General features: G+C 40.0%; 2 protein-coding genes across 2 annotated transcripts; one reads left to right on the forward strand and one right to left on the reverse strand.

Annotated features, from left to right (window-relative positions):
• Positions 1 to 7,509: 7,509 nt before the first annotated feature.
• On the forward strand, positions 7,510 to 18,498 carry LOC128780506 (protein Hook homolog 1-like). The gene is made up of 6 exons (XM_071220786.1): positions 7,510 to 7,551; positions 7,694 to 7,816; positions 12,961 to 13,048; positions 13,129 to 13,189; positions 15,048 to 15,188; positions 18,261 to 18,498. Exons 1-6 carry the CDS (start codon positions 7,510 to 7,512, stop codon positions 18,496 to 18,498), a joined length of 693 nt encoding a protein of 230 aa, XP_071076887.1.
• Positions 18,499 to 29,720: 11,222 nt separating this feature from the next.
• On the reverse strand, positions 29,721 to 54,602 carry LOC128780505 (cytochrome P450 2J2-like). Its single transcript, XM_053920832.1, has 9 exons — positions 54,328 to 54,602; positions 47,090 to 47,252; positions 44,333 to 44,482; positions 43,781 to 43,941; positions 41,393 to 41,569; positions 39,246 to 39,387; positions 36,651 to 36,838; positions 33,635 to 33,773; positions 29,721 to 30,149 (listed from the first exon to the last, which is right to left on the reverse strand). The coding sequence occupies exons 1-9, from the start codon at positions 54,526 to 54,528 to the stop codon at positions 29,971 to 29,973; spliced, it is 1,500 nt and encodes a 499-aa protein (XP_053776807.1). The 5' UTR covers positions 54,529 to 54,602; the 3' UTR covers positions 29,721 to 29,970.
• Positions 54,603 to 72,089: the final 17,487 nt, after the last annotated feature.

The following is a 72,089-nucleotide window of genomic DNA, read 5'->3' on the forward strand; positions in this document are numbered from 1 at the left end:
CAAAATAGAGATAGATCATAGGGAGCAGGATGACAGCTATGGGGAGTATAGGGTGTCGAGAGATCAAGCAAAAAGGAAAACGGACTCACGGACATAGACAACAAGTTGGTGATAGAGGGGTAGGGAGATATAAGGGTGATAAATGGTAATGGAAAAAAATTACAATAGAGTTTAGAAGGAAAATACAAGTAAATCCTAAATTCATAAGTTTCAAAGACTATTAATGAGGAGTAAATATTTTCTCAAAGAGAAATTGAGGGAAATTGCTGCCAGTAATACTGCCTTACAATAAATGTTCAAAGGAGTTCTTCAGAAAGAAGAAAAAAGACTTAGGTCAGATACTCAGATCTATAAAGAAAGGAAGACATTTAGAAAAGAAATCAATGAAGGTAAATAAATCTTTCCTTTTCTTAATTGATGTGATAACACTTTGTTCAAGATAAAAAGAGAGACAATTGATTCAGTGATTATAGTTTATGGATAAGTGATAAGACTGAGCCAATGTTATAAAGGGACGGAGAAAGCAACTAGGAAAATTGGAAGTTACTGACACAACTGAGGAAGCAGTGTAGCGTTATTTGAAAGTAGATTTGAATCAGTTGGAAATGTATATTGTAAACTCTAGGTCAACCACGTAACAAGTTTAAAAAAGAAATATAATTATATGCTAAAACAGAAGAGAAAATATAATTATATAAAATGCTCAATTAAGGTAGAAAATGAGGGAAAGACAAAGAAACAAAACCCAATAGTAATAAATATGATAGATATTAATCTGTATAAATAATCATTTTAAATGCCAATGTACTAATTAAAAGACAGAAGCGGTCACAATGCATTAAAAAACAAGATGTCTTTCATGTATAAAAATACATGATTGTTTATTGTTCATGTATAAAAATACAACCAATTTTTGTTATGTTCATCTTTGTATCCTTCCTAAAATTTTGCTGAATTCATTTACTAGTTCTAACAATTTGTGTGTATGTGAAAGCTTTAGAGTTTTCTACATATGACATAATGTCATCTGTGAAAATAAATTATTTCAGTTGAGCATCAAAAAGAATAATTTGTGGACACTCAGGAATGAATTTACCCAAGGAGGCAGAAGAAATATATACAGAAAAGTATAAACTATGGTTGAATGAAGTTAAAGAAGGCACAAATAAATGGAAAGATATTTTCTGTTCATGAACTAGAGGACTTAATATTTTTAAAATGACCATAATACTTAAAGTGATTCAACATAATCTCTATCAGATTCAAATGGCATTTTTTACTGAAATAGAAAATATAATCCTAAAATTCACATGGGACCAAAAAAGGTCCTAAATAACCAGAACAATCTTGAGAAAGCAGGACAAACTGGAAGCCTCCTACTCCCTGACTTCAAAAACATTACAAGCTACAGTAATCAAAATAGTATGGCACTGACATAAAAACATGTAGAGACTGATGGAACACACATAGAGAGCCCAGAAATAAACCCATGCATATGTGGTCAAATGATCTTCAACACCGGCATCAATATTGCAAAATAGGGATCAACAAAAGGTGCTTGGAAAAGGAATATCTGCACACAAAAGAATGAAATTGTACCCTTACCTTATACTATATATAAAAATCAACTTACACTCGATTAAAGAATTAAACATAAGACTTCAAGCTATAAAACTCTGAAAGAAAACATAAAGGGAAAACTTCCCAACCTTGAGCTTAGCAGTGATTTCTTTGATATGGCAATAAAAACAAAAATAGAAAAGTAGGAGTATATCTACCTGAAAAGTGTCTGTAGAGCAAATAAAATAATACACACAGTTTAAGACCCTATGATGGGAACAATGTTGGTGTAGTCATGTGGCCAGGCAGAGTGGCTGCAGGAGAGGGAGGCACAGGGGAATGTTCGAGAGGCAGGAGGACGGAACCATGTAGGTCAAGGAAATTGTAAGCAGGGTAAGGAGTTCAGATTTTATTTTAAGTTTGATTACAGGCCACTGCAGTTTTTTTTGTTTATTTGTTTTGTTTTTAACCAAAAAGTGATGGGATCTGATTTCTCTCCTGTGAAAAGACCCTGCATTTCTTGAAGATGTATTGTACTTTGAAGAGCAGAAGCAGAGAGACAGGTTGAGGAGTCATTGCGGGCATTGCAATGAGCAGGCTGGTGGGCAATGGTTAATAACGGAGATAGTAGTGGATGAAGAGAATCATATGGAATTCAGAATGTGTTTTTGGAAGCAGAATTGATAACATGAGCTTGTTGATGGGAAGAGAGTCATACCAGTGATGATGATGATGATGATGATGATGATGATGATATTTTGAGGGCTTTTGCCCAATCCTCATGAACCACACTCAATAGTAGATACTTACTGTTGCATACCCCATTTTACAAAGGAAGAAAGATAAAATATCTCTTTAGGAATTAAGTAAAACTGTCAATATTTTGAGTGTGGGTAGTAGTGCCACTCGTTGAGATGGGGAAAACAGAAGGAAGAACAGGTTTGAGTAGGAAGGTATGATTCTTTTAGCCGTGTTAAATTTGACGCATTTATTAGATATCCCAGTGGACATATCAAGTAGACAGTTGGCAGGTGTAGTGTTCTGGAAAGAAGTATTTTTAAGTCAGGGGATTGGCTGAATCATTTAGGAAGAAGGAGTGGAGGAGTAAACAGGTCCCAGAAGAGAATAATGAATGCCAATACATAGGAGTGGAAGAGAAAAGAAGCCAAGAGTCCTTAAATAAAGACGAGACAAATGGGGAAACAGAGAGAGAATCTTTGGTAACTGCTAGCAGGGTTGAGAGTCTGAAAGGGCAACAGTGTGTTATATAAGCACATGGATTGGTCAAAAGAAAACAGGTAGGAGGAAGAAAAATATGAGGCTGGAACAATGCACAGATTAGCCAGTACTTCTCAGTAGATGGTGTAAGGGTAAACAAGTCTGGGAAAGTACATTCAGAACTTGAAGTCTGGAAAGGAAACAGAATTTCAGCAAGTCTGCACAAGTACATGCCACAATTTCCGGTTTAGCAAGAGGAGCTTGGAGGATCTTGAAAAAGTGTTGCAAGAAAGGTTGTAAGCCTGGACAGGGGTAGGAGGAGATGAAGGAGAATCTGACATCTCAGAGGACATAAGATAGAGAAAAGATATTTACAAGGGAAATGGTCGGTGTGTTGGATTTGTGAAGATAGAGTAAGATAGAAATGACATGATCTTTCTTCAAGCTGTCAATGTGGAAATCACTGATCTCAGAGTATCCGGGTTGAGTGACAGGAAAGAAAGCTTGTGGAGTGCTGGAAGAATGGGAGTGGATGAGTGGAGACAGCATTCAGAAGGTAGCTGCACAGGGACCCCATTTGTATTCATAGTGATCCTCTTAATGCACATACTGTTGCTTACTATAAGTATGATCACAATGCCTTAGGAAGGGAGTTTGTACTTGCATGTTAAATTCTTGTGTGAGTACCTCTGTAGTATAAATTCCTAAAAGGAGAACAATTGTGTCAAAGGGTATGTTTATTTAAATACTGATAAATATGACCAAATTTTGTACAGAGTCTCTACTACCTATCTACAAGTGTACCAATTTCCCCACACGCTTATCAACTCAGAGCTGATTATTCGCCAACTGAAGTAATGAAAAATGATTGCACTTGATTTCAATATTATTATTTATTATTTTTAATTACATCATTTTAAAGCTCAAAGCGATGTTGTGTGTATTTTTGTTAAAGCCATTTGTTTTTATTTTTTCTGAATTCATTCCCTTCACTCGGTTTTTTTTCTATTGTCTAGTTTGTCCTTTCTTTATTGATTTGGTTGTATCATAAAATATTAATGGAACTAGGCTTTTATCTATTATTTGTGCCCCTAATATTCTCCTCACATTTTTTTCCTGGGCTTCTGACTTCGATTAGAGTATTTTTGCCATGTAGAAATGTTCGTTTATAATGTAGTCAGAAGTATTAATCTTTATTTCAGGCCCACATAGCTTGGTGTCATGCTTAGAAAAACCATGCCTACTGCAATCATGTAATTTGCCCACATTGTCTTTGAATTCCTTGATGTTTTGGCTCTGGTTACCTTTGCGACTTTATCAGTGGCTGTCCCCCTGACAGTCCACTGTAGTCACACTGCTGTCCCTGACCATGGCAGGTGCACCCCAGACTCTTGCCCAGGACGCCTGCACAGTTCTCTCCCTACCCTCCTTCAGTGTATGTTCAGCAATGATCTTCTCAAGAAGGGTTCCTCTGACCACCCTTTGTCCAACTGCAACTCTTCACCTTCCTGCTTCATTTGACTTTATGGCACAAATTCTCATTTAGCACAAAGCATGCTCTGACTTTTGTTTATTCTCTCTCTTTCCCTCTCTTCCCCTCTAGAATGTAGCCTGCACAAGGGCAGAGACTTTTTAAAAATCTGTTTTGTTCACTGTGATATCAACAATGAATGCATATAGTAAATGCTCAGTAAATGTTTGTTCCCTACGTCAGCAGTGAGAAGATGATGAAGAAGGAGGAGGAGGAGGAAGGGGAGGGGAATGAGGAGGAGAAGAAGAATTCACATTCCAGGAAGTACAGAAAATAAAGCAGTCTGAGAGAGATATTAAAATAAGTAGGCCAAATATTCACAGACATAATGGAAAGATTAGATCTTATAAAGTAAAATAGGATATTTTACACAGAAGAAAATAAATATTAATATTTACATTAGTACAATAGAACTAAAAATTAAAAATATAATCTTGGAAATTATAATTGTAACACTGAATGTATATGGCACTTATAATATTGGCAACATTTGAAGCCTTAAAAAGCTTTTCTACACTCTAATTCAACCTGAGGAAGGTGATATGGGAAACTGAGGCAAGGAAGAGAAGGACCTTGCCTGAAGTTCCTGGCCCGTTAAGTGGCGAAGACAGGATTTGAATCCAGGTGATCTGCACTCCTGACCACTCCTGTTGTGCTCGTGCTATTTTAATGTCCCAAAGGCACTTTGTTTCCTTGGCAGTGGCCCTCCTTGAGCCTTATTTTTGTAATCTATCAGATGGAGGGGTGAGGGTTAGGCTACAAGATGTACTGGAATTTGTAAAGCAAACGGCGTTTGCACTGTCTGCCTGGGAGGGTATTACCAAGTCCTATCTATGGAATATCGTTGGTACAGTTTGAAACTAAAAGAACAGATTGGAATTTGACCTGAGGAATCCCAAATAATATTTCTTGACAACCCATAAAACACTATTAAAACATTTTTTGATTTCTAAAAAGTGCATTCTCCCAAAGACAAGCAACGCAGAACAGTACCTAAGTGCAGTAATTTGGAATGGTCAGTTGAATCTGATTGAAGTTCTGTGTTAGAGAGTTTAGGGACGGGACAGGTTGAGACCGCCCCCAAGTGGTCACAAGGTAAAATGACAGTAGCAAGCCAGCTCTTTGATGCAGGAACTCTTGCTGTATTCTTGCTTCCTTCCAGCCAATAGGTCTCTTGGACCTAAGGCCATTTTGGTTGGAGTGGCTATGCCAGTGTTTTTCTAGAGGTCACCCATTGTTTACACTCACTAGAGGATACAAATTCCCTGCGGAGTATGGTGTTCTTAGCTGTTTGTGATATGGGGCTAGCTCACCTTTCCATCTCCTTTCTGTGGTCATGCCAGGCATACTCCTTGCTTTGGGCTTCTGCAAGTATGATCCCACGGGCTGGAATGCCCCTGCCTCCTTTTCTTCCAGAAGAGATCCCCATAGTCTTTGAAAGCTCAGTTAAAATTTTTTTTTCCCCAGTTAAAAATTTCTAAGTGGCCTCTGTCCCTGCCACTCCTCACCAGGCAGGGATCAAATGCGTATTCTTAAATGCATTTTATCCCAGGAGTTTCAAACAACAGAAAACAAATGGTTTAGGCACTGTTATTTCCTGCCATGACCACTGAAACATCCTCTTAACAGTTTCCTGGGTCAGTTCTTTTTGTCCCTACCCACTCTCCAAACAGTTGCCAGAGTGATGTGTCCAATGTCAGGCGTTAGTAATCCACTATTTTACGTGGAACCCTTTGATGGCTTTCCCTTACTTGTGGAGTGGCCTCCAACTCTTCTGACTATGCACGTCTGTTAGTACATACTTTCCAGCATGCACGCACAGCATAGATTTATTTAGCTCTTTGTAAATAAAGAACATGTTTTACTATGGTCACACATTGTGTATGTTATAAAACACAAAATGAAAATGAAAGAATTAAAAGTAAGGACAATATTTACTATATTTTTATTACCAGTGTTAAAAGTCTTATTGCACTAAATCATATTCTATGGTGAAAGTGATGGGATTGGATGTATTTGGTAATTTTTGAAAATCTGTTTGACACTGTTGCAGTTTATTTGGATATTTCATTTTAATGGTTGTTGTAGCAATAACACTAGAAGTTCAAAAAAATTTTCAGCACCCAAACAAAGTCTTGTGCAACCCTTGGTGCAAATGAAACCCACTATGGAAACTATTGGAACAGGATCCAAACTGTGCAAAATGGCATGCAACGTCTTTAAGGACCGACCCAGTTTACCCTTCTACCCAGTCTGTGAGCACTGTGTCCTGTACACCCAACACACTTGACCTCAGACCTGGACCACTTATGGGTTTATGGCTGCACCGTATGCTCTCACGTGTCTGTTCCTTTGGGAGTGAAGGGAATGTCTTTGATCTTCTTTGGCAGCTGTGGATGTCTAGTCATTTTTAAAAAGTATGCATATAGAAGCCATTTGTCTTTGAGCTTTTGTAAATCCCACCCCAGGCCCCTAGAATCAATTGCTTCCTCATTTGGTGCTTGGAGAACATCTTTACACTTCCCTCAACTATATATATATATATATATATATATATATATATATGGAGAGAGAGAGATAGATATGTATATCTATATGTATATGTATATATAATTAGTGTATTGTAGGTCTTTAATTTATTATTTTTTTTGCTAGACTTGAGGGAAAAATACTGTTTATCTTGGACAACTTTCTCCGTTCATGGAAGGAATTCTACGAATGTTGGTGGAGTGAATAAATAAATGTTAATACCTACCATCAAGTCTACCCACTGTGTATGTCTTCAAACAATTGCATTAAGAATGAACCCCAGTCACCCCCGGCAGGAGAAGGGCAGGTGGTAACCTTTGTGGCGGGAGGCCTGGATCTCCTGTGACTAGAAGCCTATTTTACTCTTCTGTTGCAGGAGCCTTTCCTAAGGGCCCCGGTCACCCGGGATTATTCTGCTCCTCACCCTCACTCCGTCCTAGGACTGCTGTTATTGTCTGTGCTACCACTCAGGGAAGAAAGAGGGGGATATCCCACAGACATTCTTGGATACCCAGGTGTTTTGGGGGGAGCATAAGGGAGTGGTATGGTCCCACTGAAGAAACTGAACCGGAAAATCAAGACTTTCTAACAATTAATAAGTTACAGCTTGGGCTGGATTTTTGTCATCAGTTCCACATTGGTGGCACTCCATCCTAGGGCTCTAAGAAGCCATGGACTCCATTTACCAGGATTCCTTCCCCACGCAGTTTCAGGTTAGAGCTGGCCAATGAGCAGCAGCAATACAGAAGATTTAGAAGGTAGAAGGGAAGGAGAAACTGTTGTCCTCAGGAGTCAGCTGCAGCCACAGTAAGAGCAGAGTTGACAAGCTTTTGGGACCATTTCTTTGCTGTACAGGCCAACACAATTGGTGGGAGTTTCCCAGAGATCTTCACGAAGTGTCTCCCAAGCTCTTTAGACCCACCCACTTCAGCTTCTCAAGCTGAGACTTCAAAGTTGTCTTCCCCAGCAATTCCAAAGGTAAGCCCTTAACTCCTATACAGCACTGCTTACACCTGGAATACAAGGAGTTGTTTCTGTTTTGCTAACCGAACTCTGCCTCCTCTTGTGGAAGTGAGGGGTGGAGAATGAAAGAGACCTTTGTGCTGTTGACCAGCTGCAGTCAATGTCTAAATCATTTCAAAACCTAGAAGCTTAGAACAGTCGCCATTTCCTTGTTCACAATTCAGTGGGTCAGGACTTGGGGCTTTCTGAGCTCAGCAAGGAGGTTTATCTCAGTTCCACGTGGGCTTCCTGCAGGGACTTGATTGAGGCTGGTGGGTCCAGAATGGTTTCATGTAATGTCTGAGACCTTGATGCTGGCTGTGTGTTGGGAAACCTTAGTTTTCCCTCCCATGGCCTCTCATTCCACATGCTCTCCAGTCAGGAGGCTAGTTTGAGTCTCTTTCCTTGGGGCCTGGCTTCCAGGAGGCGGAGAGCAGAAGCTGCCACTTCTTAAGCTTGTATTGGCATAGCATTACTTTTGCCACATTCTGTGGACAGGTCAAAACAAGTAACCAGCCCAAATGGAAAGGAGGGGAGCCAGAGTCCTCCTTATGAAGGGGAGAGTGGCAAAACCACCTTATAAGGAGTGTGGGAGGGAATGTTGCAGCCACTTTTGAAAGCAAGGTCTACACCAGCTGAGGAAAGTGAAGCTCAGAGACATCAAATAATTTGCTGAAAGTCACTTAACAGTTAAGTGTCAGGGCCAGGATGGAACTCTGACCAGTTTGAATTCCAAGGTCATGTTCTTAGTCACTATACTCTACTGCCTTTCCACTTCCATTTTAATTATCTCTAAAGCTTTTCCTGACTACATGTTTGAATGTCCAATGTCCATGTGGATTTCGAGGCCCAGGGGGGAAAATGCTACCTTCCCTATAATTCTAAGCATGAAATAAATTGTCTTCAAATTTAACCTTTCATAGCATTTCTCTGAAGGTGCTTCACATTAAAAAAATACAAGCTAAGAAACTGCCTCTATTTCAGATACCTAAATCAGAATCTTTTCTGAGTGTCTTAATATTTCAGTGAGTGTATGGGGTCTTTAACTTTCACAGAAGTCTGTAAGAGCCCTGTTCCTGGTTTAGGTCTTATTTATCTCTCCATCTCTTGGATCATAAGGCAGAAGATCTAGTGCATAGTAGTTAATTAGCACATGCTGAATGGACGAAAATGCGAATGAGCCTATGTTATTTCCCCAAAATTATTGTGACCCTTCTGTGCACCAGGAAATGTATGGCCATTGAAATTGAGCTCTGAGAGCCTCAGCCCTACCATTACTAGTCACTTAGGACCCTCTTGGTTTCCCTCCCAATTTTGTTTTTTCCCATTCCATGTCCCAACAACTTCTGGCCCTTGGCTTAGTGTGATAGCTTTGGCTCAGTTTTTCAGTGTTAGTTTTCACACTCTTGGTTTTGACCCTTATTGCCCTCTGAGAACCACTATGAATCGGATCTCCTACCTTGCTTCCCATCTCTGCCATCCAGACCCTGGCCTTTGCCACCATGGTACTCTCTAGTCTCCGGAGGACAAGAATGGTGTTTGTTCTGCCCACCATTGGCTACCCAATACAAAGTTCAAAGTGTGCTATTTGGATTGAACTGAACTGGTGCCCTTAGGCTGGCCCACCTCCATCCCAGATGAGACTGTGGTTCAGGGGGAGTGAATGACAGTGGAAGATAATGAAGTGCTCTAGGGCCACCTTTTCTCTAGGGAAGAGCAGGAGGAGATTTTATTAGAAGGGCTTCCCGGGAGCCAATGAGCTGAGTAATCTCCAGTGAAGCCATAATGAACCTCGTGTCAGAGGGCCCACTAGTTGCCAATTCTCTATGCACATGGTGCCCTTTTTTGCTAAACTTCCCTGGAGCTCTTTTGCTAATTTAACTTTCCTTAATAATCAGCAGATGGCTTCTGTCTGGGCAATCATCAGCTGGTACTTAGCTATGGCAGAGTCAAGAGGAGACATGGGACTTGTTAGGGGTGGGGGATCCAGATGCCAACATGCAGAGTGCCAGGTGAAGTTATAGGCATTTTCTAATTGGTGTTGGAGGCAGCGAGGAAAGCTGAGAGGGGCATTCAGACAAACTTTCCCAGAAGGGGGAGACTGCTGGTTGGGGAGTCAGGCAGAACCAGAGAAGACAATGGCAGTGGAAAGCAGGGACAACTCCAGAATGGAGACTAGTTCTTTTCTGAGAGCTCATTGTCCAGTAGTGTGTATTATGCATACAGGCACACAGTCAACGTACAGGAAATGTAAGCTGGGACCCTCCATTGATTCACATATCCATCCATTCAACAAATACATGTTGAGGCCCTACTTGTGCAGTAGGTCCCAGAGAGCTGGGGTAATTACACAAGTCAGCTTCCCTCAGTCATCGGTTGAGGGACACTACCAGAAGGTGTTGATTCCCTGGCACTTTCCAGATGCAGACCGTGGCAGGGAGAAGTGCTCTGGGGCACTCTGAAAGGTCTAAAGCACTGAGTGTGTCTGATATGGAGGAACTTCAGTCTTTTGACCACTGCACACCCAGAGATTGGAACCTGCCTGGAAATTAATGAGGGCTCAATAAATATTTTTGGAATGAATACCTAGCCAAATTACCAATTCAGAATAAAAGTAGATTTGACAAAGGGGCCAAGGTAATTCAATAGAGGAAGTAGTCTTTTCAACAGATGAGGTAGGAACAATTGGATATCTGTACACAGAAAGACGAATTTGGGAACTTTACTGCACATGTTCAGAACAACTAGTTCAAAGGGTGTCATACCCAGTGTTAAAGCTGTACCTCTTAGGGGAAAATATGGGAGTAAATCTTCATGATCTTGGGGTAGGCAATGATTTCTTAGAGACAGCACCTAAAGCACAAGCAATAAATGAAATAACTTGATTCTTTTGACTTCATTCAAAAACTTTGCATTGCAAATTAACCCATCAAGAAAGTGACAAAACCTACAGAATAGAAGGAAATATTAACAAATAATACACTTGATAAGGGATTCCTATCCTTAAATAACTTCTAAAACTTAATAATAAAAGGGCAAATAAGCCAATTAAAAATGAGCAAAAGAGGGTGGAAGCAGGGGAGGGAGGTGGGTTTGGCTGGGGTGGGGTAGAGATGTGGGGAGAAAATGCAGACAACTGTAATTGAACAACAATAAAATAATTTAAAAATTATAAAATGAGCAAAAGACTTAAATAGTCATTTCTTGAAGAAGATATATGAATGACCAATAAGCACATGAAAGGATGATTAAAAGCATTATTTATTAGGGAAATGTAAATCAAAACCACAATGAGATATTACATCACACCTGCTAGAATGGCCATAATAAAAAAAACATACGATTGAAGTATTGGTGAGAGTGTGGACAAAATGAAATGCTATGTATTGCTGGTGGGAATTTAAAATGATGCAACAGTTCTGGGAAATTCCTCAAAGTCTGGCAGTCCCTCAAAACCTTAAACATAGAGTTATCATGTGACCCAGCCATTTCACTGCGAGGTGTTTATCCCTGAAAATGAAAACATATGTTCACGTGAAAACTTGTACATGAATGTTCCATACAGGCATGACTCATAGTAACCAAAAAGTGGAAATGGCTTACTGACACGTGCTACACAGTGGATACATCCCCAGCTTTCTCTGCTCCCTGGAGGAAGCCAGACACAAAAGGCCACTTACCGTCCAGAAGAACTTAGTCCATAGAGATTGGCGTGGGGAGAGGTGAGGAATAAGGGGTTCTTTTTGGCAGTGACGATGTGCTCTAAGTACAGATTATGGCAGAAGATGCACACCTTTGTAAATACGCCAAAACCCACTGGGCTGTATACTCTAAATGGGTAAATTCTATGGCATATGAATTATGTATCGGTAATGCTGTGTTATAAAAAAGTGTGAAGAGAGAATGAAGATTTTTCAGGAGTATATAGGAAAAAAAAATTACTTCATACAGATGCCTGACTAAAAAGTTACTGAAGGATATGTTGCTTCGATTATGCGATGAACCTAGATCGATGTAAACCTATGTAATCTCCACGTCTCGTCGTTCTGGAATTTTAATACGAGACAGCAGCGAAGGAGAAAACCCCAGGTTGGTAGCCATGGAGCAGACCTGACAACAGCCTTCTGAACATGAGCTGGAGGAGAAAAGCTGTAATAGGCATGTCTCCAGAGAAAAAATAATAGGGACATGTTCATATTTTGAATTTGACCTTGTAAAAATATTATTTAGAGACAACTTTTGAAGCGTTAAGGAAGAATGTAGAAAATCAAGCAAACAGAAAATGAGGTAATCATTAGTTGTGGAAAGACCAAAAAATGAATCAGAAATGTAACCTGAATAAACTACTAGGCTCAATAGTAAAAACATTATAGTTTTAATGTTATAGTTGATACTGACTAGTTTGTTGTGTGTTCTTATCATCAAAGGATGCTAGAGTTTGCCATATGCTTTTCCTGGGTCATTGAGATGATATGTGGCTTTTGTCTTTTATGGTATTAATGTGATTATTTTTTAGTGTGGTTAGTAATTACACTGATTTTTGAATATTAAACCACAAGTTTATGCTTTCGAGATGCCAGTTATTACTATTTTCAGTATAATTTCACATTAGTAATAAAAAGAAATAACAAGATCCAGCATCTCTTACACACAAGACTATATTCTGTGTACAGCTCTAACTTATTACTCAAAACACTTTTGCAAGGGTTTATATCTGTCACTATTCCTATTTTGATAATATGGATACTAAAGCCAAAGAATCCCATAACTTGCCCTAGATGATACAGCTAGGAAGGAGTGAAACAGAATTCAAACCATGATCCATTTACCATCATAGCCCATGCTTTTTAAAAAAATTACTCCACAGTTGTATATTGGTAGTCTGTTGCACGATTACATACATTTGGTTCAAAGGTAGACTGCCTAATGGGGAAGTCACAAGCATTGTGTTATACAAACACCGTATTATTTATGTGACTTTTACAAGAGAAAATTATCCCTTAGCACTAAAACATTGCCAATTATCAAATTAACTTATTAAAATAAATGATTGTAAACATAAAGTACACCATGTGTGGGCAGAACTAAAAATTTTGTTTATATAAACAATCCTTTTTTAGAGACTAATAGAACAGCGTGATACTCTGAAAGAAACAAATGAAGAACTTCGGTGTTCACAAGTACAGCAGGATCACCTAAACCAAACAGGTAAATTTTGCTGGATTTAGAAAAACTTTTTTAATAGTAGAGATACTGAAATGTTAATCTACTTTGCTGTTGTTGTTTAGATGCGTCTGCTACAAAAAGTTACGAAAATCTTGCTGCTGAGATTATGCCAGTGGAATATAGGTAAATTTGTTTTTACTGATAATCCATACTTAATATTAGAAATATGATTTCTTCTTTAATAAATTCCTTAGCCTTTAAAACTTTCCATTTTATGAGTCACAGTGCTAAAAATTACTTTATCTCATCTTTAAGTTTCTAAGTCACATTGTTATTGCTACTATAGCAGTTTTAAAATATATCAAAAATGAAATTTCATAAACTAGCTGAAATGACATATTCTAGTTTTTGTATTCTGTTGAACTTTTTATTCTGTTCTTAAACTCAATGGAAAATCCTTTTAATACGTGGCATTCAAATCCACATGGTAAAAAAAGAAAGACAAGAAGAGGAGCTGCCGATAAAGTAGAAGAATTAAGCGTATGTTAAATAACATACAAATTTTAGATGTTCCTCTTACCCATCTTTTATCTTTGTATTTTACTACTATGTTTACTTACAGACGTTTGCCTAACCTGATATTTTCATCGTTTTCCTTTCTGTGGTGACAGCTTTATTTCGTACTTTAACTCCACACTTTATTTAAATGGCTTTATTGAGATATAACTCACCTATTTAAAAACGTAGAATTGGTGGTTTTTAGTATAGTCATGAGTGAGGCAACCACCATTGCTCTCTGATTTCAGAACATTTCCATTCTCCCCAAAGGTGCCATGTACGTATGAGCAGTCATTCCTCACTCCTGCCTCTCCTCCAGGTTCATCCCGAGGCAACCAGTTACCTACTCTGTCTCTCCATAGATTTGCCTGTTATGGACATTTTGTAGCCATGGAATCCTACAATATGAGGCCTTTGGGACTGACTTGGTCACTAAGAATAATGTGTACAAAGTTGTTGATTTTTCACTGTGTTCAGTTTTTGTTTCAGATAGAGCTTACATGCAGGACTGAAACCAATTGTATTTTTTAGTTATTGCTATCTAGTGATACTAATACCATTTTTAAGTGTCCATAGAGCCTATTTTTTAAAGTTACAGTGCTAGCATTCAGAGGAATAAAGATTGAGATTGATAGTAGTTGCTTTTGGGCAGTGGGATTTAAGAGGGCAGCAGGTAGGGGAGCACTACTTTTTTATTTAGTAACATTACTATCATTTGTATTTAAGAAAACGTGTATGTAAACCTTTAATACAACGTTTTTCTAAAAACCAAAAAAGTCTGGAGATAGTCTGTGACAGCCATTATCATAAAAGTATATTTAAAAATTGTGGGCAAACTGTACCTTCTTAAATCTATTGCTTTTCCTTTATATATTTTTATGGATATGCTCTGTATTAGCTTTAGTAAATAGATTCTAAATGATCAAATTAAGATAATTCATATCACCTCTTAGCAATTTTCATAATAAACATTTAATGATATGTAGCATAATCTTATACTTTACCTTAAAAGCCTTTACTACTTGTGTCTTGAGACATAGCCTTACAGTGTACATAGTGTTTTTCTTAAACACTTCCAGAAGCTTTGGTAATATTTTCTTTAATTAAAAAACTTTTTTTAATTTTTATTCAGTTACAATTGTCTGCATTTTCTCCCCATCCCTCCACCCCACCCCAGCCAATCCCACCTCCCTCCACCACCTCTACTCTCCCCCTTGATTTTGTCCTTGTGTCCTTTACAGTAGCTCCGGTAGACCCCTCTCTCCACTATCCCCTCCCCACTCGCCTCTGGCTATTGTTACATTGTTCTTAACTTCAATGTCTCTGGTTATATTTTGTTTGCTTTTTTCTTTTGTTGATTATGTTCCACATTTTCAAATGACAGCTATTGAGTGGACAAGAATTTCCCTTTTTTAGAAAGTTAAGAACATAAAAACTCTTACACTTAAAAAACTTTAAAACCAATTTTATTTTTCATTATCAGGGAGGTGTTTATTCGACTGCAACATGAAAATAAGATGCTTCGCTTACAGCAGGAAGGTGCTGAGAACCAACGTACTGAAGAACTCCAAGAGCAGCTAGAGCAGAAGCATCGCAAGATGAATGAATTGGAAACGGAGCAAAGGTGACGTGCTCCTTCAAAATGAATAAATCATGGTGATTGAATTCCCTAACCACCAAATCTTGATTCCCAGAAGTGGAAAAGATCATTGTAGTTAAAATAAGTAGGGTTTTTAGAAGAAGATTAATTTTGTTGTTGTTGTTGTTAGTCTGTCACTACCCATTACTCTGAGCAGACTTTGTTAACCAGGTTGCTTATCCTTGAATTTTATTTGTGTGTTTTCACAACTGACAGAGAATTTAACGAATGAATAAATGACAATCTGGCTTTCTATTGCAGTCTGGTGCAGAGATGGGACATAGATCGTGGAGTCAAATTTAAGTCCCACTTCTTCAACTTAACTGTTTGCTTCTGAGCAAGTTACTTAAATCCACACTTAGTGTCCTCAGCTATCAATTTGAGGTGATATCTATTTGTAGAGTTTGCAGGTTACAGATAATGTGTTTAAAGCAAATGGTGTATTTATCTGCTAGCAAGGGGAGGTGTTCAAAATTATAATATTAACAAATGTAACATTTGTATAGTGGTTACTATATGCTAGGCACTTTTCTAAGCATATTTTGGTATTAATCAGTTAAGTCCTCATAATAATTCTATGAAGTAATGAGTATGATTATTACTTTTTTATAGATAAGGAAGCTGAGGTACAAGGAGGTTAAGTAACTTGCCCAGAGTTACACAGCTAGTAAATTCTGGATCCTACATTTGACTCTCTGTCAATCTGATTCCTGAGCCTGTGCTCTTAACCACTATGCTGACCTTCGCCTTATAAATAGCATTTTTGGACTAAACATATTTCGATTTATTTGACCAAATTTTATTAGATTTTACAGACCTCCAGGAACCTAGTAGGCACATGAACCTTGTCTCTCATACTTGTATGCATACATTACATCAGCTGTGGTGAAACAAAGAACATTTTAGTTTTGTGAAGAGATCATTCAATATGACTATCTGATAAAGTTCAAATCAGTTGACACTGGAGGTGCTAAGTTTCTGCTTTTAGAGAGTTAGTAGAGGAAGATAGACATTTAAAAATATAATTATTATATTATGTGATAACTACATATAGACACATATATAATATGTGCATGCACATGCAGCACACAAGGCGTGTCCAGACAGTATCCAGACATGCACTATGAAAATAGAGGAATTTATTAAAGGAGTTACAAGATACAAGAAACATTGTACGTAGAACAATGACCCTTCAGGCCCCTTCGAAGTAGGCACCTTGGGACCTCACACATTCTCCCAGTGTCTCTTTCACTGTTCCAAACACACGGCAAAATCCTTTGCTGGAATTGCCATCAGCTGCTCTGTCATATTTTCCTGAATCTCATTGATCAGGTCCGAAATCTGTTCTCTTTTAAAGATGATTTTAGTTTTGGGAAAAGCCAGAAGTCACAAGGTGCCAAATCTGGGTTCTAGAGGGGCTGAGTCCCCTGGGTGACTTGATGCTGTGCAAAAAAACTACATGAGACAGGATGTATGAGCGGGCACATTGTTGTGATGAAGCTGCCAATCACCAGTTACCTATAGCTGCAGCTGTTTTCATCATATTGCATTGCTCAGCCAACAGAGAACATTGAAGTGCAGCACTCCTAATTGTTTGGCCTAGAGGGGAGTGCTTGTGATGGACACCACCTTCCCAATCAAAAAATATAGTTAATGTGGTCTCGATCTTGCTGCGACTTTGCTGCACCCTCTTTGGGCCTGGAGAACCAGGCGACTTCCATTGGGCCTTCGATTCCAGATCATAGCTGTAGTCACAAGTCACCTCTGGTTATGACCTTCTTGAGGAAATCTAATTCACTGGTAGCAGTTTGAATCAAGTCATTATTCAGCTGATGTCCCTTCTGCTCTGGTAGCAGAAGCTGTGGAATGAATTTGCCATGACACATTTCATGCCAAGGTCCTGTGACAAAATCTCGGACACAGTAGTTTTTGGAATCCCCAGATCAGCCTCTAGTTCTCACACTGTCAGTCTCCAGTCTTTATTGATTGCAGCCTGTACATGTTCAACATTCTCGGGTGTTCTGCTTGTTGCAGGCCTTGCAGAGTGTGGGTCACTTTGCAGTTTCTCAACCATCTTTGAAGTGTTTATGCTGTCCTTCTATTTGTGCTGCACCCATTGCATTGTCCCTGAAAGCCTTCTGAATCATCCAGTAGTTTCTGCTGAGGAATGTTCAAGCTTAATGCGAAATTTGTTGCAGATTCATTGCTCTACTTTCTCAGTCATTTTGAATGCAATGGCCACACAGTACACATGCTCACTCACCAGTGTCTACTGGCCTTACCGCCTAGTACAGTGAAGTAGTCATTGTTCACACATGCGCATTCCAGCCACTCTCCTTAGCTGCCAGGTTACATTGATGTCATGCAAACTGTTCTCATTATATTAACAGTGGCTGGACTTTTCCCATATATATGAATGTGTATGTGTGTGTATGTGTATATATATGTATATATGCACACACTCACCCATATATATATAAAGAGAAAAAGTTAGACAGATACTCTCTTTTGCTGGTAACTTCCAGCTAAGATGACTCCTAAGCAGGGTTTGAAGGAGTGAGATTACGGTAAGTTATATAATCAACATTAACTGCTGGTACTAATCTCTAATTTAAAACACAAGTCATGAAGAAACTGTTGGTAAATGGTGACCTTCCTCTTCTCCTAACACACTGTGAAATTTGAAATAGGAAAAGTAAACCTAGTTTTCATTCATTATAAATACCATACCACCGTAGGAAACTTGAGCTGGTTTTCTTATTTTTTTTCCAGTTAGTACAACATAGTAATGTTGAGTTTTTACCACTAATACATAAAGTACCTTTAAATTTTAAATGTGGTATATATGCTTTCAGGATAAAAGTGTCTTTTATTAAATTTTTCTGTGAAAGTAGCCTCCTATATGCTATATATTATACCTCGCCAAAGATGATTGCTCAGCATGTGTTATTGCTATAAAATGCACACTTTATGAGTTAAATTGCATAAATGCACCTTCATAAATGTTAACTGCTTTGACTTTCAGTACAAATAAACACATGATTCATCTTAAAACAGGCTGAGCAAAGAGCGCATCCAGGAATTGCAGCAGCAGATTGAGGATCTCCAGAAGTCTTTACAGGAGCAAGGCTCCAAGTCTGAAGGAGAAAGTACAAGTACCTTAAAAGTTATACTAATTCTGCTGCGAGGACACTCTGTAATAGGTCCTAATGCTCAAATTAATCCTGCATTTGAAAGCGCTACCTTTATCATTGATGATACCCTTGAATACCGTATATATCTGCATAACAGATAATATCTTGCCCTGGCTGGTGTGGCTCAGTGGTTTGAGCACTGGCCTGCGAACCAAAGGGTTGCTGGTTCTATTCTCAGTCAGGGCACTTGCCTGGGTTGCATGCCAGATCTCCAGGAGGGGATGCATGAGAAGCAACCACACATTAATGTTTCTTTCCCTCTCTTTCACCCTCCCTTTCCCTTGTCTAAAAAGAAAAAAAGAAAAAAATACTGATAATATCTGCCCTTCTTATGTTTAAGTTGTATATAGTATTCATTAAGGCATAAATAGTACCTGCAGCAAAGATAAACCTCCCCGATCTTAAGGCTGAGCAAGATAGACGTTTAGTTCTTGGTCCCATGAAATCCAATCATCAGTGGGGGAGGCTCTGCTCCATGCAGTCATTCACAGTGCTAGGGTGACAGAGGTTCTGCCTTCTTCCCACACACAGTTCCTTCACAGTCCTAAAGTGACAGAGGTTCTGCCTTCTTCCCACACACAGTTCCTTCACAGTCCTAAAGTGGCAGAGGTTCTGCCTTCTTCCCACACACAGTTCTCAAGTTCATTGACATTGTCCAGCTAGTAGATGAGAGAGAGAGCATAGATTGTGTGGGAGGTATGTAATGGGTCAAGCCTGGAAACAGTGTAAACCACTTTCACTCTCACTTCAGTGGGCAGAGCTCAGCCATATAGCCACACTCAGCTTCCGGGGAGGCAGGGCTTCGTAAACACCCAGGCAGTCTGTGCCACACAGTTCAGTGTTGCTCAGTTACTGATGTATAAATGTCTGTAGTAAAAGATACAAAGTACAGAAAGGTTCTCAGAGACAACTACTGTTAAACTTTTGGTATATTTTTCTTAACAATGGATATTTACCAGTGCATATTATCTCAGAAATTGTTAGGCATATTACCTTTCTACTCTTTTTCCTATACCTCAGTAACTATATATGAAATTTTTCTAACTCATTGAATAACTTTAAATATTTTAATGGGTTTGTAATTACATCTATTATTAGAAACTTGTTTTCCTTGTAACTTATTCCTGATGTTTCTAAGCTGATTTTCTGTTATAGTGCTGACTATCTAGTTTAACTAAGTCTCAGAACAATGTTATATTCAAACATCTGAGTTTGACCCAATTTTTAGTAATTTACATAAATGTGATTGGCACACTAGTGTTTGAAGACAAAATCACCAATATCTATTACATTGATGTTATATATATAAATACTACATTTAACTAGATAATATTAAAAAGGTTATTGCTGAATATTTTATATGTATCACTCTCAGTTTGTTTAATTAGCAAGTTCTACTATAATTATTGAATGCATTTAAACTTTTAAGAAAATGCTCAAGTCAGACAAATGTGGAAGGGGTTACTTAAGACCTCAATGCTCAAAGTTTGAAAGGCCTAATAACTGTCCCTAATTACTACGCCTTGGAGAAGGGAAATTTGATTTTGAGATGGGGATCTTTTCATTTTTATGCTGAATTTTTATTGTTTCTTATCTATGGAATAAGTTATCCTACAATTCAGATTCAATTGTGAGTCACACTATATATAGTTAGCTGCTGGATCACTTTCTGGATAATTTTCCACTTAACACTGAGTTTATCGTCTATGTTCCTAAATATCAACATTTGATAAGGAAAGTGAGTCTAATTTTTTCTTTCAACAGGTAATAAAAACTTTAGATCCCAAATTAAATCCAGCATCAGCTGAAATAATGCTACTTAGAAAGCAGTTGGCAGAGAAAGAGAGAAGAATTGAGATTCTGGAGGTAATACTTCCGTATTTACACATCTCTCCATTATTGTGGGTAATCCTGGTAATTAACTGTCGACATGAATTTGCCATCAGTGATTACTTTCACAAGAAGTTAGAAATGTTCTCTGGGAGCACTCTGTGTGTTCATGGCAGAGCATCCCCCTAGCCCGTGCAATTGGTCTCCCCACAGTTTATGCACCCTGCTGCATGTGTCTCCCTCCTTCTGTACCAGCCTGTCATGTCGATGCCACTTAGTTCTTAATAGACTCCACTATCATGCTCCTTTGAACATTATGTGGATGAGAGTTCATTCAGAAAAAAACAGAAATGAAAGAAGAACCCAAGCTTACCTTTTAAGTAGGCAACTGTACTCAGATAGCCAAATTTATCTTACCTTTTTTTCTGAACCCAAACAAACTCATTAGGTGGAATTCCTGAGAGATGGAAGTACTTCCAAGTCCCAGTAAGCCCTTGACTAAAGAGGCAGTCTGTTATGAATTATACAAAGTTAGTTGGTAGTAGAATGTTCTCATTACTTAACTGAGTCTTTACACTTTAAAGTTATTTTTGTGTCAATGATTATAATGTTTTTATGAGCTGGGTGTAGTATAAGTATGTCAGTATAGAACTGTAGATTCTTAGATTTTTATAATTGGGCATGTGCAAGTTTCCTCTACAAAGTGTTTTACAAAACTACTGTTTTTAATACAATGGTGAGATTTGATGCTATTCTTGAAGTCAGTGTCTATTTCCTTGTGATGACATTTGGGTCATTGCCAAACCCTGTTGAATTCTATATACTTGCTTGAAATTCTCATAATTGATAGTTGGTTTCTATTTGAATCAACCAGAAATGCTTTATTCCAAAGAAACATTATGTTCGCTTACCATTCTCTTCACGTTATTTCTGAGCCAGTATCAATAGATATGGGCTGTGGTGAAAATACTTTGTTTAAAGATTTAAAGACTTTAACATCCAGAATACACAACAGCCTTCTGTACACTTTGTATAAGTTCTTGTTCAGGCCATGTCAGCTGTTTTTCTTTTTGAATTGTGTCAGAGTGAATTGAGGCCAGAGGCTGTATCTTATCTGTCTGTTCTCCCACCATTAAATATTACATAAATCAGAGGCCAGGGTTACAGCTCTGTTGGTAACTTATCTTAAAGTGGTCACCTGCCCTCTCTGGTCCTCAGTCTCCTCCTCTGTCAAATAATGGACTGAATCTCTGAAATCTAAATCGCTCTTATTAGTCACTTCTCAGTAAAAGCCATGACAATGGACAGCACTGTCGATGCCTGACAATCAGCTCCCTAACACAGGTGATGACAGAATGGTGTCTTTAGCTCTAGGCTCTGAGGAAAAACTTCAGTTAAGTGTCAGCACATGGGCCTTGAATTTATGTGGACTTATCTGCACGCTGCAAAAAGTAAAAAGGGAGAAAAGGAATGTAAATAGCAGGGGTGGTTCTACCTGCCACCTTTCCTGGGGAGTGTTTGCCTGGCGTGGTTCTGAGCCACAACAAAGGTGTCTCACCTCCCTCATTTCCTGCACACTTTTTCTGTCATCAGCATCCTGCTGTGGGAACATTCAGGTGTTTTAAGTTTATAATTTTTATACAATCCAACTCCCTCTGGTACTCACCAAAATTATAAAATTAGCTCTATTAGAGTAATTAAGAAATGGATGTCAGTCTCCAGGTGTCATGTAACTGTGGCCACAGGCAATCTAGTATATGGGTCATCAAGAACTGAGAGATAAAAATTCATGCTAAGCTTTTTAAAAAAATTTTTATTGTTATTCAATTATAGTTGTCTGCATTTTCTCCCCATCCCTCCACCCCACCCCAGCCGAACCCACCTCCCTCCCTTGCCTCCACCCTCCCCCTTGATTTTGTCCAGGTGTCCTTTATAGTAGTTCCTGTAAACCCCTCTCCCCACTGTCCCCTCCCCACTCCCCTCTGGCTATTGTTAGATTGTTCTTAACTTCAATGTCTCTGGTTCATGCTAAGCTTTATAGATGATGTAAAGGATTTTCTGGGGTATTTTTTATTACATTCTCTTTCTCCTTGGTTTTAACTCCTCAATAGGAGCAGCTCTGTTTTGTTATCTAAACAAGTTGTTACTCTTTTCTGGATAAGGAGGACAGTGACACAATAATCACCAGTTTCTTGTTTTTTCCTTTGTTGTTGTTGGTTTTTGATACCTATTTTACCAGTAAAGTTTCTGAAATAAAAATTCACTAGTCACAACCTTACTCTTTAAAGCTGTTGTGCCTGCATTTCTCCCTGATGCAGTTTGCATTTTGATGATTTTCTGTACCTCAAAATGCATTCATCAAATTCTGTCAATAAACATGTGAAGAAATGATTCCATGTTTAGTCACTTGGGGTTATTTTGGGGATTTCATTAGTGTTCATATCTTTTTTCCAGAGTGAATGTAAGGTAGCAAAGTTCTGTGATTATGAAGAAAAACTCATTGTTTCTGCCTGGTATAATAAGGTGAGTTGAAATTCAGTCAATGATTAGATTGAACCCACCTAGATTGTGGGTTCATCCCTGGTCTGGCCCTATGATTCCCCAGCCCAGCACAGATACTGGGTGCTATGAAGGCAACCAATTAATGCTTCTCTCTCATTGATGTGTCTCTCTCCCCCTTCCTCTCTCTAAAAAAGCAAATGAAAATGTCATAGGATAAGGATAAAAAAAAAACCAATTTGATGTAGCTTAATTGTAATATTTAGTTTCTAAAACTTTTTTTCTATTTTTTGTGAGAAAGACCTTGACATTTGAAAAATGGAAGCAATTATTGATTTATTTTATTTTAGGGTATTTCAACTAAATGATTGTCCAATAACTGTTTAAAAGTTGTAAAGTGCTTTAAGTAAATAAACTTTCCAATTCTGTGTGATAATTATAATGGATTTTTAGTAGGTACAAGTGCAAGTTTATCTGTTGCTCTTTTATTTTTAAAACATATTTATTGATTATGCTATTATAGGTTGCCACATCCAGTTCCAGTACGGTCAACCATGTTGTTTGACAAGGTCCAGACATGGGGGATATGTCTTCAAAGAAGCATATCCTGGCCTGGAGGACGTGGCATTACTTGGGATCTGTGTGTGATTTTGTTCTTTCTCTCTCTTGGAATCTGTATTTTTACTGCCTTAATCATCTGGAACCTCCTAGAAATGATCACCACTCTTAGAATTGACCAGCAGCTGACACAAACAGGATATAATCAGACCAATGCATCTCTAGTCAACAAGTCCCTGAATGTCTAAAAGTTGTTAGAGTAACAGCCCCTCCTTTACCTTAAATAAGAATATATATCAATTAGACAGCCATTGAAGTAAGAAAAGCTGGTTAGCTATTAAGCATATAGAAACAGTTACTATGAAGTTAAAGTTTATAGTACACAGAGAAACATTTTAGACAGAAAAGATAGCTAAGTTAGATATCACAAAGGCCTTATTGCCTCTGCTCAATCTACCATATACTTTTGCCCTATGAACAATTTCTGAAAATGTCTAATCGTCTGATTTATGACTCTCCTGGTTAAAATAATCTTTGTTCACTATAACTGAATCTACGAAAACTTTGGTCAAAACAATCTTTGTTTAATATAATTAAATCCATGGAAACTTTCGTACTTTCCTGGTTACCTTTGTATTGATTTTTCTGCTTAACTGATCATGCTATACACTTGCAAACGTTAATCTATGCAAAAAAGGAAAATATAAAAATCCACTTGTACTTGCAATAAACGAATCAGTGCTTCACCTGCCTCTGAGCTGTGTGTTGCCTGATCTCCACGCGCCGATGCCTCATAGCACCTTCAGGACCCCCTGGACTCTGCTGCGGCTGGACCGTGGCAATAGGTGTCCCATTTTTCTTCTCCCCTTAATACCCCTCCATCCCCCCTCCCACCAGCATTCCTCTTCCTCTTACTTCCTATCCATGGTTCATACATATAAGTTCTTTGGCTTTTCCATTTCCGGTATTATTATTAACCTTCCCCTGTCTGTTTTGTACCTACTATTTACGCTTCTTTATCCCTGTACCAATTCCCCCATTCCCCCCTTTCCCCTCCCTGCTGATAACCCTCAGTGTGGCCTCCATTTCTGTGGTTTTAATCCTATTCTAGTTGTTTGCTTAATTTGTTTTTCTTTTTGTTTTTTTAGGTTCAGTTGTTGATAGTTGTGTTTTTTGCCATTTTACTGTTCATAGTTTTGATCTTCTTCTTTTTCTTAGATAAGTTGCTTTAACATTTCATATAATAAAAGCTGAGTGATGATGAACTTTAACTTGACCTTATCTGGGAAGCACTTTATCTGCCCTCCCATTCTGAATGATAGCTTTGCTGGATAGAGTAATCTTGGATGTAGGTCCTTGCCTTTCCTGACTTTAAATACTTCTTTCCAGCCCCTTCTTGCCTGTAAGGTTTCTTTCTGAAAAGAAACCTTACTGATAGTCTTATGGGAACTCCTTTGTAGGTAACTGTCTCTGTTTCTCTTGCTGCTTTTCAGATTCTCTCCTTATCATTAATCTTGGGTAATATAATTATGATGTGCCTTGGCATGTGCTTCCGTGGGTCCAGCTTCTTTGGGACTCTCTGAGCTTCCTGGACTTCATGAAAGTCTATTTCCTTTGGCAGATTAGGGAAGTTCTCTTTCATTATGTTTTCAATTTCTTGCTCTTTCTATTCTCCTTCTCGCAGCCCTATGATTCAGAGGTTAGAATGTTTAAAGTTATCACAGAGGTTTCTAACTTCTCCTCATTTTTTAAAAATTCTTGTTTCTTTATTCTGTTCCAGTTGAATGTTTATTTCTTCCTTCTGGCCCAAACTGTTGATTTGAGTCCCAGTTTCCTTTCCGTGGCTGTTGCTTCCTTCTACATTCTCCTTTTTTCACTTTGCATAGCCTTCACTCTTTCCTCTACTTTGCGGCCATACTCAACCATTTCAGTGAGCATCCAAATGACCAGTGTTTAGAACTGTGCATCTGATAGGTTGGCTATCTCTCCATCGCTTAGTTGCATTTTTTCTGGAGCTTTGGTCTGTTCTTTCATTTGGGCCATTTTTCCTCTTGGCACACCTGTTAGCTGTAGTAAGGGGTGGAGCCTTAGGTGTTCCCAGGGCAACCCACTTTGCTGCATTGGAGCTGTAGGTGGGGGAGTGGTCAGAGATGGAAAAAATGCTGCTTTGTGGCCTCTCGGTCGCTTTTCAGTTACTTCATGCATTACCCACAAGAAAATGGGCCCTTATGGTGCCAATTCCCTGGTGGGTGGGTTTGTGTACATTCTAGGACCCTGTGGGTGTCTCCAACAAACTCCTGTGAGGTTGGGAGTTTCTTCTGCCACCTCAAGTCCCACAGGTTTTTTCATTCAGAGGTTTTGAGGCTTTATTTCCCCGCACTGGAAACGTGGGTTGCTTGGTGTGGTCTGTCTCAATCCCCAGTTGTTCCTCTCAGTTTATCTGCACTCAAATGTTGGACCACCTGCTCGGCACCCTCCCCCTGGCCCACCCAGGTCCTCCAGCCGCAGCCTTGCTGTGAGTCCTCTCTGCCCCTCCTACTGGCCTGGTTGAATGTTTCTTCTTTAACTTCTTGGTTGTCAGACTTCCATACAGTTTTATTTTCTGGCAGGTCTGGTTGTTTTTTGTTTTTAAATTTGTTGTCCTTCTTTTGGTTATGCAAGGAAGCACAGTGTATCTACCTATGCCTCCATCTTGGCCATAACTCCTATTTGCTGCTTTAAATACAGGACTTAGAATATTTAGATCAGGAAAGAAAAAGTAATTGCATTAATTTAATTCTTCTAATTTTGTTTTAAGTTTGAATTTTTTTGGTGAATAAGGTGTGTAAAAGTGATTTTTAGTTTTCCCAGTTACCTCTCCAATTTCACCACTGTAATGTAGACATTTTGCATGATTGTGGAATTCAAAACATTTCTGTTTTCTTTGACAGAGACTGCTATTCATCTCTCAATTTCCATTCCCTTCTTTGTCCTTAGTAAACCCCATATTTTAACTTGTTACATCTACCTTTCATCTAGGGAGGAAACATAAGCACTTCCCAGACTCCTTTGAAACTAGGGGGGGTCATTTCACTAAGTTCTGGCCAAAGAGGTGTGGATAGTAGTGATGTGTGCTTATTAGAAGAATGGGCATGCTTTCCTAGCCCTTTCCCCTTCTTTAGAATGCCACTGGTCTGAAGGTAATTGTCTAGGACTGTACCAACAAGGAAGAAAGAACTTGTATCCTTGAAGTCATCACTTAGCCTCATCATCAGTTATCAACTGTGGGCCTGCAGTCCTTACTTCTCTTATTTAAGCAATATTTTTATTCCTACTTTATTTTGGGGATTCTTTCTACTGAACTCTTATTTCCCTATTTATACAGGCTTTTAAAAATGAGTTGTAAAATATTTAGAAAAGTGCAGGCTCCATATTACTGGATTATGTTTTGGAAAGGTTTAATTCCGTTGCTGTTAACGGAGGCTCAATAGATATTTGTTTCAATCCAATAATAAAGTTAGTGTGCCAGATTGCAAATGTGGAAGCAAGAGTGAAGTTCTCTCACACTGAAGGTAGACTCTCCTGATCCCAAAAGACCATGACTATGTACATTTAACTTTCTGGACTGTGCAGTAAATGCTGGCCCGGCATCATCACATCATTTGGGGAGCAGTTATATTAAGTGACTCAAGGTTCTAGACCTGCCCTGATCAATCTGCTGGCTGCTAACCACATTAGATATTTAATCATGAATTTCAATTAAATTTTATTTTCTCATTACAGCCACATGGCATGTGCCTATGATATACAGTAGAGCTACAGAACATTACCCTCATCACAGAAAATTCTGGACAGCTCTGTTCCGGATGTCGAGGGTGAATGTATACATTTTGTATTTCTCTGTAGTGCCACATGATAAGGGATCATTCACATGTAGTGAAGGGAAGCTTTTACATCACCCTGCACACAGGGACATGCTCAGGGATAGAGCTGCAGGTGCATTCTCCAGCTGGCTGTGGTTTTGATGGTGAAGCACTCCATTCCCTTGCTCAATTGGGCTGCAGCCCCTTCCCCTCAGTAACTGGTAAATGCTTGGAGGGAGCACGTGGTACTTGGAGGAGTATTGGCTGCACCCCCACCCACCTCACCTGGAAACCTTTCAACTCTAAAACTGGGTGGAACAGGAAGCTAAATTAGCTAATTTATAGAGCTCTGTAAAGTGTATACTTACTCGGCTGTAAATTGCTGCTAATCGGAATGACCACATTGAGGCTTCTTGGGAGTGACAAAGACAAGCAGAATGTTTGTTACCGAAGAGCAACCAGAAAAGTGAGGGACCCTGTGGAAATTCAGAGGCAGAAAGGAGTACTTGTCAGAGTTTGGAGGTGGGGATATGGGGATAAAGCTACGTCTTCGTTGCACCCTATTGAGTCCCATGCTACACTTGTAATTTTATTCTCACCACCACTGAGTGAAGTTTTTACCGTCATAGCCATGTTTTAGAGGAAGAAAAGGGAGGCTTGCCAGGTAAAATGTCTTGCTCAAAGTCACAGTGAAGGTTGAAAAGAGAAGAGATTCAAATTCCCTGGTATATCCTCACCCCAATCACCTCCCCTTTCCCTCGGGAGTTTATGAACAACAGGCTGACTATGTAGGCTGGAGTTAGCTGAAGGGGAGAAGAGCTTGACACCAGAATGAACCTGAGAATGAAGACGCCTACCTACTAAGGTCTCCTGGTGTCTGAACCGGGCTTAAAGTAAACAACAACAACTACCCAAGACAGGGCCTAGCAGGCATTTCTAGACAGGGGCCTCTCATGCAAACCACACTTGAGGGTGAAGCCTACACTAAGCTGCCTGCCTCCTGCACTGCACTGCCTTTCTATACTGTGTTTCTACCGTCTGAGCTCAGCCTTGAGGAGTTCCTAGAATCTTGTTTCAACCAGTAGGCCTGAGGCTTCCCCATCCACTTAAATCAGTGCAGCTTTATACCATCAACATCTTCACTAACCATCAGAGCAGCTCCCTTCTGACTAATAAGGCCATACTTTTTGGACCAATCAAAATGCAAGCTTTTGGAGTCCTCATTTGTATGAAAGTGGACCAATCAGGGATCAGGGGTGGGGATTTCTGTCTATAAAAGTTATCCCCACGCTGGCTGGGAGAGCTTACTTTCCCTTTCCCCTGAGGACAACAGTGTTTCCTAGGTTACACTGAAACACTGGAGACATCTCACTGGAGCAGAAGGAAAATGACCTGTGCAGTAGCAGAGAGAGGCAGACGGGTACAGAGTGGACTGGAGCAGAGCTGACTAGACCAGTGTGGAGCAGAGCAGAGCAGAGCTGCCCAGCTCAAGAGGGGCAGGGCCCCAGGGCTACCTGGCCCTGGAGCTGCCTCACAGCTCTGCTGTTTTCACAGCCTTGCTGTACCACCATTGAGCTGTTCTGCACTGAAAGCAGTTTCTTATACCACACCTCAAATTGTGAATTCCTGTTGGTGCTGGATTGGCACCAAGGAGCACCTCTGACAAGAGTTAGAGCTCTGAATTCCCTGTCCTCACAAAGCAGCTTCCTCACCCTGGAAGCTGGCCTGATACTTCGTTAACTGGCCAGGGCCAGCACTGCCTCCTGTCTGTAAATATGTAGGGCATCCTGACAGTCCCTTTGCTGGAAGCTCCCCCTATTGCATGCAGCTCAGCTGTGCCTGACCTGGGCACGTTTCCACCTGAATTAGATTATCCTGGGTGTCCTGCTCCTTTTCTGCTTGCAAATCCTCCGACTCCAGACCAAGTTTTATATTTACAGTGCTGTGTGTGTGTCTGTGTCTCTGTGGGACAGTGGGAGGGAAAAGATTCACAGCCTGGATTGCTTTGGGGTAAAATCTGTGCCTTATCCAGGACGCCACAGAAAATGTCATATGCTTGCACATTATTTTTCAGACACTGATGCAAAGGAAGAGGGTAAGTGGCCCTGGAGTTTTCAGACTAGGCGAGAAATAAGAGTTATAAAAGTCAGATAAAATCTTTACGTAATGCTTAGGCAGGATGAAACTTCATATTAAAATCTCTCTAATGAGCTTTGAGGGAAAAAAGGAGTCATTTTACATTGCCAGAAACTTCAGTTACTCCCAGTCATCTATTCCCCAAAGTTTCACATTAAATATGGTTGTACTCTCTTGGCTGTGGGTCCCAATCCATCTGTCAGCTTGGGATGAGACCTGGTGGCTTTACATTGATTCCGCAAGGAGTGTGTGAATGCCTGCCCATCTACAATCAGCACCAATGTACAGCGGAGCAGGAACAGAACTCAGAGATGCTTTCAGCAAAGTCCCTCATTTTACAATGAGGAGACTGATCATATTATGTGAAGTATTTTGTGTAGTTTCTCAGTCTCCTACTCAGGTGTTCTGATTGATAAAAAAAAAAAAAAGTAAGACAAGATCCAAGATATTTAGCAAGTTCAAGGTCTGATGTGATTGATTTTATTTTACAAATATCATTGGGGGTGTTTTCTAGAAATACATAACTTCCTTAAGGCTACACTGGAAGAGATAAAACTAGATTTGAATCCAGTTCTCTCTGATTCCAATGCTTACACTCTTTGCTCAGAGGCACTTCCACTCCTCCGTCAGTTCAGAGCAGGTGGCCAAGCCTTTGGAGGACATGCCCATTCTTCTTGCTTTCCTTTCCCCTCTCCTTCCCTACCAGCTTCATGCCCGAGGAACAGCACAGATGCGGTAGTCAACTGGGGAGATGGCGAGGCCCATTCTGAATTCCAGGCTCAGCTTCTCATTGTCTGGAGGCTTAAAGGTAAATTTTTGCAAAAGGGTGGCGAAGAAAATAAAGAGCTCAGACTTGGCCAACTGTTCTCCAAGGCACGCCCGCTTTCCTGAAAGACAAGAACATAAGACCAGTTATGTTTCCAGCTGATGTCAGTGCCCAGCAGAGATTGAAATCTACTACATCTTCCAAAACTTCAACAGAGGAAGGGCCTGCTAGGCCCTGGGGCTTCCTGTACAGAGTCTTATGTAATCTGACCACCACTGGCCTTAAGCAAAACACAGAAAACATGTGTATGGACTCATTGCAATGCCTTCAGGTGTCTGGCAGGTGAAGGTGCAGGGTGTAGGTGATGATAGAGTGGGAGGCTTGGGTTGACCTAGTGGAGGTCTAGCCTGCAGGCTGTAAAAAATCAATGAACAAACAACAATGACAAAAGCAGGAAAAAGTTAATTTCTTTTAGTCCATAGAAGAGTACTATCCAAAAGTATAAGCCAGTAATGTCCGAGCAGGGATTCTAAAGTATAAGGCATCTGTCCCCTAGCTCACGTTTTCCTCCTTAATAGTCGGGGACCTTGCTGACATGGATTGCCCTCTACATGGGATCTGCTTCAGCTCCCCTCCTTGAACAGTCGTGATGCCTGACAGTCCTTCCCCCAAAGTGCCTTTGCTTCTAATGTGGGCCCTAGGCTGGATCCTTTACTCCACTCTCACACTTGGCCTTGTCTCGGCCACATCTGAGGCCAGGTATGTGAGTCCAGAAGTGGAGGCAGAGGCCTGAGATCCAATTCAACTCCTCCCACTTTCTAGACATGTGATTCAAGGCAAATTAAATTCTCTAGGCGTTAGTGGAAATGTGTGTTTACCATGGAAACTGTGTTTTATATAGTGCTTGAGCTACACACTGAATCCAAATAATAATATAGAGGGCAAAACAAAATATCTTAGTACATTTGCTGGATACTATTAAACATTCTAGTTGTAAAATAGCTTGTCAGTAACCTTGTCTCATTATAAAAAAATATCCAGAAGGATACAATTTAAAAGACTAATGCATGTTAATCATTTGGGTGGTAGCATTACTAAAATAGCTTTCCGTGTGTTACATTTCTATTCTGTGATACTTTCCACATTGTGCCCTTTATTCTGAAGTCATTAGAAATGTATAGAAAACTTGCAAGAATAATACAACACACTTGTTTCTCCTGAGTTATTTGACAGTAAATTGCCTAAATTACCCACAAACTCTTCAGTGTGAATTCTCTCAAACAAGGACATTATCCCTCATAACCACCAAGTCAGAAAATCACCATCATCTGTCTTCTCCTCAGGTCCTAGTCAGGTTTTGCCATTCTCCCAACAATGTCCTTCATTTAGAAAAGGATCCAGTTTAGCATCAGGAAGTGACTTTTCAGTGTCCATGGCTTTGGCACTTTTGAAAATGACAGGCCCATTATTTGGTACATGTCTCTCATGTTGCTCATGATTCGGTTCAGGTTGTGAGGTCAGGCATTTCTGGTGGCCTGATCACCCAAGTGAGGCTGTGTTCTCTTTGCACTCAGTCAGGTGGGACATGACTTTGATCTGTCCCATTACTGGTGACCATTACAGTGGTGTCTAGCAATTCTCCCCTGTAAAATTATTCGTTTTCTGTTTGCAACTAAAATACTAGTTTGAGCCTATGTAAATAAACCAATCTTCAATGAACTGGTTTTCATTGCTCTTTCTTGGCCAAATTACTAATTACACTAATGGTTGCCTGATCAGGAGTTTTAAGTTCCATCATTCCTTGTGCATTATTAGTTAGCATTGTACTAAAGGAAATGCATCCTTTCCTCCCTACTTTATTTATACACTCATTTATTTATGTTTTATGAATTCACAAATTCTTATTTATATTCAAAGAGGTAAAATTTGTTATTAGTGTTTTGATCTCAAAATACTTGGGATTTGGTTAGTAAATGAGCATTTGAGCTGGTATTTTCTTAATTTGGGGCACAAAAATGTTTTCCTGGTTCAGCTTATTTTATTTTATGAATAAAATTTCCCTCCCGCAGCCTGGAATCAACAATTTTCACCAGAAATCCTGGTTCCTTTCAGTGGATGACATTATGCAGAAACCAAGATCTGGGCATTAGATGAGCTCGTTGGTATCAAGGTAGTGTTGCTCCCAGGGCACCTCAGTGGGTAGAGCTGGGAAACCTGTGTATGTATATAGTGTGAGTATATATTTAAGTATGTACATCCATGTTTATGTCATTTACTTGTATATCTACCTATTTATCAAAAATATGAGTTCATATCGACAATGTCTGATTTCAATCCAACAGTACAGAGTTCACTCTGTTATCTCCCTTCCCCTATTTGCAACTTCTTCCCATTATCCGCAGTATGTTTGCTTATTGGAGCAGCGTCATGTGTGCATAACTTCTCTCCCTTAGCTGCCAAGGCCACGCTGTGCAGACCCCGCCTCATCATGCTTGTGCTCTGATGCCCAGTCTATGATGCTGCTGTTCCCTCCCTTTTGCAAATGCCCTTCTCACCCCACGTGGGCTCTAACACCCCACAGTAGTCACTACGACTCTCTCTCATGTGTGTAATGATTTGTTTTCTCGCTAAGTAATCCATATTTAGTGCAAAAAGGAAAAAAAAGTGTGAAAAAGAACAGTATAAAAAGATGCCATAGTTACATGCCCCAAGCCTCAGTTTCATTATGTATAAAGTGGTGACAGTAACACAAACCTTGTAAGTTGACCTAGAACAGGAACAGTTGTTTTTCCTACTTCATTCACTGTCATATCCTCGGGACTGACTAGTTGCACATAATAGCTCAGGGAATGTTTTTAGAACTAAGCAACTGGGAAGTTACTTGAAATCATCCATGAAAAATACCTAATTCAACACTAAGAAACATACTAAGAATTTTTGTTATTCATTTTACAATGTTGTAACACCCTTTTTGGAACTGGCCAATTGGAAACGAGAGAGTTGGCACAGCACCCTCTTTTGCACCATTCAAGTTGTTTACCATGCAAATGTATTACCTGGATTTATATAGAACGATTAAAATTTAGAGAGGCAAAAGGGGCCTGCATATAGAGTAGAGTCCCATCCAACCCAGCCATGGCATCCAGAGTCTCTCCCGACGCCTGTAATGATAAAAGTAGTAGTTCCTTTCCTTTTTCCTCCCCATCCCCGTATTATATTAAAAATTGGCTACAGTTCCATGTGAGTGGGTAGCCCTTACAAAGAACTTGAAACATTTACAAACTCTATAAAGATGGCAAGTGTCCAACTGTTTTGTGAGCAAGAGGTGAGGCCTGAGTCTCTGTCCCCTGTGTTCTGGGGGACAGAACAAAGTGAAGCTGAAGTCTCCATCAGAGGCAAGCAAGGGCTCAGGAAGTGAGGGCAGCCTGAAGCAATGCCAGCCCTGGGGATTCTGAGGTGTAGCAACAGTAGCAGGGAGTCACGCTGGGCAGGGCTATGTGGAGTGTGGAGACATTCCAACTAGAGCAAAGGATGATGGGGAGAAAAGCAGGTAAGGGCTGACAGAGGAACTCTGTATTCAGGCACTCTCATTGTTTTCAAACTCACCTATTGAGAAGGGCAGAAAGGCTTCCCTTTTCTTAAACTTTCCATTCTCCAGAAAATGCTCCGGATTGAATGTGTCAGGGGTGGTCCACTCTGCAGGGTCCCTGTGCAGTGCAGTCAGATTGGTGAAAAGCATGGTGCCCTGGAGAAGGCAGCAAAGACTCAGGACAGGCTTCACCTATGTAGCACACCTATGCAGCACTGACATGTCCCCTGCTCCCAAGCCAGAGCCTGACCATATCCTCACCCTTCCAATCCCACCATCTTCTGAGCCCAGCCATCCCCCTCCAACCTACCCAGGGCCCTAATCTTTGCCATGGTACAGCTTGCAATGATGGACAGAAAATGCCTCCTGGGAATTTACTAGGGAGTGTGGCTCCCCTTGACTGAGCATGGATGTTCTCCACAGGGACAAGGCAGTGTAGGACTTGAGAGAGGATGTGAGATGTAAGAGCTTTGCCAGTCAGTACTGTACCAACATCAACCCAGCTGCTCACCAAAGTGGTAACCATGGCAGTGCTAGCAAGGTGAAAGGTGTTCCATTCACCCCTGTGTCTCCCATTCTCTGCACATGAGGTCAGGTCACCCAGGAAAAGGAACCACTGTCCATGCAAGTACATGGCAAGGAAGCCAAGGTCCTCCTTAAAGCCTTCCTTTCCCTCATTGTGCCATCATGTCATTCTTCAGGGAGGCTGGTTGATTTTACTGCAGATTTCTCTTGATTCTGTCCCCTCCATCCGACGTCTGCTGTCATTGTCCAGGCTCTTTACTACCACCTTACTGTCTATACTCCTGTAACCGCTGGCTAACTGTGCTCCTTGTCCTCTCCCCTTTCAATCTGCTCCACACTCTGAAAGCAGAGTGAGCTTCAAATATAGGATTAATTCATGTCATACCCATCTACCCACCCACCTACACCTCGAACTTGAGAGAACCCTTCATTAGCTTCCCATCACTCTGAGGTGACAGATCCATTGTCTGGCCCCTGTCTGGGCCACCCTCTCTTGCCTGCACTACCATTACATTGGCCTCTTTCAGCTTCTCAGACAGCCCTGTTCCCACTCATTTCCATAACTTTTTAAATGTTGTTTACAGTATCCGAACGTCTTTCCTCCTCATTTTGTCACTGAGCTAACCCTTCAGAATCACCCTTATTCTGCTGTCCTCACTCAAACATCACTTCCTTTGGAAGCCTCCTCGGACCACTCCTGCTTCCACTCCCCTTTCTAGTCAGCCTTCATGTTTACAGAAACCTGAGAGTGTTTTCAGGGGGGCAGTCATCGTGGTTTCTAAGTATGTACTTGTGTGGTTATTTTCCCCAGAGTCATTTTCCCAGGCCTGAGCATTTTGGTGCTTAATGAACATTTGTTGACTTAATTAAGAATAACTGCTATTTTAAGTAATTTCTCTACTCAGCTCTAGATTAATGTTTTACATGCATGGCCTCCTTTTACTTCCACCTGTGAGGTAGGTTTCAGGCATTTTACAAATAATGAAAAGGAAGCTCTGAGATGTTGAATAACATGCCCAGAGTCACATAAGGAACGGAGGTAGAGCCATGATTTGAACATCGAGGCCTATCTGATGTCGAAGCCATGGCTCCCATCCTCCACTATGTAGTAACTTAGGTCTCTCAGTTCTCAGGATGGTTATTGAAGCTGACCCATTAAAAATCAGGAGTAGGACTGGGATAGTTCCCTGGAGATTAAATGAACTGCTATAACAATGCAAGCAGCACCTATGAATTAATTTAGACCTCAGCCTTCACCTACAACATGGTGTCAGCAAGGTCAGTGAATGCAATAGCTACAGGTATGGCTGCTTTTCCTGGGTCTGCAGGGACAGTGACCAAAACGTGTACAATGGGTAAGTCCTCCTGGTTCTGGCTCTAAACTTGTCTCCAGGAAGGACACATGCAGAGGTACACAGACAACCAGAATGGACACACAGAGGTCCACCAAGGTGGTGAGAAAGCAAGGGAGCTGTAAATGTGCAGTGTGCAGAGAGGGCACCAGAGGGCACAGGAGAGCTGTCTGCTGAGATCATGAACCTGGAGGGCAGATATCAGAATTTCCTTTGTGAGAACAACGAATTGGACAGGGAGGAACTGAGAGCAATCCCAAGAATACTCATTTAAGGTCAAAGTAAAACAACCCCTGGATAGAGACCATGATGTAGTATTGAAAAGGTGTGCCCGGATATCAGAAGAGATCTGGTTTTTGAACCCAATCCTCATCACATTGTAGTTGAGAGACCTTACACAAGTGAATCACTGAGCCCTGATTTCCCAATTTATATAACAGAAATAACAGACTTAAACTGAGAACTGATTAAGCATTCTGAAAGAGCCTATGTATTCCATGGGACATAGTTACTGCTTAGTAAGTGTTAGTTCTTTCTCTTCTTTTCTGATACTGAATATTGAGCACACTTGGATTGGTTTCTCTTATGGGATAGACACCCCCACCCCCACCCCCAAAGGGGCTGCAAGTAAAAGCTGAAACAACACCTGTGGGAATATTATGTTAGATGTTGGCGTAGGTGGTCTCAGTTGTCCCTACACATGTTACTATTCTATAACCCCAGCACTGTGAAGGAGAATTTTTCATAGTAAGTATGGCTAAGTTCCTAGTCCTGAAAGATGCTCTACCAAGGCAAAGAAGAAAATTCCACGGCAAAGTCTGGCTAAAAATGGCTGCCTGCCATACCTCCACAAAGATTCACAATTCACATTTCACAGCTACAACACAGACATCCCACAGCAACGAAAACCTACTCTTTGCTTACAAATTTTTGACCTAGGAATCCCCCTTCCCCTCCATAAGAACTGTTACTATCTAGTTGAACTAATGTTCTAAAGGCCACACATGAAGAAAATAATTAATACTGAAAGGAATAATATATGCTGCTCCCCATTTAAGTGAATCCCTCTGACAAGAATCCATGTCACTTTTCAGTTTCAGATTCCTGTCATTTAAAAAGACGAGCTTGAAGATGTGAGGCTGGAGTCCCTAATTACCTTGGGTAGGTAGTGTCCAGCCAAGGTGGTATCAACTGTCACTTCCCTGGGCACATTCAGGGGGAGGATATTTCCCATTCTCTGCACCTCATGGACCACGGCATTGGTGTAGGGCATGAGCTCCCGAGAAGCCATGCTGGCCTGCTGCGACTGGCCAAGCACTCTGTCGATCTCAGCGTGCACTTTTTCTGGAAGAGAAGAGAAAGTTCTATTATTCTATAACTTCCCTTGAGCCTGGTGAAGCTAAGGAATGGAGTACCTAGTATCAAAGTGCCGACCACTGCAGCAGGCTCTATGGACTCTTGTTTCTCAAGGTGGTAGATAGAGAGTGGAAAGCAGGCTGTGGGATCAATCAATTCTGGTTGAACATTTTTGCTCTAGTAAAATACTGCTGCAAGTTACTTAAACTCTTTGAGCCTCAATTTCCTCTTTGTATTAGTGAGACTGAATCTACCTCCATCTTAGGGATATTTGAGATTTATATTACCTGATTGAGGTGAGCACCCAAATAATAACAGAAATTGCTAATTGTCCCACGGTATGGTTTTTTTTTTCCTTTATCTACAGTAGGGATTTTAGGTGGATACCTGGTTATCAGGCCAAATTCACCATCTCCCAGATTCCCCATTTGACTAAGAGTGATCACGTGATAAGTTCAGACCAATGGAATGTGTGTAGGAGGAATGTTTAATAGTTGGACCGTGCCTTTCCACCTCGTCCCTTCTCCGTGGTGGAGAAGCAGCCTTCGTGGGGAGCAATATCTGCTGCGCCAGCGAGGGCATCGTTTTAGACACAACCCAGCAACACCACACTGGAGAGGTGGAGCCCAAAGGGCTCTGCAGAGTGTGGTCAACGTTTATACCTGGGAGCAATGAAGTTCTATTGTTTCCTACTTTTCTGTTCATTGAACAACATTTTAAATGCTGATAAAATACATGTAACCTAAAATTTATCACTTTAGCTTTTTTAACTGTACAGTCTAATAGTGTTAAGGATAGTCACATGGTTATGCAACCAATCCTCAGAAGGTTTTCAAATGCAGACCTGAAAGTGTGTTCATTAACCAACAACTCCCCTCTCTCCCCAGTTCCCCAGCCTCCAGCATGTACCCTTCTGCTTTCCGTTTCTATGAATGTGACTACTCTCGATACCTCACACAGTGGAATCACACAGTATTTGTCTTTGGGTGAGTGGATTATTTAACTTAGCGTGATGTCCTCGCGGTTTATCCATGTTTCAGCATGAGTCAGAATTCCCTTCCTGTTTAAGGCTGAGTGATATTGCATTACACTCCACACTTCCTCTATCCCATTTTGAATGGCTGGACACAGTTGCCACCTCCTGGACACTGTGACTGATGCTGCTATGAACATGGGTGTGAACTTCTGTCATCTTCAGCCATTATTATTTTGGAGCCTCTATGATAGAGACCAAGTCTGTATCCTAACTAAGCAGCTTTTAAACTTCAAAAAAAACATAATGTAATGCACAGTTGCAAAGGCATTCTGCATCGTGGCTCAGGAGATGTATATATTCACATACAAACATCCTTAGTATATGGGAAGCTCTCCGATGTTTTCTCTTCTATTTTTATTTTTGGAAAAAAAATTGGTTTTGTTCCACTAAATTCATGTTATATCCCTTTCATAAACTGGTACCCACAGTTTAAAAAACTGCACAATAACAAATCTGATCTCTCTTCTGGGACCTGGAGAAAGAAAAGTGTTTCCAGCAGTCACTGTCCTCGAATGAACTACAGTTTGGGAGGAAGATGTGGATGTGATGTGCAATAAACACAGCATGGAGGTGCAGTAGGTCATCTCCAGAGAGAAAGACTGCTAGTCATTCCCTATGGGACTGGACAACCTCGGAAAAGAGGTAGTGTTTAGCAGATTCCTCAAGCAGAGCTAGTGGCTTACCAGGCAGAACATTAAGGAAACATATTCTTGTAGAGGGAAGAGCTGGCGTAATGACACAGTAGTGTAACAATGACAATGCAAAGAAAATGACATGTGATTCAATGACCACTATGCAGCGTGGGTGGAGCTGAGGTTGGACAGGAAGTAAGAGGCACATCAGAGGACTTGATATCTCAAACTGAGAAGTTTGGACATTATCTGCAGGGCAATGGAAGACAGAGCTTCAAAGGAGGGAAGGCTAGGACCAGGTTTCTTTTCCTTCTCCCTCTTCCTCCCTCCCTCTCTCCCACCTTCCTCCCTTCCTTCGTATCTTTTTTTTTTTTTTTTTTGTATTCCTTTTGTATTGTCTGACATCTAACCTCCGCAGGAACAAAATTTCAGGTGAGGATGTAACTCGCTCCTGGAATTCACCACAATGACAATTAATTTCACTTTTTTCCCTGCTAGTTTTGTGTTTCCTGAGGGCAAGGACTCTGTGTTATATTTGTATTGCTGGGATCCATCACAATCATGACAGAGAAATTGCCGAATGTGCCCATTCTCAAGTCCACGTGGCCTCGTGGCCATCCTAGCCATCTTTCCAGTCTGCCATGCTCTCTTCTGCTCCCACCTTTGGGGCAGCACGCTCCAGGAGGCAGCACTGGGTGCTGGCTCAGGACACCACTGACATGCTCACCTTGGATTTCTGGGTAGAAGGCCATATAAAGCAGAGCCCAGCGCAGTGTCGTTGAAGTTGTCTCTGTGCCAGCGAAGAAGAGATCCAGGGTGGTGAAGATGAGGTTTTCCTCATGGAAACTGGAAGTAGCATTGCCCACATGCTAGAAAGCACTATGCTTATTAGTGGATTTAGAGGATTCTTGGTTACCATGACACAGAGTGGCTTCATCCTAGGGAGAGCATGTGGGAGGAGGGGGCCCTTGGAGGATGGGCTTTCCCATTTGGTGTCCTCAGGAGACAGTCTCATTACAGCAATATTGTTAGCATGGTCCTCCCCAAGTGCTGGAAGCTTTTGTTTGGGTGAATGAAAATCCAAACTACTTTTTAACGCCTATAATTTGGGAGAAACATTTAGTAGAGTGGAGAGAGAAGGTATTAGTACAGTGGGGAGATGGACTTTGGATCCAAAATTAGCCACAGCGTTCACTATTTCTGTGACACAGAGCAAGTTGCTTCACCTGCCTGTGCTTCAGTTTCCTGTTTTATAAAATAGAAATAACAAAACATGCCTCTGAAGATGACATTAGGAATCGTATGAGAGGCAAAGGGTACACAGCAGATACTCAACAATATTTATACTGATACTAGAAAGAATAATTTAATTCTATGTACAACAAGTTTTGTACCTCACTGAATCTTTTTCTGGTAGGTGAAAACTCTCTGAATCTACCAACCATTCCTTAGGACAGCCCATCATCATTACCACCTTCCTCTGAAATCCGCAATTTGTCAATATTCCTCTTAAGTGAGTCCTGTGCCTGCACACCATAGAGCAAGTGAAGTCTCCTCCTCTGAGCAGAAATCAATGTTTCTATTAATATCTTGCCAATAAGGTGAAATAAGAAAGGGGATGGGGAAGAAATCCACAATTCTGCCAACTTCCACAGGAGGAACAAATAACGGGATAGTCAAAAATTACACAACTAATGCGATGAAGTACATTCATCAGGAGTGCCGTTTGAAACACCACACATCCAACTTGGCTCCCCCCTCCCTATTTCTTTCCTACCATGTTGAACAGTGGGCCTTACAGGACCCCATTCGAGCCTTGAAGGTAAACTCTGGCGTCCAGCTCAGCTTCCCTTGTGTTCTGTCTTGGGGAAGGAGGGAGGGGTAGGTAATTGGGCACAGGCCCAAGTCATAATAAAACAAAGCTTGGAGGCTCAAATCTTATTTTTCCTTTTTTATATAGGTCCTTCAGTTATGGGTAGCGGGTAGAGACTAAAAGAAGAAAAGGCAGAAATTTTGGCATTCCCAAGGCCTCAAGCCAAATATCACCGAACCCCTATCTTTACTTCTGATTGCCTCATCCATCCTAAGGTAATGCTACTCCTTTTTTCTTTCCTTTTTTAAAAGATTTTATTTGTTTATTTTTAGAAAAATTGATGGGAAGGAGGAAAACATCTATGTGTGGTTGCGTTTCACACACACCCTACTGGGGACATGGCCAGCAACCCAGGCATGTGCCCTGACTGGGAATTGAACCAGCGACCTTTTGGTTCCCAGCTCACTCAATCCACTGAGCTACACCAACCAGAGCAAGTTAATGCTGCTCTTACACTCTATGAAATCTTGCCTCTATTTTTACTCCCCTGTTGTATGTTCAACCATGACTCACAAAGATGCCCATGTCTAATATCTGGAACTATTAGATGTTATGTGGAAAAAAGGGATTTCATGGATATAAATAAGTTAAGGGACTTGATATGGAAAGATAATCGGAGATTCCAGTGGGCTCAATACAATCACAGGAGGCAAGAGTGTTATAAGGAGAAGGTTTAAGGAGGGTAGCAGAGAAGATGCTACACTGATGGCTTTGAAGGTAAAGGAGAGGGCCATGAGGCAAGCAATACAGGCAACCTCTAGAAGCCAGAAGGGTCAAGGAAATGACTTCTCCCCTAGAGCCTTCAAAGGAGCCAGCCTTGCCAACACCTTGACTTGAGCCCATTCAGACTGCTTTCAGACCTATGACCTCCAGAGCTGGAAGAGAATACACGTGTGCTGTTGTACGCCACTAAGTTATTTGTTACAGCGTCCACAGGAACCTAGTACATCTCCATTTGTTCTTCAAAAACAAAGCACAGGAAACAGCTATGGTTTTCTCACCTTCTCCATTTCCTTGAGGTATGCATCAATAAAATCTCTTGTTTCATCAGGATTCCACTCGCTCTTGTGCTTTTCAATCACATGAGAAATAAACAACTTCAGCTTCTCCCATTTGGTGAAGAGTGCTTGGTGGGGTCCGGGAATGAAGTGCATTACCCATGGAAAGATATCATAGAGCTAAATGAGAAAAACAGAACAACGACGGAGATGTCATGGTCCCAGGCCCCTACTTTTTAAGACAGCAGAAGTGTTCCTCTTCTAGATCTTGTTTGTCTACACTCGGACCTTGACTGTTCTTCTCTCTCTCATGCCTCTTCTTATCCCTCCAGCAAAGCATTTCAGGGCTCCATGCAAAATATACTGTTTCAGAGCATTTCTCACCACCCCAACTGCTTTGTCTCCTCCAACAAACCGTCATCCCTTGTCTGCATGCTGTAACAGCCTCTAATAGTTTTTTTGATTCCATTCTTAACTCTATTCCCAGTCTGTTTTCCACAGAACTGTGGAGTGATCATTTAACAGTTTAATCCAGTGATTTTCAACCAGTGTGCTGCAAGAATTTTTAAAACATGCAATACCTGGTTATTTACTTAGAGGCATGGAACTCTTTTTCCTTAGATTGTAAAATTTTTAAAAAATGACAACAACCAACACAATAGCTGTCCAGTGTGAACGAATCAAAATTATACCTAGTTTTGTCTGATCAGCAAAAACTGTATAGTTTTGGTGCACCGCAGAATTTTAGTAATTAGTTTACATGTGCCATGAGATGAGAAATAGTGAAAATCGCTGTTTTAATAGGATCATTTCACTTTTTGTTTATCAGTTCTTCAATGATTTCCCCAAGACCCCCACGTAAACTGCTACATTGTTTTCTAGGCATCAAAGCTCTACATAGAGGGTCCCTGCACACACCTGTCACTCTTGGCCACCTTACCTTCTCCAGTCTGCCCCCACTGGTCTCTGTAAGGACATCAAGGATGTTTCTGTTTAGGCCTTTGCATTTGCTAATTCTTCCACCTGGAAGGCTCTTCCTCTGAAATCTCTGGAACTGTATCCCCTCCCTTCAATGAAGTGCTGCTCAAATGTCATCTACCTGGAGCAGCCTCCCCTAGTGATCCAATAGGTAGAGCACCCCAGTCACCCTCTTTCCATACCCTTATCCTGTCTTATTTTCCTTCACGGAAGTTAACACTCTTTTGTGAGATATACATATATATATATATGTGTGTGTGTATCTCCGATGGAAAGTCAGCTGGGTAAGTTCAGGAACTCTCATGACTTCCACTGTTCTGTCTTAATAGGAAGAGCAAAAATGGAGTTGCTGAGTTGGGGACTACCATGTCTGGAAGTGAGAACAAGGAATTCAAAAATAACTTCGACAAAAATAATAAAAATAACAGCTCACATTCATTACGGCCTTTGCATGTGCCAGGACTCACACTAACATCTTTCTCCATTTTGGTGGGATGGATCCATAGAGCTCCAGGCAAGGATGCTTGGCAGGAATAAAGAAAAATAAACTTGTTTCTAGATACCAGAGAGGCGACCTCAATACTCAGGGCTGATTTTTACCTAGACCTGCCTTCCAAACCCAGAATGGTGGCCGAGAGACCAAGAAGCTTCACGGAGGTTTTGACAGACTCACAGGCCCCCAGGACAAAAATGGAGTGCAGGGCCCACCAAGGAAGGGGAAAGGTTTGACCCCCAAATGCCTTTACCCTATGAAATTAGGAGATTGATGATACCCTGCTGATGGGCATGAAAAGAGGGTAACAGCTTTGGAAACCTGGCATCTTTTATGCTCAGGTTTATATATGGCAGAGAAATGAATGGATGTATTCACATGAACAATTGTACTAGAATGTTCATGGCAGCTTTACTTATAACATTTAAAACCTGGAAATAACCCAAGTGTCTCTCAATAGAGAAGAGAGTAGCAAACAGTGGCATATCCATACAATGGAATACTATGCAGAATTTTTAAAAAGAGCAACTAATACAAATGAACCTCAAAACAGGGTGCCCAGGGGGAAGCCAAGCACAGAAGAAAACTTCTGAGACAGGATGTCTGAGGTGACTGGGTTAGGGAGGGACATGGATGGGGGTACTCAAAGGCAATGACACACTTGTCCTTTTTAAACAAAACAATGTAAGTGCACAGGTGTATGGCATGGGAAGTTCACTGCTTCACATGAATGTTAAAAATGTTCTTTGCACATAGTAAATATTTACTTATGTTATCCACAATGCTATAGACACAGGTTGATTTCAAATAAGTTTGTGTTGAGCTCAATTTTAAAGGGTTATACTGTAGCTTAAAAAAAATCCTGTGCCCGACATCAGCCCCAGCATCTTTAACCAAGAAATGAAAAGAGAAACCCTTACGTGGGACCACACTGATGTCTCTAGACATATGACCTCATCCAGCAACTTCAGCATTTCCTGAAACTGATCATCCTGGTACTCAAAGCGCTCCCCAAAGGTGATGGAGCAAATAACATTGGAGATTGCATTGTTGATCTTGAAGTGAGGGTTAAAAGGCTGTCCTGGAGGTGGAAGAAAGGGTAGATCCTTTAGATTGGTTTGCTTCTGTTTTCTACTGAAAGTCTACATGACATATGACATCCTGAGGACAAAAACACACCTGAGACTCTGGCCACAGCATCCTAGCCTGTGTCGGACATACAGCAAATACTCACTTAGTGCCTAGTAAGTCAAACTGGTGACCAGGGTTTAAAATCAATGATGTCTTTAATGCCCTTCTTGTGCTTAATTCTAGAGCTCCATGAGGGCAGGGCCACAGTTAGGTGTTCAGTTATATCACAGAGCCCAACATAGTGCTGGGCACAGGACAGGCATGTAACTACTGAATAAGTACCAGTTCAGTGAATGACAGGGCCACAGTCTCCTGCACCTGTCCTAGAGGAGGACACTCACCATTCTCCTCCTCCATTGCCAGGACGAGGTGATAGACCTCCTCCTGTATGCGCTCATCTAAGCTCTTCTTTCCTAAACCAAAGTTCCTTAGTGTTGTGAGGGTGAACCTTCTTTGCTCCTTCCATATCTGGCCATTGGACATGATCAGTCCTGAAAAAAAGAGAGCCAGCATTATGAAAAGAAAGCCAACATAGGTTATGGGAATTTGTGTGAGATTGTAGAAAGGGAAAGGCCATTAGGCAGTTGAACAGTATTCAGAGCAATCATCCCAGAGCAAGAATAGAAGTGCTTGCATGTACTGGTTGGTGGCAATAACAGGCACGCTAGTAGTTTTTATGCATTATGTACTTTAGTACGCACTGAAACTCTGGGAGGTAAATACAATGATCAACCCCTTTCCAATTTTGCAGATGAAGAACCTGAGGCACAAGGGATAAAGTAAAGTTTGCAAAGACACACAGGATTAGTAAGCAGCTGAGCAGGCATTCAATTTCACGTGTACCTGACTGCAGAGCCCATGCCTTCATTACTCGTCACATAGTCATATTTAAGGATTGATGTTGTGCTACACACTGAGAATGCGCCCATAGGTAAGAAAATCCATATTTGTAAAGAGGCGAGGCTTTAATGAGTCTTATAGGAGAGGTCCCATCTAAGCTGAACCTTCATAAATGAAGAAATGACTGAAGAAAGCAGAGGGGTGAATATCCCGCACAGTCAAAGGAAAAGACAGCATCTTGGTGTGTTCAACAGACCATCACTTCTCGTGTAACATGGGTAAGGCCACACTCCTTTCATTCTTCACTTCTAGAGGACTCTTCAACTCCTTTTAATGTCTGGCTTTGGCTCTACTCTCTCAGTGGAATGGCCCTCCTTGCTGTCAAATCCAGGGTTACGTTTTAACCTCATCTTACTTGCTTTTTCAGCTACATCAGACACGTTTTTTTTTTCTTAAACACTCTTTTCCAATGATGTTCAGGACACTACACTTCCCAGATTATTTTTTTCTAATTCCCTGAAAGCAGAGAACGTCCTATATCTCTGGCTAGTTCATCTTCTACCCAATTCTGAAATGATGGAGTTTTTTGAGATAAGGTCTCCTCTCTTTACACTATACTCCATTTCTGGAAAATCTCACACCTAAACATTTAAATTACATCTATTGATAGTACCTTCTATTTCTATGTCTGAGCTCCAGACACATATATACCACTGTCTGCTTGACTTTACCAACTTTAAAGGCATTTCAAACTCAGCATATCCATGATGGAGTTTATGCTTTTCTCTGTAAAACTCCCCACCCAAGGCAAACTTACCTTGTCCTCCAAATGTCCTTTCTTTATATCCATATACCTGTTCAGATGTCTACATAAACACTTCATTCTCCCTCTATTCCCCCTTCTTCTAGGTCATCATGTCCTACTAGCTTTACCTCCTGAATATCTTAAGTCCATTTATGTTCACTGCCACTCTCCCAGTTTAACCTAGTGTACTGCCCTATCTTGCTACCTTCCTAGTCCAAGCTACCACCTTCTCTAACCTAAAATGCTGCAACAGTCTCTTGCTTCCTTTATTTCAGTCACTACATTGCAACCAAAACAAGTTTTTAAAATGTACAATGTGTATATGATGATTCCTTTCTCTATTGAAAACGATTTAAGAGCTTATTTGTTATTAGGATAAAACCCAAAATCCTTATCAGGAACTTGCATAAAGTATTCCTGGCCAAGCTCTGCAGCTTCATCTCCATTTAATTATTCCATTTCATCCCTGTTCTTGCCACATTGGCCACTTATTCATTTCCTCAAGTTCACTGTGCGTTTTCTCACATCAGGAAGTTTTTATATTCATTCCCACTGCCTGACTGCTTTTTTACTCAATTAAATTAATTGTCACATACATTAGTTTTTCCTGAATCCCAGGACTAGATTAGATAATCCTAATGAGTGTATTCTGCACATATCTACAAAAAGGCTTTAAATTGTTACAGTTGGATAATATAGTCTTTCTCTCTGAATAGAACTTGACTTACATAAGAACATGGATTTATTTCTCTCCCACACATTGTTTTATTGCTGGTGCTTAGCACTGTGCTTCATACTGCAAATAATAGAGTAGATGGATGTAGAGTTAATAGATAAAATATTTCAAAGAGGAACAGGAAGCATCTGATAAAATCATGCTTTGGTAGAGTAATAAATTTGAGTTTTTCATTTAGATTTTTAAATGCTTAAGTTTATTCAATGATAATGTAAACTATTCATGCCAAACTGTTTAAATGTACACTGGAAGGCTTGAAATAGCCTGTGGACACAGCCTTAATGATAAAGCATAAGGACCTACAGTCAAGGAGAAGAAATGACAAAACCAGAGGAAGGAAGCAGATTCACATCCCCGATCCTAGTGGAAGAATCTGCACTGGGAGACCAGAAGGAGACAATGTATTGGCTCTTGCAGTGCATCACGGAATGCTGCATTGTTTATCAAAGCCTGGCCACTTGTTTATCAAAGTGTGCACAGTGAGTTCACGCAGGAGACACAGTTTATTCTAAATCCCTGACATTAGGGCTGACCCAGTGTAATACTCAGAGAGGGAGCCTTTGTAGGGAAATGAGAGCATCAAGCTTCCACTAAACGCAGTAATTTTATAATGGGTGCAGTCTCAAGGGTGTGCTGGAGAGGTCTAGTCACAGAGGCACCATTAATAGACCTTAGAATTACTAAACATACGCATCTGACATTTGTCAAGAAACTTACCATTTTTCCTAAAGATCCGTTCTCGAATGGGGGTTACGGGGCGGTCGATAAAGTTGTGTCCCTGGTGGACAAGGGCCTCTTTGATTAGGGGCAATCCAGTTACAACAATTGTAGGCCAGATACCAAACTCCATGCTGAAAACGTTCCCATATTTCTTCACATACTGAAAAATAATAGTTAGATGCAAATATGCATTCTTTGCATGTCTGAGAAAGAAGGAAAGGTGTGTAGCTGGAGGACTTGAATTGAGAGCATGGGCATGTGCTCTCCTTGAGCTGACAGGAATGTTTCTCCCTGTTTTATTCTCCCCCTCTTCTCAACTACACTTGGATTATATCACTATAGGACATGTATATACCTTATAAAAGATTTTTTCATATACTCAACCTATATGAATTGAGTGAGCATCTTCCATTGTCCTGAAAATGAGTTATGAAGATATAAGTATAATAAAATAAACAAGGTCTCTAACCTCAAGCATCTTAGAGTCTAGTGAACAGAGAATTTAGCACATGTGGCTCACCAAAGAAGGCTGACACCTGTGTAGTGTAAGTCTGGAGTAGCAAGCACGGATTTCTTACTGAATCATATCTGTTTAAACAAAAGAGAAGTCCCCTTTCTCAACATGTGCTCTGGAAGACAGGAAATTCATTCCAGGGTGTGGCACAGGCATGAGGAAAAGCACTCTAGCTTGGAGCTGTGGGTGAATCATAGCTCTATATATCACTGGATGTGGGCTCCTGAGAAAATTGCCTCATTTTTTGAGCCTCAGCTCCCCAGCTTTAAAAGGCAGAATATGACTCCTCCAACAAATGGTTCTGTGAGGAAGAATGAGAGGAGCCTTGTGAAGGGAACTTTGTTTTCTAGTACCTGGTGCACAGCTGCTCGAGTCTCTGAGGAATGAATGTGCCCTGTGGTGACACAGAGGACCAGAGCTCAGAATCTGTGGGAGGAAGGCACTCCTGGTCACAAATGGACCCAGCTACTGGGTACCATGTTAAGCATCTTTCATGTTTTATCTGATTTAATCTCACAATACCCTACAGTAGTAATGATTTCCCTTGTCTTTCAGAAAAGGAAAATGAGTCGTAGCTAAATTAATGTAGCCAAGGTGACAAAGCTATTGAGGGTGGAAGGATTTTGCAGGCGTTGTGTCAGATTCAAGAAAAAGAACGTGCATCTCAGATGTATCCAGGACCTTAGAGTTTAGTGGGGTCCTTAGAGTTTAGTGAGAGCACGAGAGTGAAAGTGAGAGTGACAGAGGGGCAGAGGGGATAATGGAAGAGTGTGTGGCTGTGTCATGAGAATGTACAAAGGAGCAGGTATGTACAAGACGGGTTACATGACAGGGAACGGTCACCCATCAGAGTCTTTCCTGACCTGCCTATTCAAGAGAGGACTCTTGGTAAAGCCTGCCCCTGCCTCTGGTCTGCTGGTCCTCTGTCTAGGTGCAGGCAGGGGATCCAATAGAAGGGATCTGTTTCCTTTAGGTTCCGGGGCCCTCTTCTCCATGATTTCTGTGCACTGGTGCTCCCCCATGTGTCCGTTATTTCCCTTGACCCCATCACACCCGTGGAGCAAGTGCAAGGGATTTGGTCACATTCCACTACCCTTCTCCCACAATATATTTACAAAGTGACATGCTACTCAGCCACATAATGGAGGAAAACTCTACCCTCTGCAATGGCATGGATGGACCTAGAGAATATTATGCTAAGTGAAATAAGCCAGTCAGAGAGAGACAAATACCATATGATTTCACTCATATGTGGCATCAAATGAATAAACTGAACTAACAAGCAAAATAGAGACAGACTTATAGATAAAGGGCAGGCTGACAGCTTTGAGGGGTGGTGGTTAGGCGGTGGAGGAATCAAGAAAAAGGAAAGAGGACACTTGGACATGGACAACAGTGTGGTGATTGGGGAGGTGAGGGGTGGGTGGAGGCAGAAGGGGACATAAGGAGGATAAATAGTAATGGAAAAAATTGCAATAAAAATAAATATAAAAAATCAAGACTGAACTCAGTCCTTCCATTGTTCTTTCGGGCCAGAATCTTCCACCAGTCTTTGTTCATCTCCAGCACAGCATACCCTGTCTTGCTCGAAAGGGCAGAGCCAAGATTCCATCTCAAGCTACTCTGCTTCTAAGAAACTACAGGGATATCTTGTTGAATGCTGGGGTAAACTTCTTAGGCTTTACAAGAAGGGTTTCTTGACTACTTCAGCATATTCAATAAGGATGTTTTTAGAACAGCTGAAAATCTCAGATTATGCTAAATGACAACCTAGATTCTCAGCCTGTACTTGGAAGGGAGTCTGCACTCCATTAATATTTACTGAAGGAATTTGTTCAGAGTTCCATCTCTAGCAGTTCTACCCCCCTGCATATGAACCGTCCAAGATTACTGGATGACAAACTTTTATGGTATGATGAGCTGTGTAACATGGGTAGTTCAAGGGACCCCCTGAGGCCCTGGTGATATCCAACAACTGTTAAATACACTATACTGGTCATTGTGTTAATTGCTGTACATGGAAATAAATGTGTGACTCAGAGGGAATTTCAGAAGACTTTGTAAGATAGGCCATACTTTTTAATGTATAACATTAAACAAGTCATTTAAAAAACAGACAGTAAGGAATGGATGTGGTTAAAAATAAGATGGTTGAGAAGGCTAACAGGCTTACTTTCAAGAAAGTACATAGAAAAATAAAGAGAAAAGCATTAACATAGGAGCTATATGAGGGGCAAATAAAAGTACTAAGAGAAAGGAAATTCAAATGAGGGATAAAAATTTCAAATGTAGAATTAAGTAATTAGGTGGAGCAAAATAAATATTTAGAACAAAGAGCAATTACAAGTGGAGGGTGAGTGATAGAAGACTTGAGCAAGATTCTACCTGCTCTTTGTACTTACACTCCAGAACCATCAAGACAGAGACACAGAGAAATGGAATAAAAAGGAAGAGAGCACTAATTCTCAATCCCAGCAGCTGTAGGCGGGAGGACCCGCCCCTCTGAACTCCCACCAGCACTGAGCAGTGTGTGTGCACATGTGCGCACACATGTGCCTATCATTCCAATAGACAAAAGGAAAGTCTTTTGTGTATTTTACTGAGGTTTAACACCTTTCCACCAATATCTATGTAGTATTTTCTAAATGTTTCTGTTGATGTTTTCTGAACATTTTTGTATCAAAAAGTTCAACTTTTTAATTTATTGATATGTAGAAGCCCAAATAAAGTGTTACATAAAGGTATCATTTTATTTTTATTACAGAGGAGTATAAACAGACACAGACCAAGGTCCCATGGAGGTATTACTGAGAACTTGTGTGAGTGTGTGTGGGAGTATGTTGGGGTTGTGGGTGCAAGAGGGGTAAGGTTCTTTCTCATTCACTGAACTGTATTTTAAACCATCTGAAAGAGTGTCTATTGCTTTTATAGCTAGAAAGTAGTTTTATTCAATAAAGCAAAAGAAAAAAAGAAACTTAAGGAAATAAGAAATGAAATTTGATAACCGTGCTTCTTAACTTTTTTTTGTCATATAATCTTTTGAAAATTTAGTGTATGCCATGGATCTGCTCTCCAGTAAAGTCCCGTAAACATGAAAACTTACGTGTGCAGATTCAGGTGTTCACCAGTCCCCTGGGGCCCATGAACTCCTGATTTCTACTCTTCTACAGAGATATGGAGGCACCCCTGCCCATGGAGCACATATGGGAAGATCTCTGACTTCAATCTCCCCCACAGTAAGGGAGAGGCTACCCTAGCCATCCTCATTGTCCCTATCCTCATTCTTTCTAGCCTGATGAAAATGGAGGATGGAGTACTGTGGGGAGTCTTATAAGCAACACACTGTGTGGAGAGGTGGGGAGAAGGGGGAAGACCAGAATAGCACTGCAGGGGCTTTAGAACCTAAATTCACATTTGAACCAGAATCCACAAAAGTCAAAATTCTGAACATAAACCCATTGAAACCTTGCCAAAATAAAAGATTTACATAGTATCTAGAGTTATATAACATCATACACAAAATATCCAGGATATAGTCTAAAATTATTCACCTCACTAAGAATACAGAAATATCTCAACTTAATGACTGGACAAAAAGACTGAGATGATACAGGTGTTGGAATTATAGGATAAAGATTTTAAAACCACTATTATAAATGTTTTGGTAAACAAATGCAAACACTCTCAAAATATTAAAAATAAGAATTCTTAACAAAGAAAAAGGAAATATACATAAAAACCAAAGAGAAATTTTAGAAGTGAAAAATACAATAATGTAAACCAAAAAAATACTCAATACAGCAACTCAGTTGCCGAGGGGAAACAACAGATGAATCAGTAAAATTGAAGACAGATCAATAGAAAATTTGGAAAAAACAGAAAAGAAAACTTAGAGTCAGGGAACTGTGTTAGAAAAACAAAAGATCTAGATTTGTGCCATCACTGTCCAAGAGTCCCAGAAATAAATTCATATGAAGTTGGAAAAACTATGTGAGGAAACAATGGCTGAAAATTCTCAAATTGGAGAAACCTACAGATTCCAGAGTCTCAGTGAACCCAGTCAAAACAAAGAACTTAAGACCCAGAGATATCATAATCAAATCTCTGAAAACTAAAAACAAATAAAAAGTTCTTAAAAGCAGGCAGAGAAAAACAACTCATTGCTTATAAGATACAACAATTTAAATGATAGCAGATGTCTCATCAGAAAACATGGAAGCCTGAAATAAGTAGTACAACACTTAAAATTGTTGAATGAAAGAAACTGTAGACCTAGCATCCTATATCCCTTGAAAGTGTACTGCAGAAATGAAGGTGAAATGCATTATTAGATGAATGAAAGGAAAGAAAATGTTTTTCTAGCAAATCACCTCTAAAAGAATGATTAAAGGAAGTCCTGGAGATACAAGCAATAGTAAGAGTAAAACTACTCCTTGAGATACAAGGAGTAGTAATGGTAATACACTGGGAATGGGGAAAGGGCAACAGAAAAGGGTAAATAAATGGCAAAACATAAGAAACTATTCTTTTCCACTTGAATTAAAAAAACTGTGTTTCTCAATTAAAAGCAAAATTGCAATATTGTCTGATGTGGTACTCAATGTATATACAGGTAATATTTAAGACATTTATATTATAAACCAAGGAGGCTAAGCAGACCTAAACTGTCACAAGTTATCCATATTCCCTAAAAGTGGTAAAATGTTGAGACTAGGACCCTGCAATAATCTAAGTACACAAATTGCAATCTCTAGAGCAAGCACTTAAAACAAAATACAAAGAGACATACCCAAAACACTAAAATAAAATAGAATCCTAAAAAATTGTTCAAGTGACCCGCAGGAAGGCAGGAAAGAAGAAACAGGAATAAAAAACAGGAAACATAGAAAAAAATAAAATGGCAGACTTATGTTTCAACATATCAATAATTACATTAAATATATAATGCAAATTCAGCAAGTCAAAGAGATTGACAAAATAAAAAGATGACCCACATGTGTGGTATCTATAAGAAATTCATTCCAAATGTAATGATGTAAGTAGGATAAAGGTGAAAAAGTGGAGAGGCATAGACCATGCAAATACTAATAAAGAAAAGAGCTGCATTGACTGTTTTATATCAGATAATGCAAAGACCAGGAAAAAAAAATTACCATGGATGAAGAAGGATGTTACCTAATAATTTATGAGTCAATTTGCCGAGATAACATGACAACTATAACCTTTATTTACCAAGTAAACAAACTGCCAAATAAATAAAGGAAAAATAAACAGTACTGAATAGGGAAATAGACAAAGCTGTAATTATAGTTGGAGATTTCGACATAACTCTCTTAGTAATTTGTAGAACCCCTAAATAATAAATAACAAGTAAAATGCAGGAGGGGTATTGAAGAATTGAACAACACAGTCAAGCAATAAAAATCTAATTGACATATTAAACCCTCTGCCCAACAACAGCAGAATACAGCTGACCCTTGAACAACGGCAGGATTAGAAGCTTGGACCTAATGCACAGTTGAAAATCCACGTATAACCAGCAGGGTATTTTTTCTCCAAGCATGCTTGAGACTGTATCTGGAGCCAAAAAGCCAAACTTAACAATATTTAACAATATTTTTTAAATTGAAATTATATAAATTATGTTCTCTGACCATAATGGAATCAAAATGGAAATCATTAACCAAAAGAAAACTGGAAAACTTCCCACTTCTTGGAAATGAAACAATACATTTCTTAAACTAGGCTACAGATTTAGGTGCCTAGCTTTAGTTTTAAAATTCGGTGACTAATGCTGTTAGTGTTACCAGGTGGGTGTTCCTCCCAGAAACTGATGAAACCTTCTCCATCCACACTTGAGTATATAGGCATATGCTTAAAGTGCTCCAGGCATTTCTAGGGGATCTAATCTTCTTGCATATCTACTCTGAGTCATGTTACTATTGACCCTTCACTGTTTTATTTCATCTTCCAAAACCACCTACCACAGTGTTGCCTCTCAGCAAGGAAACTGTGTTGAGAGGCACAAAACCAGTTGAGGATTGTTGAGCAAGTGTTGGGCACTGGAGAAAATTTTAAGGATTTCAGAGTGGCCCCAGTTAGGGAGCCCTGATGGGAGATTATTGTAAAGAAGAGGAAAGAGGTCCTAAGGGTTCCAAGTGGCTTCCAATGGATTGTGAACTCGCTAAGGAGAAACATCCTGGAGCGCTAAGAAAATCTGAGCAGAGGAAAGACAGTTTAGAATATTGCATAATTACTTGGAGACAGGTGATTGCAGAACCCGAGGCGCTCAGCCATCAGCGTGGTGAGAGCAGTTCAGTTGAAAAGTGGTGAGGATTTAGGTGGTATTGCTATTTTACGCGTGGGAAATGGACCATGAGAGAAAAGGGCAGCTTTTTCCCCACAAAAATACCAATATTAAAGAGGACAAGGTCATCATATTACAATACGATGTTCTGATAACATTTAACAAGACACTGTTAAATGAGTTGAAGACTGGAATCTGCCTAGCAAACAATGGTAAACAGTTAACAATATTTCATCCCTAGAAAGGGCAGGTGGAATCCTGCCAGTTGAGGAAAATGAGGCTCCAACTCGGTTTTGCCAGAGGACTGGCATTAGCAGCAGAGCCCCCCACCCTTCCTCCCTCAGTCCCCGGAATGGCCCTCCACCTGCAGGTCACAGTCAGAACTCGGGGTCCAGCACCTTAGCCTGCTCCTACCTTCTGAAGGGAAAGATGTGGTTGCTTAAAACCCAGTAGGAAGAAATTCCCAAAGAAAGGCACACTCCTGGGCCCTGGCGGGTAGTTCTTTGGGAGCCTTCGTCTTTTGAAGAAGTTTGCAAGGACCAGGAAGACAACAGCACCCAGCAGGAGAGTGCTGGGATTGAGTGCCCTCCAGAAGGCAGCCACTAGGGAGCCCATAGCCCTGAACCTGGCTGGACCTTTTCGCTTCTCTGCGATGTGAGCAGGTGATTTTCTGGTCTGTCTCTGTCAGTGCAAACCCTTCAGCACTGCCTCTCCCTTCCCTGCCACACCTCGCCCCACTGAACTTTGTCCCTGAACTTCGCCCGGCCCCGCCCCCTGCCGCCAAGGTTGAGCTCTGCTCAGCTTCCACTGTCTCTTCCCGCCCCTCCTCCTCTCTTCATCCAGCCCTGCAGGGGCCCAGACGCCAGGCGCTGAATACCAGGGAGAACCCGCACCAGTCTTTGGAAACTCTTATCCTGGGACTGCTGTGGCTCTTGCTTTATGGTTTCAAGGCATCTCAGAGAGCGTCCCAGACATTTGAGCTCCGTGTTTTCCCATCACAGTCTCACACGAGGTGCTGGGATCTGAACGGTGCCCAGTAATCAGTCAAGCCAACAGAAGCAGCTGACATTTCTTGGGCACTTACATGCCAGACAGTGCACTTGTCGCTTTATACACATTACTTCACTCTCACAAAATTAGGTGATGCTCTTCTTAGTCCCATCTTGCACACAGACAGGTTAAGTAGAAAATACGTGGTGAGTAAATGAAACCACTGGCTTGCAAAACATCTAATCGAGGTAAGAGTCTTACATCAAAGCTCCTAGCACTGGCCCTAGTCCTTGATAGGTGATTAAGGCTGAAGAGGTATCTTTCCAATGTCCAGAGGGAGGTACTAGTCCGACCTTTGCTTTTATCCTTCCAGGCTACATCTTTCTGTTCACTACAGATTTATCTGTCCATACAATGTTGGGAATATTAATATAACTGTTATTTTGAAAGAATTACTATAGAACTGTTTTTAAGAAGAACCTCAGTATTCCGTGTTTGAGATCATTCCCGGTTGCTACGTGTGGCTTTAGTCCATTCGCTTTAACAGCTATGTAGTATTCTGTCATTACACCGCAGCTCTTTAAATTGAGTGTCCGGTGCTGCACATAATGATTCGATATTTGCATACATTTGGAAAATGACCGCCAGAATACATCTAGTTAATACCTGTCACCATACATAGTTCCCAAAATTGTTCTCGTGATGAGAACTTGTAAGATCTACTCAGTCTCTTCGGAACTTTCAAAAATGCAGCGCGGCATTACGAACTATGGTGGCTGTGCTGTGCTTTCCACCCCAGGACTCGTTTATTTTATGACTGCAAGTCTGTGCCTTTTGACTCCTTCACCCATTCTGCCAACCTCCCACCCCCTGCCTTTGGGAACCACCAATCTTTGCACTGTATCTCTGTGCTTGTTTTTTTTTTGTTTTCACTTTTGAAGACTCCACATGTGAGATCTTGTTATTTGTCTTCCTCTGTCTTATTTCACTTAGCATATTGCCGTTGAGGGACCCATGATGTAAGAAATGGCAAGATTCCATCCTTTTTTAATGGCTGAACAGTATTCCATCACATATGTATATGATGGAATATGTATATATATATATATATATATATATATATATATACTTTTTGAAGGTGATTAAAGTTTTTTTTCCTTTTTTTTTTCGATTTTTTAAAAAAAATTTTATTGTTTTTCAATTACAGTTGTATGCCTTTTCTCCCCATCCCTCCACCCTACCCCAGCTGAACCCACCTCCCTCCCCCACCTCCACCCTCCCCCTTGATTTTGTCCATGTGTCCTTTATAGTAGTTCCTGTAATCCCCTCTTTCCACTGTCCCCACCTGGCTATTGTTAGATTGTTCTTAACTTCAATGTCTCTGGTTGTATTTTGTTTGCTTTTTTCTTCTATTGATTATGTTCCAGTTAAAGGTGAGATCATATGGTATTTGTCCCTCACCGCCTGGCTTATTTCACTTAACATAATGCTCTCCAGTTCCATCCATGCTGTTGCAAAGGTTATAAGCTCCTTCTTTCTCTCTGCTGCGTAGAATTCCATTGTGTAAATATACCATAGTTTTTGGATCCACTCGTTTGCTGATGGGCACTTAGGTTGCTTCCAGTACTTGGCTATTCCCACCAACAGTGCACTAGGGTTCCCTTTTCTCCGCATCTTGTCCAACGTTTGTTTGTGGATTTGTTTATGTTGGCCACTCTGACTGGTGTGTGATGGTACCTCATTGCGGTTTCAATTTGCATCTCTCTGATGGCTAGTGATGCTGAGCATCTTTTCATATGTCTCTGGGCCCTCTGTATGTCTTCCTTGGAGAAGTGTCTGTTCAAGTCTTTTGCCCATTTTTTAATTGGGTTGTTTGTCTTCCTGGAGTGGAGTCGTGTGCGTTCTTTATATATTTTGGAGATCAGGCCCTTGTCTGAGGTATCATTGGCAAATATGTTTTCCCATACTGTTGGTTCTCTTTGTAATTTGGTGCTGTTTTCTTTAGCCCTGCAGAAGCTTTTTATTTTGATGAGGTCCCATTTGTTTATTCTTTCCTTTATGTCCCTTGCTTTAGGGGATGTGTCTGTGAGGATGTTGCTGCGTGGAATGTCTGAGATTTTCCTGCCAATGTTTTCCTCAAGGACTTTTATGGTGTTACGACTTATATTTAAGTCTTTTATCCATCTTGAGTTTATTTTCGTGTATGGCATAAGTTGGTGATCGAGTTTCATTTTTTTGCACTTAGCTGTCCAGATCTCCCAACACCATCTGTTGAAGAGGCTGTTTTTGCTCCATTTTATGCTCCTGCCTCCTTTGTCAGATATTAATTGACCGTAAAGACTTGAGTTTATTTCTGGGCTCTCTGTTCTGTTCCATTGGTCTATATGCCTGTTTTTATGCCAGTACCAGGCTGTTTTGATTACCGTGGCCTTGTAATACAGTTTGATATCAGGTATTGTGATCCCTCCTGCTTTGTTCTTCTTTCTCAAAATTGCTGCAGCTATTCGGGGTCGTTTATGGTTCCATATAAATTTCTGAAATGTTCGTTCTATATCTGTGAAATATGTCATGGGTACTCTAATAGGGATTGCATTGAATGTATAAATTGCTTTGGGTAGTATGGCCATTTTGATGATGTTAATTCTTCCAATCCATGAGCATGGTACATGCTTCCATTTGTTTGTGTCTTCCTTAATTTCTTTCTTCAGTGTTGTGTAGTTTTCTGAGTACAGGTCTTTTACCTCCTTGGTTAGGTTTATTCCTAGGTACTTTATTTCTCTTGTTGCTATATCAAATGGGATTTTTTTCTTGATTTCTGTTTCTGCAGTTTCGTTGTTGGTATACAGGAATGCCTTTGATTTCTGAGTATTGACTTTGTATCCAGCTGTTTTGCCAAATTCATTTATTAGGTCGAGTAGTTTTTTGGTGGAGTCTATAGGATTTTCCATGTACACTATCATGTCATCTGCAAACAGTGAGAGTTTCAATTCCTCCTTTCCAATTTGGATGCCTTTTATTGCTTTTTCTTGTCTGATTGCTGTGGCTAGGACTTCCAATACTATGTTGAATAGGAGTGGTGAGAGAGGGCATCCTTGTCTTGTTCCTGATCTTAGTGGGAAAGCTCTAAGTTTTTGCCCATTGAGTATGATGTTGGCTGTAGGTCTCTCATATATGGCCTTTATTATATTGAAGAATGCTCCCTTTATTCCCACTTTGCTGAGTGTTTTTATCAGAAATGGGTGCTGTATCTTATCAGATTCTTTTTCTGCATCTATTGATATGATCATGTGATTTTTGTCTTTGCTGTTGTTGATGTGATGTATTATGTTTATTGATTTGCGAATATTGTACCATCCCTGGGATGAATCCCACTTGGTCATGGTGTATGATCTTTTTAATGTATTGCTGGATGTGGTTTGCCAATATTTTGTTGAGAATTTTAGCGTCTGTGTTCATCAGAGATATTGGCTTGAAGTTTTCTTTCTTCGTTTTGTCTTTATCTGGTTTTGGGATTAGGATGATGCTGGCTTCATAAAAAGAGTTTGGGAGTCTTCCATCAGTTTGGATTTTTTTGAGTAGTCTGTGAAGGATAGGGGTTAGCTCTTCCTTAAATGCTTTGTAGAATTCTCATGTGAAACCATCTGGTCTAGGGCTTTTGTGTGTTTGGAGTTTTTTGATGACTGCTTCAATTTCATCTGCTGTTATTGGTCTGTTCAGGTTTTCTGCTTCTTCTTCATTCAGTTTTGGAAGATTGTATTTTTCTAGAAATGTGTCCATTTCACCTAGGTTTTCAAATTTCTTGGCATACAGTTCTTCGTAGTAATTTCTTACAATCCTTTGTATTTCTGTGGTATTAGTTGTAATCTCTCCTCTTTCATTTCTAATTGTGTTTATTTGGATCCTCTCTCTTTTTTTTTCTTGATGAGCCTATTTAAAGGCTTGTCGATTTTGTTTATCCTTTCAAAGAACCAGCTCCTGGATTCGTTGATCCTTAGAATTGTGCTTTTAGTTTCTATGTCATTTAGTTCTGCTCTGATCTTGGTTTTTTCCTTCCTTCTGCTTGCTCTGGGCTGTCTTTGTTGTTCCTCCAGTTCTTGTAGGCGTAGGGTTAGGTTGTTTGTTTGAAATGTTTCTGTCTTTTTAAGGTAGGCCTGTATTGCTATGAACTTCCCTCTCAGGACTGCCTTTGCTGTGTCCCATAGGTTTTGGGTTGTTGTGAGTTCATTTTCATTTGTTTCCAGAAAGTTTTTGATTTCTTCCCTAATCTCATTCTTAACCCATTCATTGTTTAATAGCATGCTATTCAGTCTCCATGATTTTGAGTGTTTTGGGTTTTTTCCTTTGGGGTTGGTTTCTAGTTTCAGTCTCTTGTGGTCAGAGAAAATGTTTGATATGATTTCAATGTTCTTAAATTTGTTGAGGCTTGCTTTGTGTCCTATCATGTGGTCTATCTTTGAAAAAGTTCCATGGACACTTGAAAAGAATGTGTATTTTGCTTCTTTGGGATGAAAAGCTCTATATATATCAGTTAAGTCCATTTCCTCTAGGGTATTGTTAAGTGACACAATATCCTTGTTGATATTTTGTTTGGAAGACCTGTCCATTTTTGATAGTGGAATGTTAAAGTCCCCTACTATAATTGTGATGCTGTCAATATCTTTCTTGAAGTCCTCCAAGATTTTCTTAATGTATTTGGGTGCTCCTGTGTTGGGTGCATATATATTTACAATGTTTATGTCTTCTTGGTGGATTCTTCTTTTGAGTATTATGAGTGACTTTCTGGGTCTCTCTTTATGGCCCTTCTTTGGAAGTCTATTTTGTCTGTTATGAGTATTGCTACCCCTGCTTTTTTTTCCTGCCCATTTGCTTGGAAAATTTGTTTCCAGCCCTTCACTTTCAGTCTGTGTAAGTCTTTTGTCCTGAGATGGGTCTCTGATAGGCACCATATGTGTGGGTCATGTTTTCTTATCCATTCAGCTATTCTATGTCTTTTGATTGGAGCATTTAATCCATTTATGTTTAAGGTTATTATCGATAGGTAGTTATTCATTGCCATGTTTTCCTACCTGTGTTCCTCTCTCTTTCTGTTTGCCTTCCTTTCCTTAAAGCAGTCCCTTTAGCATCTCTTGCAGAGCTGGTTTGGTGGAAGTGTATTCTTTTAGACTTCTTTTGTCTGGGAAACTCTTTATTTGGCCTTCTATCTTGATTGAGAGCCTTGCTGGGTAAAGTAGTCTTGGTTGCAGGCCTCTGGTTCTCATTACTTGGAATATTTCTTGCCATTCCCTTATGGCTTGGAGTGTTTCCATTGAGAAGTAAGCTACTAGTCTTATTGGGGATTCCTTGTATGTTACTTATTATTTTTCCCTTGCTGCCTTTAAGAGTTTCTCTTTATCTTGGAATTTTGCCATTTTAATTATGATGTGTCTTGAAGTGGGCCTCTTTGGGTTCCTCTTGCTTGGGACTCTCTGTGATTCCTGGATTTGGGTGACTTTTTCTCTCCTCAGATTAGGGAAATTTTCCATCATTACTTTTTCAAACAGGTTTTCTATCCCTTGCTCTTCTTCTTCTCCTTCTGTTATTCCTGTTATACGGATATTGTTACGTTTCATGTTGTCCTGCATTTCCCTTATTACCTCTTCATTCTTTCTGAGCCTCTTTTCGTTTTCTTGCTCTTCCTGGATGTTTTTTTCTACTTTGTCCTCCAGCTCGCTGATCCGATCCTCTGCTTCATCAAGTCTGCTTTTCATTCCTTCTACTGTATTCTTCAATTCAGAAATTGTATTCTTCATTTCCTCTTGACCCTTGTTGATGGTTTCTATTTCCTTTTTCATGTTGATATAGTTTGCAGTGAGTTCATTGTAGTTTCCCTGTAGTTTCGGGTAGTACTCTGTGAGCTCAGAGAGCTCAGTGAGCTTCCTGATAACCATTGCTTTGAACTCAGTATCTGATAGTTGACTTGCCTCTTTTTCAGTTAGCATTCTTTCTGAGGTTTCCTCCTTTCCTTTCATTTGGGGATTGTTTCTTTGTCTTCCCATTGTTTGTGAGACTCTTCTTGTTAGCCTCTGCTTCTTTTCTGACTCCCTGGGTTTATGGTATGAACTTCTATGGTAGAATGCCAATGGGATTCAGTGGTGCTCTCTCCTTAATCTCCTGTGCTCACTGGTCTTGAGCTGACGTTTATGGGTGTAACACGGTCTAACTCTGGTCTTTTCAGCACTACAGGTTTTGTTGTCTCACCTTGGGAAAAAGAGAAAGGGGGGAAGAAAAAAAGGGAAGGAGGGAAAAAGGGAATAGAAAAGGAAAGGAAGGAAGGAAGAGGGAATAAAGAAAGATCGGAGGCAAGATAAGAAGGAATTTAAAAAAAATTAAAACAAAGGAATAAATAAAAGAAGGCAGGAAGAAGGCATAAAAAAGGTAAAGGATGGAAGGAAGAAGGAATAAAAAACAGAAAGAAGGACAGAAAGGAAGAAGGAATTCAGGGGGAAAGGAGGAAAGGAAAAAAAAAAAAGTCTTCTGCTGGCTTTAAACCAGTCAGGTTAGTTCTGCTGGTCGTCCTGTCTATAGAATGGGAGGGGGTGGTTGGAAGGATTGGTTTCACTTTTCTCCCTTCCTGAGCCACACTCCTCGCTATTGTTCAGCCTCCAGTCCAGTTCCTCACGGTCCTTCTGCTCCCCACTAGGCCTTTAGTTCATCAGGTGTGCTGTCCTTGAGTTGCGCCAATTAGGGGCAACTTACACTCTACCTTCTTGCTCTTTGCTGTCTTAGATGCTAGGGGCTCTGGGTGCTGCTATGGGGTAGTTCAGCCCCCTACTGGGTTGAGTCTTTCCGGGGAATGCAGTCTCCCCTAGCCCTGCAGCTCCCCTCTGCTGGGTGTTTTGCCTTTGTCCTAGAGAGCCAGTAGGCCCTGCAGGGCTCTGTGTGCAGGCGTTAGGTAGGAGTTGTAGGTGTGGTCCCTCAAAGGCAGCCAGGCCATTGATCAGCCGATCTGCTGCTTTGGGCCTGGTTTGAGCGTGGCTGGCCGATCCAGCCACTTTGGGCCTGAGTCACGCGGCCCTTGGGTCCACTGTTTTGTATGTGGGGCAGCTAGCCTCTGCTCCCCATGCGCACCCACCTGACGTTTCAGGTGTGGGTGCCCTGCAGGGGATTCAGGTGTGGGCCCCCAGTCTGCTAATCTGGGTGCACGCAACCGGGCTTCAGGTGAGTGCTGAGGCTGTTTATCCGCGTCACTCACTGTCCAGGGGCTGAGGGGGGAGGGGCGCCAGAGGCTGCGGCTGCTGAGGAGAGTTCTCTAACTAGCCCCTGAGTGCCTCTATTTTCTTTTTCTTTTTGAGAAATTCTTCCTATTCAAGCCCCCCTGGTCCAAACAAGCACCTGGCTGCTCACAGCTCAGCCTGGCTCTCTCCCAAGAATCCTGCAGCAGCCCCTGCGCCTGGGCTGGGGCTTCAGCCGCCCTGGTCCCTGCGCAGGTCCCGGGGACCTTATTGTCCTTAAACACTCTTCTTACCATCAGATCTTTCAATGTCCTCTATCTCTGGTCTCTGATCTTCATATATGCTGGAATACTGTTGGTTGTTTGCTCTGCTCCTCAGATCAGCTAGGTATTTCACTGGTGTTGAGGGGAAGTGGACTCCGCTCCCACCTATCTTGCTGCCATCTTCCCATCTCTTATATATTTTTATATATGTATAAATGCATATACATATATGTATATTTAATATATTTATTTTATTTAATAGATTTATTTATATTTAATGTATATTTATGTATACATATATATGATGGAACATGTATATATATTCATATATACACATATATAAAAATTTCTTTATTCATTCATCCATCAGTGGACATGTAGGTTGGTTCTGTCTCTGGGTTATTGTAAAGGACGCTGCAAAGAACATGGGGGCGCATACGTCTTTTCAAGTTAGTGTCTTGTTTTCTTCAGATAAGTACCTGGCAGAGGAATTGCTGGAACATATGGAGTTGTGTTTTTACACCATCATTTCTTTACCCATTTCCACACAGGTGAAAATTTGTTACGTATCTTTCTTCTTCCCTTTGTAGTTTTTTTCTTCTAATAGCACAGCATTAATATAGATTGTGCTAGTTCTTAAATGAATCATGTCATATTTAAGATTAGATGATCTGTACTGACCTCTCATAGACTTTGTATAAATGAAGTACTGGACTTGAATTGAAAGCTGCAAGAATTAATGGTTCACATGGGTTTGTAACAAACTGATTCAAAGTTCTGTAGGAAGAAAAATTGAGACCACTTATTTGAAACCAAAGAAGAAGCCACACCTTCCAATGTGCTTTCTCGTTAGTGTTTTTTCCCCATTTTTAATTTAATATTTATTGTATTTTTTCCATTTCACTTTAGTCCGTTTATACCTACCCCCTCAGGGATCACCACACTGCTGTCCATGTCCGTGTCTCTTTCTTCCTTTTTGCTTCATCCCTCCACCCCTTAACCTCCTCCCACATTCTGTCATCCTGCTTTTCATCTAAGAGTCTGTCCTGATTTTCATGGTTAGTTCAGTTTGTTCATTAGATTGCACATGTGAGTGAAATTATATGGTATTTGTCTTTCTCTGACTGGTTTATTTCACTTAGCATAATACTCTCCTGGTCCATCCATACTGTACAAAGGATAAAATTTTGTCCCCTTTTACTGCCCAGTAGAATTCCATTGTGTTGATGTCCTATAGTTATTGTATCTACTCATCTACTGATGGACACTTGGGCTGCTTCCATATCTTCGTGATTGTAAGTAATACTGTAACGAGCATAGGGATGCTTATGTTCTTCTAAATTAGTGTTTTGGATTCCTTTGGATAAATTCCCAGAAGTGGGATCACTGGGTCAAAAGGCAGATCCATTTTTAACTTTTGGAGCTCTGTCCACACTGCTTTCCATAGTGGCTGTACCAGTCTCCATTCTCACCAATAGTGCAAAAGGATTCACCTTTCTCCACATCCTCGCCAACACTTGCTGTTTGTTGATTCATTGAGGATAGCCATTCTGAAAAGTGTGAAGTGATATCTCATTGTGGTTTTAATTTGCATTTCTCTGATGGTTAGTGACATCGAGCATCTTTTCACATGTGTATTGACCATCTGGACGTCCTCTTTGGGGAAATGTCTATTTACATCCTTAACCCAATTTTAATTGGGTTGTCTGTTTGTTTTTGGTGTTCAGTTTTGCAAGTACTTCATAAATTTTAAATAGTAACCCCTTATCAGATGTATCTGCGAATATGTTCTCCCATTCTGTGGGTTGTCTTTTTATTTCATTGATGATTTCCTTTGCTGTGCAAAAAGTTTTTAGTTTGATGTAGTCCCAATTGTTTATTTTCTCTTTTGTTTCCCTTGCTTGGGGAGATAAAAAATTGTTATGAACAATGTCCAAAATTTTGCTTCCTATGTTTCTTTTAGGATTTTGTTTGTGTCTAACATAAAAGTTCTTGAGCCATTTTGAATTTATTCTTGTGTGTTGTGTAATACGGTGGTCTAGTTTCATTTTTCTGAATGCATCTGTGCCATTTTCCTAACACCATTTATTGAATAAACTATCTTTAGCCCATTGAACATGCTTCCTCAGTCAAATATTAATTGACTATAAAGGAATGGGGTATTTCTGAGCTCCGTATTCTGTTCCGTTGACCTATGTGTCTGTTTTTATGCAAGTACCATGCTGTTTTGATTACTATGGCCTTATAGTGTAGTTTGATATTAGGTAGTGTGATTCCTCCAACTTTGTGCTTTCTCAGGATTGCAGTTGCTATGTGGGGCCATATGTGGTTCCATATAAGTTTTTGAAATATTTCTTCTAGTTCTGTGAAATACATCATTGGAATTTTGATAAGAATTGTATTGAATCTATAGATTGCTTTAGGGAACATGGACATTTTAATGATGTTAATTCTTCCTGTCCATGAACATGGTATGTGCTTTTACTCATTTGTATCTTCTTCTATGTCTTTCTTCAGTATCTTATAATTTTCTGAGTACAGATCTTTTACATCCTTGTTTAGATTTACTCCTAGTTATTTCTTTCTATTTAAAGCAATTGTAGGTTGGATTGCCTTCTTAGTTTCATCTTCTTTTTTTCCTTGTATTATTATTCATTTATTAATTATTGTATTATTTGTTGGTGTTATGTAAACCTACCTTTGCCTACCCATGTATAAAGTGAATTCTCAGAATGTCGAGCACTTCCCTTTTTCTTTTTTTCAAACAGTTTTTTATTGTTGTTCAAGTACAGTTTTCTGCCTCTTCCCCTTCCCAACCCTCCCCACTACTCCAGCCCTCCCCACCTACCTCCCCTGTTTCCACCCCCACTTGTTATTGTCTATGTGTCCTTTATAACAGTTCCTGCTAGTTTCATTTTCTGATAGCTCATTATAGGTATATAAAAATATATCTGATTTCTGGATATTAATTTTGTGTCCTGCTACTTCACTGAATTCATTGATCACTTTTAATAAATTCTTGGTGGAATCTTTAGGGTTCTCTATATATAGTATCATGTCATCTGTGAATAAAGACAGTTTTACTTCTTCCTTTCCAGTTTGGATGTCTTTTGTTTCTTCTTCTTGTCTGATTGCTGAGGCTAGAACTTCCAGTAGTATGTTGAATCAGAGAGGTGAAAGCAGACATCTTGTCTTTTTCCTGGCCTTAAGGGGAAGGCTTGTAGTTTTTGCCCATTGAGTATGATGCTGGCAGTGGGATCTTCATATATGGTCTTTATTAAGTTTAGGTATGTTCTCTCTATTCCTGCTTTGCTGGGTGATTTTATGATAAATGGGTGCTAAATTTTATCAAATGCTTTTCTGTACTTATATCACACTAAAAAGTTTTTCCACAGCAAAGAAAACTATCAACAAAAAGAAAAGACAAACCACAGAAAGGGAGAACATTTTCTCAGATACATCTGATAAGGAGTTAGTATCCAAAATTTATGAGAACTTATAAAACTAAACACCAAAACAACAAACAGGCCAAAAAAAATTAGCAAAGAACCTGAAGAGACATTTCTCCAAAGAGGATATCCCGATGTCCAATAGACATATGAAAAGATGCTCGATGTCACTAACCATCAGAGAAATGCAAATTAAAATCACAATGAGATATCTCTTCACACTTTTCAGAATGGCTATCCTCAATGAATCAACAAACAGCAAATGTTGGTGAGGATGTGGAGAAAGGCGAATCCTTTTGCACTATTGGTGGGAATGCGGACTGGCACAGCCACTATGGAAAGCAGTGTGGAGAGAGCTCCAAAAGTTAAAAGTGGATCTGCCTTTTGACCCAGTGATCCCTCTTCTGGGAGTATATTCACAGAAATCCGAAACGCCAACTCAAAAGAACATAGGCACCCCTATATTCATTACAGTGTCATTTACAATTGCCAAAATATGGAAGCAGCCTGGTGTCCATCAGTAGATGAGTGGATAAAACAAGTATGGGACATTTACACAATGGAATACTACTTGGTTATAAAAAAGATAATTTTACCGTTTATGACAGTATAGATGGACCTGGATAACATTATATTAAGTGAAATAAGCCATTCAGAGAAAGATGAACACCTTTTGATTTCACTCTATGTGGAATCTAATGAACAGATTGAATTAATAAGCAAAATAGAGATAGATTCATAGAGAGGAGGATGACGTCTATCGGGAGTTTAGGGCATCGAGAGATCAAGCAAAAAGGAAAAAGGACTCATGGACATAGACAACAAGTTGGTGATAGAGGGGTAGGGAGATATAAGGGTGATAAATGGTAATGAAAAAATTACAATAGAGTTTAGAAGGAAAAAACAAGTAAATCCTAAATTCATAGGCTTCAAAGACTATTAATGAGGAGTAAATATTTTCTCAAAGAGAAATTGAGGGAAATTGCTGCCAGTAATACTGCCTTACAATAAATGTTCAAAGGAGTTCTTCAGAAAGAAGAAAAAAGACTTAGGTCAGATACTCAGATCTATAAAGAAAGGAAGACATTTAGAAAAGAAATCAATGAAGGTAAATAAATCTTTCATTTTCCTTTTGTTAATTGATGTGATAACACTTTGTTCAAAATAAAAAGAGAACCAATTGATTCAGTGATTATAGTTTATAGATAAGTGATAGGGCTGAGGCAATGTTATAAGGGACAGAGAAAGCAACTAGGAAAATTGGAAGTTACGGACACAACTGAGGAAGCAGTGTAGCATTATTTGAAAGTGGATTTGAATCAGTTAGAAATGTACATTGTAAACTCTAGATCAACCACGTAACAAGTTTAGAAAAACAAATATAATTAATATGCTAAAACAGATGAGAAAATAAAATTATATAAAATACTCAATTAAGGTAGAAAATGAGGAAAAGAAAAAGAAACAAAACCCAATAGTAATAAATATGACAGATATTAATCTGTGTAAATAATCATTTTAAATGACAATATACTAATTAAAAGACAGAGGCTGTCACAATGGATAAAAAAACAAGATCTCTTTTATGTATAAACATACATGATTGTTTATTGTTCATGTATAAAAATACAACTAATTTTTGTTATGTTCATCTTTGTATCCTTCCTAAAATTTTGCTGAATTCATTTACTAGTTCTAACAATTTGTATGTATGTGAAAGCTTTAGAGTTTTCTACATATGACATAATGTCATCTATGAAAATAAATTATTTCAGTTGAGCATCAAAAAGAATAATTTATGGGCACTCAGGAATGAATTTACCCAAGGAGCTAGAAGAAATATATACAGAAAAGTATAAACTATGGTTGAATGAAGTTAAAGAAGGCACAAATAAATGGAAAGATATTTTCTGTTCATGAACTAGAGGACTTAATATTGTTAAAATGACCATAATACTTAAAGTGATTCAACATAACCTCTTTCAGATTCAAATGGCATTTATTACCAAAATAGAAAATATAATCCTAAAATTCATATGGGACCAAAAAAGGTCCTAAATAACCAGAACAATCTTGAGAAAGCAGGATAAACTGGAAGCCTCCTACTCCCTGACTTCAAAAACATTACAAGCTACAGTAATCAAAATAGTATGGCACTGACATAAAAACATGTAGAGACTGATGGAACACACATAGAGAGCCCAGAAATAAACCCATACATCTGTGGTCAAATGATCTTCAACACCGGCATCAATATTGCAAAATAGGGATCAACAAAAGGTGCTTGGAAAAGGAATATCTGCACACAAAAGAATGAAATTGTACCCTTACCTTATACTATATATAAAAATCAACTTACACTCGATTAAAGAATTAAACATAAGACTTCAAGCTATAAAACTCTGAAAGAAAACATAAAGGGAAAACTTCCCAACCTTAAGCTTAGCAGTGATTTCTTTGATATGGCAATAAAAACAAAAATAGAAAAGTAGGAGTATATCTATCTGAAAAGTGTCTGTAGAGCAAATAAAATAATACACACGGTTTAAAACCCTATGATGGGAACAATGTTGGTGTAGTCATGTGGCCAGGCAGAGTGGCTGCAGGAGAGGGAGGCACAGGGGAATGTTTGAGAGGCAGGTGGACGTAACCATGTAGGTCAAGGAAATTGTAAGCAGGGTAAGGAGTTCAGATTTGATTTTAAGTTTGATTACAGGCCACTGCAGTTTTTTTTGTTTGTTTGTTTTGTTTTTAACCAAAAAGTGATGGGATCTGATTTCTCTCCTGTGAAATGACCCTGCATTTCTTGAAGAAGATGTAATTGTACTTTGAAGAGCAGAGCAGAGAGACAGGTTGAGGAGTCATTGCGGGCATTGCAATGAGCAGGCTGGTGGGCAAAGGCTAATAACGGTGATAGTAGTGGATGAAGAGAATCATATGGAATTCAGAATGTGTTTTTGGAAGCAGAATTGATAACATGAGCTTGTTGATGGGAAGAGAGTCATACCAGTGATGATGATTATGATGATGATGATGATGATGATGATATTTTGAGGGCTTTTGCCCAATCCTCATGAACCACACTCAATAGTAGATACTAACTGTTGCATACCCCATTTTACAAAGGAAGAAAGATAAAATATCTCTTTAAGAATTAAGTAAAACTGTCAATATTTTGAGTGTGGGTAGTAGTGCCACTCGTTGAGATGGGAAAACAGAAGGAAGAACAGGTTTGAGTAGGAAGGTATGATTCTTTTAGCCGTGTTAAATTTGACGCATTTATTAGATATCCCAGTGGACATATCAAGTAGACAGTTGGATGTTCAGGTGTAGTGTTCTGGAAAGAAGTATTTTTAAGTCAGGGGGTTGGGTGAATCATTTAGGAAGAAGGAATGGAGGAGTAAACAGGTCCCGGAAAAGAATAATGGAGACCAATATGTAGGAGTGGAAGAGAAAAGAAGCCAAGAATCCTTAAATAAAGACGAGACAAATGGGGAAACAGAGAGAGAGTCTTTGGTAACTGCTAGCAGGGTTGAGAGTCTGAAAGGGCAACCGTGTGTTATATAAGCATATGGATTGGTCAAAAGAAAACAGGTAGGAGGAAGAAAAATATGAGGCTGGAACAATGCACAGATTAGCCAGTAGTTCTCAGTAGATGGTGTAAGGGTAAACAAGTCTGGGAAAGTACATTCAGAACTTGAAGTCTGGAAAGGAAACAGAATTTCAGCAAGTCTGCACAAGTACATGCCACAATTTCCGGTTTAGCAAGAGGAGCTTGGAGGATCTTGACAAAGTGTTGCAAGAAAGGTTGTAAGCCTGGACAGGGGTAGGAGGGGATGAAGGAGAATCTGACATCTCAGAGGACATAAGATAGAGAAAAGATATTTAGAAGGGAAATGGTCAGTGTGTTAGATTTGTGAAGATAGAGTAAGATAGAAATGACATCATATTTCTTCCAGTTGTCAATGTGGAAATCACTGATCTCAGAGTATCTGGGTTGAGTGACAGGAAAGAAAGCTTGTGGAGTGCTGGAAGAATGGGAGTGGATGAGTGGAGACAGCATTCAGAAGGTAGCTGCACAGGGACCCCATTTGTATTCATAGTGATCCTCTTAATGCACATACTGTTGCTTACTATAAGTATAATCACAATGCCTTAGGAAGAGTTTGTACTTGCATGTTAAATTCTTGTGTGAGTACCTCTGTAGTATAAATTCATAAAAGGAGAACAATTGTGTCAAAGGGTATGTTTATTTAAATACTGATAAATATGACCAAATTTTGTACAGAGTCTCTACTACCTATCTACAAGTGTACCAATTTCCCCACACGCTTATCAACTCAGAGCTGATTATTCGCCAACTGAAGTAATGAAAAATGATTGCACTTGATTTCAATATTATTATTTATTATTTTTAATTACATCATTTTAAAGCTCAAAGCGATGTTGTGTGTATTTTGTTAAAGCCATTTGTTTTTATTTTTTCTGAATTCATTCCCTTCACTCAGTTTTTTTTCTATTGTCTAGTTTGTCCTTTCCTTATTGATTTGGTTGTATCATAAAATATTAATGGAACTAGGCTTTTATCTATTATTTGTGCCCCTAATATTCTCCTCACATTTTTTTCCTGGGCTTCTGACTTCAATTAGAGTATTTTTGCCATGTAGAAATGTTCGTTTTTAATGTAGTCAGAAGTATTAATATTTTTTTCAGGCCCACATAGCTTTGTGTCATGCTTAGAAAAACCACACCTACTGCAATCATGTAATTTGCCCACATTGTCTTTGAATTCCTTGATGTTTTGGCTCTGGTTACCTTTGCGACTTTATCAGTGGCTGTCCCCCTGACAGTCCACTGTAGTCACACTGCTGTCCCTGACCATGGCAGGTGCACCCCAGGCTCTTGCCCAGGACGCCTGGGCAGTTCTCTCCCCACCCTCCTGCAGTGTCTGCTCAGCAAGTATCTTCTCAAGAAGGGTTCCTCTGACCACCCTTTGTCCAACTGCAACTCTTCACTTTCCTGCTTCATTTGACTTTATGGCACAAATTCTCATTTAGCACAAAGCATGCTCTGACTTTTGTTTATTCTCTCTCCTTCCCTCTCTTCCCCTCTAGAATGTAGCCTGCACAAGGGCAGAGACTTTTTAAAAATCTGTTTTGTTCACTGTGATATCAACAATGACTTGCACATAGTAGATGCTTGGTAAATGTTTGTTCCCTACGTCAGCAGTGAGAAGATGATGAAGAAAAAGGAGGAGGAGGAGGAAGGGGAGGGGAATGAGGAGGAGAAGAAGAATTCACATTCCAGGGAGTACAGAAAATAAAGCAGTCTGAGAGAGATATTAAAATAAGTAGGCCAAATATTCAGACACATAATGAAAAGATTAGATCTTGTAAGGTAAAATATGGTGATTTACACAGAAGAAAATAACTGCTAATATTTACATTAGTACAATAGAACTAAAAATTAAAAATATAATCTTGGAAATTATAATCGTAACAGCAACTGCATATGGCACCTGTAATATTGGCAACATTTGAAGACTTAAAAAGCTTTTCTAGACTCTAATTCAACCTGAGGAAGGTGATATGGGAAACTGAGGCAAGGAAGAGAAGGACCTTGCCTGAAGTTCCTCGACCATTAAGTGGCGAAGACAGGATTTGGATCCAGGTGATCTGCACTCCTGACCACTCCTGTTGTGCTCGTGCTATTTTAATGTCCCAAAGGCACTTTGTTTCCTTGGCAGTGGCCCTCCTTGAGCCTCATGTTTGTAATCTATCAGATGGAGGGGTGACGGTTAGGCTACAAGATGTACTGGAATTTGTAAAGCAAACGGCGTTTGCACTGTCTGCCTGGGAGGGTATTAACCAAGTCCTATCTATGGAATATCATTGGTGCAGTTTGAAACTAAAAGAACAGATTAGAGTTTGACCTGAGGAATCCCAAATAATATTTAGTGACAACCCATAAAACACTATTAGAACTTTTTTTGATTTCTAAAAAGTGCATTCTCCCAAAGACAAGCAACGCAGAACAGTACCTAAGTGCAATAATTTGGAATGCTCAGTTGAATCTGATTGAAGTTTTGTTAGAGAGTTTAGGGACGGGATAGGTTGAGACCGCCCCCAAGTGGTCACAAGGTAAAATGACAGTAGCAAGCCAGCTCTTTGATGCAGGAACTCTTGCTGTATTCTTGCTTCCTTCCAGCCAATAGGTCTCTTGGACCTAAGGCCATTTTGGTTGGAGTGGCTATGCCAGTGTTT

This window comes from Desmodus rotundus, chromosome 3 (genome assembly GCF_022682495.2).
Source record: "Desmodus rotundus isolate HL8 chromosome 3, HLdesRot8A.1, whole genome shotgun sequence".
NCBI lineage: Eukaryota > Metazoa > Chordata > Mammalia > Chiroptera > Phyllostomidae > Desmodus > Desmodus rotundus.

Excerpts from the sequence above, each read along its gene's own strand:
- LOC128780506 (XM_071220786.1), top strand. The coding sequence starts at position 7,510 with ATGGACTCCATTTACCAGGATTCCTTCCCCACGCAGTTTCAG. Across the intron at positions 7,817-12,960 it reads CTTCCCCAGCAATTCCAAAG|AGACTAATAGAACAGCGTGA; the intron begins GTAAGCCCTTAA and ends ATCCTTTTTTAG. Across the intron at positions 13,190-15,047 it reads ATTATGCCAGTGGAATATAG|GGAGGTGTTTATTCGACTGC; the intron begins GTAAATTTGTTT and ends TTTCATTATCAG.
- LOC128780505 (XM_053920832.1), bottom strand. The coding sequence starts at position 54,528 with ATGGGCTCCCTAGTGGCTGCCTTCTGGAGGGCACTCAATCCCAGCACT. Across the intron at positions 43,942-44,332 it reads GGCAATGGAGGAGGAGAATG|GACAGCCTTTTAACCCTCAC; the intron begins GTGAGTGTCCTC and ends TTCCACCTCCAG. Across the intron at positions 39,388-41,392 it reads ACCTCAAGGAAATGGAGAAG|CATGTGGGCAATGCTACTTC; the intron begins GTGAGAAAACCA and ends AGTGCTTTCTAG.